At 33.3% G+C, this 72,089-nt stretch overlaps 6 protein-coding genes and 1 pseudogene across 7 annotated transcripts; all 7 read left to right on the forward strand.

Annotated features, from left to right (window-relative positions):
• The first annotated feature begins 18,007 nt into the window (after nt 1-18,007).
• LOC123907489 (probable LRR receptor-like serine/threonine-protein kinase At3g47570) lies at nt 18,008-22,101 on the forward strand. The gene is made up of 2 exons (XM_045957789.1): nt 18,008-20,728; nt 20,813-22,101. The coding sequence occupies exons 1-2, from the start codon at nt 18,049-18,051 to the stop codon at nt 21,223-21,225; spliced, it is 3,093 nt and encodes a 1,030-aa protein (XP_045813745.1). The 5' UTR covers nt 18,008-18,048; the 3' UTR covers nt 21,226-22,101.
• A 1,099-nt stretch (nt 22,102-23,200) lies between these two features.
• LOC123907492 (probable LRR receptor-like serine/threonine-protein kinase At3g47570) lies at nt 23,201-26,744 on the forward strand. The gene is made up of 3 exons (XM_045957793.1): nt 23,201-25,919; nt 26,020-26,393; nt 26,531-26,744. The coding sequence occupies exons 1-3, from the start codon at nt 23,261-23,263 to the stop codon at nt 26,579-26,581; spliced, it is 3,084 nt and encodes a 1,027-aa protein (XP_045813749.1). The 5' UTR covers nt 23,201-23,260; the 3' UTR covers nt 26,582-26,744.
• A 2,059-nt stretch (nt 26,745-28,803) lies between these two features.
• Nucleotides 28,804-32,733, forward strand: LOC123907490 (probable LRR receptor-like serine/threonine-protein kinase At3g47570). Of its 2 annotated transcripts, XM_045957791.1 has the most exons (4): nt 29,049-29,247; nt 29,399-31,660; nt 31,747-32,115; nt 32,274-32,724. In XM_045957791.1, the coding sequence occupies exons 1-4, from the start codon at nt 29,196-29,198 to the stop codon at nt 32,333-32,335; spliced, it is 2,745 nt and encodes a 914-aa protein (XP_045813747.1). In that variant the 5' UTR covers nt 29,049-29,195; the 3' UTR covers nt 32,336-32,724. The 2 variants fall into 2 exon arrangements, with proteins under 2 accessions (XP_045813746.1, XP_045813747.1); XM_045957790.1 differs by having other exon boundaries at nt 28,804-31,660; nt 32,274-32,733.
• A 2,735-nt stretch (nt 32,734-35,468) lies between these two features.
• On the forward strand, nt 35,469-40,271 carry LOC123907491 (probable LRR receptor-like serine/threonine-protein kinase At3g47570). Its single transcript, XM_045957792.1, has 3 exons — nt 35,469-39,315; nt 39,433-39,801; nt 39,948-40,271. Exons 1-3 carry the CDS (start codon nt 36,612-36,614, stop codon nt 39,965-39,967), a joined length of 3,093 nt encoding a protein of 1,030 aa, XP_045813748.1. The 5' UTR covers nt 35,469-36,611; the 3' UTR covers nt 39,968-40,271.
• Nucleotides 40,272-47,322: 7,051 nt separating this feature from the next.
• Nucleotides 47,323-50,949, forward strand: LOC123907493 (putative receptor-like protein kinase At3g47110). The gene is made up of 3 exons (XM_045957794.1): nt 47,323-50,055; nt 50,140-50,549; nt 50,650-50,949. Exons 1-3 carry the CDS (start codon nt 47,376-47,378, stop codon nt 50,737-50,739), a joined length of 3,180 nt encoding a protein of 1,059 aa, XP_045813750.1. The 5' UTR covers nt 47,323-47,375; the 3' UTR covers nt 50,740-50,949.
• Nucleotides 50,950-60,760: 9,811 nt separating this feature from the next.
• On the forward strand, nt 60,761-64,720 carry LOC123907495 (probable LRR receptor-like serine/threonine-protein kinase At3g47570). The gene is made up of 3 exons (XM_045957795.1): nt 60,761-63,619; nt 63,706-64,074; nt 64,233-64,720. The coding sequence occupies exons 1-3, from the start codon at nt 60,916-60,918 to the stop codon at nt 64,292-64,294; spliced, it is 3,135 nt and encodes a 1,044-aa protein (XP_045813751.1). The 5' UTR covers nt 60,761-60,915; the 3' UTR covers nt 64,295-64,720.
• A 945-nt stretch (nt 64,721-65,665) lies between these two features.
• LOC123904254 overlaps nt 65,666-72,089 on the forward strand; it is a 10,705-nt pseudogene continuing 4,281 nt past the window's right edge.

Below are 72,089 nucleotides of genomic sequence, written 5' to 3' on the forward strand. Positions count from 1 at the left end.
TTAATGCATGCTAAAACTTAAAAATACTTACAAAATTGGGTTGCCTCCCAACAAGCGCTTGTTTTACGTCATTAGCTCGACGCCTGAGATGTTACGGTGGCCAAAACGAAACGGAAAGAACATCGTCCGTCTTTTTCCTTCGGTTAGGGAGGAACTCCATGAACTTTAGATATAGATGTTGCGGAGTCCATATCCTCCCCAATTCTTTTTTGTTGAAAAAGGCACAAATTTCGTCTATTACCCGATCAATCAACGCCTGGTTCTCCATCTCCCGCTTTTGCTCAATTGATATTTCCTTGTCAAGTAATCCCTCAATTTCTTCTGCAACCATCATCACTTCTTCATTATCAACAGTGTTGGTCTTCTCAATACATGGTGACTCTTGAGGAAGTTCTACTTCATGTGGTGTCTTTATTTCTATCACTATTTTCTCTACACCATATCCATCACACATTCTTTCTTCCTCATTGTTTTCAACATCTTTCACACTCTCTCCACTTTCCTCATTTTTCATTGGATTATTATCTTTCTCGTCAGGAGTGGTTTGTGTGTTTGTTTGAAATGTTCCTCCTTGGTTATTGTTATTGGCTAACTGTTTAGCCAACTGAACAAGCTGATTTTCCAAATTTTTGGCCCGTGCAAGACTGTTTTTCAGATACTGTTGGTGCTGGTCTTGCATCTGTTGGTTTTGTTGCTGCTGCATTTCCATGAATTTAATCATGGTCTCCTCCAATCTAGCCTCTGAAGTTTGCCCATAATTATAAGGAGGAAACTGTTGATATGATTCATACTCACCCGGAGTATAGAAGTTGTAATAACCACGATCAGTCATGGTTTAACTTTTAATGGGGAATCTGAAAAAGGATTTAACAAACAAGAAAAACAATTTTCTTTGTCTAGCAAAGAAGGATTAGTACAAGAAAAACTATACAATATAAACAAATATACACAAATACTTAAAAGAATATAAATTGTTGCAATGCTCCAATATCTAAACGCCAGTCCCCGGCAACGGCGCCATTTGATGAAATACAAGAGCAAGTATTTTCGTTATATCGTATCCACAGGGACTAGTGCGATATCAATTGTAAATATACAAATTCCATGATTTTAAGTGCGGGTTTGTTTCGATTTGGTTTAGTAACGTAAAATCGTGATATAAAAGTGCGTAATAAACTTTGGATATAAAAACTTGTTGGAATTGGATTTCATCAAATCATTCACATGTATCAGTTAACTATTGATATATATATTTCATTTACCAATCAATATCGTCACGTATTACTCGTTGATCATATCCGTGTCCGGAATATGTCTTGAAATCTATTGTATCTATTAACTTTCCGATGTCTCGAATCATTAATCGATAAAATAGCATTAAGCTCTAATACTTTAAGTAACTATTAAATCTCAAGATCTATGTCTAAACTTTGAACTTTAACAAGTGATTATCCTACCTTTGATTCAAATAACATATGTCTATATCATTTAAATCTTTTAATAAAAGCATGAAAACAAGGACATCACTAATATTGATTGATAAATAAAACACATATAGCAAAGTTAAACTAGATTCATGATCATAATTCAATTACATCCAACCCCAACAAAAGAGATTTAGCTATGAATAGCCATGATAAACTTACAAGAGAGTGAAGATGAGAAGGATTGAAAAACCATAAGGCTTGATTTCTCAAGTTGTGTGGAATCCACCTTCAAAACCTTACTAAACAGGATCTATCTATGAAAATCGTATTTTTCTATCTGATACTAGCTAATTATATATTTTACAAAATGATCTAAAATGCTATTTATAGACTTCTGAAATGGGCCTGTTCGCTAAGCGAATCTTTGTTCGCTAAGCGAAGAAGTTGCTTAGTTGAAGAGGTTTGCTGACACGTGTATTTAGCTGTGACTCATCCTTTGCTCGCTAGGTGTTCGCTGCAGCGAGCTTATTCGCTGCATGCTCGCTGAGTGTTCGCCAAGTACCCTGGACTCCCTGCCTTCGCTCGCTGAGTGTTCGTTGTGGCTTCGCTGTAGCGAGTTTGTTCGCTGCAGGTTCGCTGGGTGTTCGCCAAGTACCCTGAACTCCCTGCCTTTGTTCGCTGCATGCTCGCTGATGCTTCGCTGCAGCGAATGCTTCAAAATTTTGTTTCTTTTCTTAGTATCAGCATGAACCTAACAAAATGGTTGGATTTGATAATTCTTGCACAATTTCTTAGTACACACTATATTTACATCAAAAGTGATTTATATTCCAAGGATTTGTTATCAAAATTCATTCAATAAGTGCTTTTTAAACATGTATTTTAACCAATATTTAGCACTTATCAGTTTTCTGAAAGGTTTAAGTGAGAAGATCTGATTCTTGATGTAAAGTTTGAGAGAAAGAGAGGGAATTACTATTTAGGATATCAAATCTATGTATCAACTATCGAGTTTCTTTTGGGGTTAATTTAAGATTCGGAAACACATCACAAATACATTGGGAGTGAGATTCATTGCTCATCATATTGTTCTTGAGTTTGAAAGAAAAGAGAAATTGGGATTGCTTTGACAACAATTGTGAGCAATTTTTTGGCAACTTTTTATAAATATCTTGTTCAAGGAAAGGGATTGGAAAGTGGGTAGAGGTTGAGCTTGTTCTTTGTAAATTCTTGGAGCTAATTTATTACGACTCATTAAAATATATTGTAAATATTGTTGATAGTGAATTGGATTGTAGGAGAGTTGCTCTCACTCCACGTATTTTTATAAAAAATTATGATTTAAGATTTTTAAATTGTGTCCTCAAGACATTCGTTAGAATTTTCTGAGAATATTTTATAATTTCGGTGTATTCAAAATAACTTCTTAATTAATAATATATGAAAAAGATTATTAGGAAAAACAATACTCCCTTCAGTCTTGTATACTCCATCAGTTTCAAATTATAAGTCGTTTTAACCGTATATTAAACAAACTAAGAAATATAATATTAATTAGTGTTGTACGGAAAAGAGAAATTATAAGTTAGTTTATAACATTGTTCTTTATTTAATGATACGAGAAAAATAAATGGAAGAACCCCTTATATATATATATATATATATATATATATATATATATATATATATATATATATATATATATATATATATGAAACTTAAAGGTAGGGCCAACCCACACCCATGTGTCGGGTGTGTGGCGACATCAGACTTCAAAATGTTTTGACAACCTCAAAACTTTTAGGCACCGTAATAATATGTATATATTGTGTAAGTTCACGAAATATTAAATGTTTATGAATATTAGTGGTAAACTATATTGTTTTTCTGTCTAAGGTTTTGGTTTAAAATCCCTACAATGTCAATTTTTATAGTATAATTTTTGTAATTGTTTTTTGAAAAATCTAAAAGTTAAAACTATTACATATAGAGGCCCTTTCAAAAATTCAACCACATGCCATTGCATCAAATATAATCGTTGATTATTATGTCTTTTTTTCTTATGCATTTTTTATGATACAATTTAAATAGAAAATAAATATTTTTTTTCTAAAAATTTGTATTTTTTGTTAAAAAATTAATTTTAATTTTTAAGCACAGCCTTTAAATAATCGAAAATAATTTAATTTGCATAAGAAAACAAAACTACCTCGGGAACCTAATTGAATCCTTATATTATGATGTATCCTCTTCAACTACAAGTATAGAAAGAATGCAGGATCGACATAATATTATTCTCTTGCTTTTCTACTTTAGTGCATTTCGAAAAATAGTATATAATAGTGAATAAATAAATTAATAGTTGATAAAAAGAATATCCCTTCACTTCTTTCACACAAAGTGAATCAAAATCTTTGCATTGCATTTTGTTTTTATCACCAGACTTTCTACGGTTGATCAAACGATTAGGCAATGAAGAAAAATATAAGGTAAATGACGTACACGTTATATAATCCAACCTTTAAAAACACAAGTAATTTCTCTCGTGATTAAATAAAGGGTTTTATCAATTTATGTTCTAAGATCACATGTTAAAAAATTTATATTATATTAGAAAATGAAACAATTTAATATTTAAAAAGTCGAATGTACAATTTTTAAAATAAATATTTTTATATTAAGATGTTTATCGAATACTCTTAAGATAAATTTAAGCATTTTTTTTTTTTGACAAAATGTAAGCATTTGTCTTAAATAAAATATAGATAATTTAAACTTTAAGAATCAAGCGGTGCACACATGGCTTCCATGAGTAATTGGATTAAAACATCTTCGATAGCTTATAAGAAATGGAAAAAAAAAATTGGAAGAATATGTGTTTAATTTGCAAAAATATGTTAGATATCCAGCTAAATAAAATTTAGTGTTTCATGAAAAAATATTGACGAATTATTAATAAGTTTAATTTGCAACAAAAAAAAATGCTAAAAGGTGATATTTACATAATTTTAAAATTTATGTAAAAAAAAAAAATTAATATCTGTCTGGATCATCCAAATTCAGAGGATCGGCTCTGCGTACACCCAGAATCTCATAGTAAAATATTTTATCATACATGCATTTTTTTTAAAGAAAATTATAAATCCACAATTTTTGCACAAAAATTAATTATGAACCCTCCGATAACACACAATTATACAAACCCATATATATTGTACACTTGTTGTGTTGAAAGGAAAAAGAAACAAACTATTCCATATTTAGTACACTTTCTTTATCTAAAGTACCATATTTTTTCACTTTTCTGAATGAGCAGAACTAGATGGTTCCTCTGTAGTATCTAACGTATAACTGGTGAGGGTGGTAATGAACTCAGGTATGGAGGGGAAGGCTACATGCAAAAATGTTAACACTACAACTTTCAAGTAAGTAAATCCTTAACATGAGAGTATAAGAAATGAGTGAAATATGTGTGTCTATCTTGTGGATGAGTGCATATGCTTGTATATATGGTATATGATGTGCATAACCTCTAGAGGATTTCACTGTGAGTGGAATAAGTCACAAATATCTTGTGATGGAGGTCATTTATCCGCTATAGATGAAGTAGTGTAAGGATATGGTGAGTCTGTTGAGGGGTCATTTATATGTAGTGAGTGAAACTTCGTAAGAACATACACCTTAGCAAGAGTAATAGAAAATGTTGTTGAACTTAGAATGTAAATTTATTATATAAAGGTATTATTCAACAACGATAGCCGACCTCGTGTGTATATTGTGAAGGAGTCTAGAATCGGAGGATCATCTTGTGATTACATGTGCAATTGTGAAGGTATTAATCATGTGTGTAAATAGACTTTTTTTTTTCTTTTTTTACAGACAACACAGACTATTAAAATATAACGTTAATGTTTTTTATTTTAAAAAAATAAAAGTAATTGAAAAGGAGTATGATTGACAAATCGTACTATTAAAATATCAAAACAACAGTTAAATAAAAACGCAAAATCTACAGTCAAAAGACACTTACAAAAGAATGGAGAGAGTACTTAGCAAGTACCCCTCGTATGCAACCAAAAATAATAATATACCCTCTTATCTTTTTTGTAAGAAATATGTATTCAACAAAAAATAACCATATTTTGTTTATAATATAGACTAAATGTACAAACATTTGTTGATTCATGATCTTAAAAAAACAGATGGATACAAATATGTATATATTCAATAAATTTCCATAACTGTAAAGTAGAAAAATGTTAATTATTTTAGCATAATTTGTTTATCAAAATAGAAAAGACCAAGTTTTTTATCAAAAACTATAGAATAAAAATCACATATATTTCTAACGAGAGCAGATTCCCTCCCGTTAAGTTTTCCTCCAGTATATCATTAAAAAAATTGAAAGTTTCAGATCACTACTGAACAACCTCCAATTAAGTTTGGACTGGAGAGGATCCACTCTCCTTTCTACCGCTTTTTCATCAAAAAAAAATCGACTAACCCATGATTACTCCTTCACGTGTCACCATCTCCTTTGTTTGTCCTCTTTATAAATGAACCTCTCGTAAACTCAATCTTCATCACTTTTGGTAGGTTAGGTTTTGAGTTTACAAGATTTGTGTGTGTTTAGTTAACCCTCCCTCCTCAAATATTATAGTATCCGTGATGATTCTCTCAAACCCGTGATCTCTAATTAGCTTGGCGCAGCTCGGGTACTGGTTCCGTGGTTTCATACTAATGACGGAACAATTATTGGCGAATAATTGGTACCCGAATGCATCAAGCTTATCAGAGTTCGCGATTAAGTTTTATGTTTGTTTTTTTCCTGGTTGTTGTTAAATTAGAGTTGATGGATCTACCATTGAATTTGATTTGGTGAATATTGGATAAAGCATTTTATCAATTAACGAGGTATGATGAACTTGGGAACAAAACATTTTTATTTTTCATGAAATATTTGTTCAGTAGTAGCATTTAGTATAAAAGATTCATTAAATTCTTTTCAATTAAAAACTTTTTCCTTCTCATCTACTAACCCTAATTGTCACCATTTTTCTTTTTTTTTTTTTTTTTACCTATCAAACAGTGGTGGTTTAGGGACATTTTGGCCGAAATCACCTCTTCAAATGATATTTTTCTCTCATTTAATCAAATAAGTTTCATTTTCACATAAATTTAGTATTTCTTTTGTGTTTTTTTGTTGTTGTAATTTCATCGTCATAGTACAACATTGTTTAGTGTTTACTTTGATTTTCCGTCTTGCAGGTACGATGTTTTTTTATTTTCCGTCTTGGTGTAGTGTTCATTTGATTCAGATTGAAGGATTAGTTTCAATTGAGTGCAAATTCAATCAATGACTTTGGAGTCATCGATGTCACAAATCCAGATGCATTAAAATTTTGGATACTTTGAATACAGTCTATACCGTGAGATTGATGGTTGAGTTGTGTTTATCTTACCAAAAATATGACTTTTATTATTTATCATATTTTTAGGAGAGTGAATCAATGTGCTGATGATACTTTGTAATTTTTTTTCTTCTAGAAACAGATTTTGTCTTCCTAAATATAGATTTTGCTAATTTTTAAAGCACTACGCTCTTTTTTCATTCACTTGGTATTTTCCTTAGGCTTTTATAGTTAAGGTTTTTAATGGGGCATTGTATTTTGGTTAGCTCCCACTTGGGTTTTGGTCTAGTCCTCAAAGTTTTGCATTCTTTTTTTTCTTCTTTTCTGTTTTATAGTATTTGTGTGATGGCTCGCCTTTTAAGATAATTGAAGGGGTGCCAACATAGTTGGGATGCCTTTGTTTAGCTTATTTGAATCATCACTTTTGCTTAAAAATAAATAAATTTACCACATGATTTATATGTTTTTTTTTTAAATAAGAAATATTTTCCAACAACGCATAACAAAAAATAACTTGAAAGTTTTTTTAATAACTTAAAAGATTAAAAACACAAATCATGTAGTAATAAATACTATTACTAATGATTAATTATTGGGTTAAATATCACATTGGTCCCTGTATGCACGCGTTTTTTTAGTTTTAGTCCCTGTACTATATCTTCATTTTTTTTAAAACGCACCTAAATGTGCAAATTTTGTTGATTTACGTCTCTCTAGGTTGCGTTTGTAGGTAATTGGTAGCTTAGCTACGAATTAGCTACAAAATGAAGATACATAGATGGACTGGTGTGATATTTAAAGCTTAATATTCAACATGAAACCAAATTGATTCCCGTAAATTATTACTAGTTAATTTAGTTTCAATTTGCCACATTTTGTAGCAATATTAATGTCATTTTTCAACATTAAACAAGTCTCAAAATAATCAAGCACCAATAAAATCTAACAACATTTAACAAGTCAAAAATAAATTCAATATCAAAATAGGTATCTAAATAAATTAGATTGGGAAAGAAAGCAATGCAGTGCAGTTTAATTTAGTAATTTTTGGGGTTAACAAAAATAAAGAGAGTAAAAATGTTGGATTGGACTCACCCTTTTAACCCTTGCCCTTGCATCTACTTTTTATCCAAGTCTAGGAAAAAAATAAGTTTAAAAAAATATAAAATGCTACTTAAATCCAGTCTCTACTAAAAATAAAATTCAAATTAAGTATCTCATATTTTGTTGTTTTAAAAAAAATGTTACTTAAATCTTATGCGGTAATATTTAACACTAATAAATTATAACAATTTTCTTCCTTATATATTGTTATCCAATTTCTTTTGTTTCTTATTTTATAGTGGTTAATTGGTTATCCAATTTCTAATGGTTCAAATTTCTTATTTTTATGAATTATTATTACGGATGTCAATTTGCATCCGTTAGTGCGGATCCTCGCAGGGATTGCTCCGTTTGAATGGAGCTCCGAAAACAAATTTTTTTTTTTCCGTGGAGACGTGGATGTAGACAAAAACTACCCCGCAGACAGTTTGGGACAGGGATAGGGAAGAAGTATCCATCTCCGTGTATTCCATGAATAGGAATGACAATTTGACCCATACCCAGAGGGCACCCGCAAAAAATACCCATAACGGGTAGGGTAAAAACCCGCATTTTGGGTACGAGCACGGGTATGGGTAATTACCCGAAAAAATGAACGGGTATGGGTACGGGTACCTTAGTACCCACCCCGCCCCATACCCACATAATATATTTATTTATTTTATATATGTTTTTATATAATAACATATGTATATCGATTTAAAAAAATACAACAACAATTAAATTATTAGACATTTTTAATAAAAATGTTTATTTATAATATAATATAAACACAACGTGACAAAGAAATGAACTTTAACATGAGATTGATAAATTTTTTGTTTATAATTTTCCTGAGTCAACATTAAAATCTTTAAAAAAAAATAATTATATTAAAATGATATGATATTTTATAATCGATCGATTTATTTTTATCAAAAATGCGGGTAATGGGTACGGGTATGTTTACTTAGGTACCCATAGGGTATGGGGACGGGGACAAAGATCATTACCCACGCAGATATGAGGATGGGTACGAGTATTTTTTTAAACTGCGGGTATGGGGATGGGTACTATACTACCCTACCCATACCATACCCATTGCCATCCCTACATGAATCCGTCTATTATACTTATATATATATAGCAATAATATTAAATGCGGATTGTTTTAGTCCTTTCATTTAATTTGAATAATAAAATATAATTAATATATTAAAATAAAAAATGTTATATAATAATAAAATATAATTAATAAAATGTAATTTGAAAAAATAACAACATATTACTGTCATAGTACATTTTTAAAAAAACATATTGTCATAATTTTAACCGAAAAGTATAAAATTTTGATAAATTCGACGTCTATGAATCTCCGTGGATACCATGGAGATATGTGGAGATGATGACAAATATTTTCCCGTGGCAAGGATCGGGGATGGGGATAAATGGGGAGCGAGGGAAATTGCCTTCACACATTCTTGCCCTCTTAACATTTCTAATTATTATATTTTTTATTTAAATTTTTCTTACTAAATATAAATGGCTTTTTAAAAAAGTATTTAATATCTTGATACCGACAACAAAGTTAATTCTTACTGTAATTTATTATCTTGATACCAAAATGAATTTTTAAAATGTTCCTTATATATAGGATCGGAGGGAGTATAAGTAACGTATGGACTAATTAATATAAAAATATCAAATATTAATATAACCTAAAATATCAATCGAGTGGTTAGAAAAGTATGAGTAACCAAAATACATTATCTTTACATGAACCGTACTCCACCATAGTAATATAATTAGTCAAAAAAAGAAGACCATAGTAATATAAATTTCATGTTTGTCAAAAAAAAAAGTAGTATAAATTTCATGTAAGATTTGTTCCAAAATAACAACATTAGTAGCACATCTTTTACTAGTGGCACATGTATTTAGTAAAGCAAAGCAAACAATAGTGGAAACACGTTAGAGTCAGATCACACGCACGTGCAGCCACGTCTTTCATTTCAACAAAAACGGCAATCCCTTCACAAATTTCTTCAAACTCCAACCCCATTTTCACCTATTTACTTTTCACGTGCAATAAAAAAAAAAAAACCACTTTTCACATTCAAAATCTTTTTTCTCGCAATTTAAAGAAAAATATAGGACTGTAAAATATTTTGTTTGATTTGCGAAATACATGCACTACTAATATTTTTAGAATTTAATTTATATACATTGTCTGTATAAAATTATTTTACACATGTGTCAAATAATAAACTGACACATCATGTATGATAATTAAAAAAACATGATGTGTAACATTTATTAAATGATATGGCAACACATCATTAGATGTATGTGTAAAAAATCTTTATATCAACATTGCACAATAATTAAACTCATATTTTTATACTATGTAAAATATTTTTACACTATATATCATCTAATACAAGTAACCAATCATGTATTCTGGCAAACAGTCCCACAATCTTTGAAGCACGTACATGGACACGGACACCGCGACACTCATAATGTAAAAAATCTATGACACCGATATCATCATAAATTTATAAAAAAATATAAATCTAAGTTGAACAATTTATTTTAAAAAAAAAATTAATTTAAAACAAGATATGCTAGTGTTTTACGTTTATTTATCTATCTACTATAAACAAACTAAAAAATATTATAATCAAAATGTAATGTCTCCAATCCCTCATTGATCAATATTGTTGTTTCGATACATGTTTAACTCTTGTAGATATGTTTGAAATGTGTCTAATGAGAGTATAAACAAAGAAAAATCAATTTTTGTTTGGGACACTTGTCCTGCACGTATCGTACGCGTGTCTTATAAGCGTCAGACAACGATCAAAGAACTGTAAAGACAAAATTGAGTTTTTTTTACACCGATCTGAGCTATCTGACATGTATCATACGCGTGTCAGACACCGCGACACGTCTAATCATAGAAATGTCCGTGCTTTAAAGTGCACAACACTCCACTTTATAATATGATGGGAAGGAATAATTAATTTCTATTTGATGTGAAAATATTTTGTATCGACGTAACTTGTCCATTTAACTTTATGGTTTATTTTTTTTTTTTGTCAAATTTACAGTTCAATTTAGTCTCTAACAAAAAAATAAAATTTAAACAAAAAAAAAATTATAATATTTTTATATTATAAAAAATTAGTTATTCCATTCTAATTTATTCTCATTATAAAAATGTAAGAGATTCTCGACAAAAAAAATAAAAATGTAAGAGCTTAATTTAGCTGCTAAATTGAATCTTCACAAAATTGCGAGTATTTTCACACTAAAAAAAATAAAAAATATCCATCAACCTATAAACAATCATCCACGTGTCATAATCTCCTTCGTCTGTCCTCTCTATAAATAACCCCTCGTTAACCCAATCTTCACCACTTTCGGTGGGTTCGTTTTTTTGCGTTTTAGATTCTTGAGTTAGTTTACCTAACTTTCTCTCTCTAAAAATCCTAGAGGGAGAAACTGAGGTTTATTACAATCTTCTTCATTCCCTCGCTTCGCGGTCTCTAATTCGCTTGGTGCAGGTCGGGAACCAATACATCTGCCGTTATCGTGACGATTACCGGCGGATAATTGGTTCCCGCCTTGCATCAACTGAATCCGAGGCCGCGGTGAAGCTCTCTGTTCTTTTCCAGCTGCTGCAAAGTCAGATCTCATCAATCAGTCTCCGAGTTAACACAATCAGTAATCTTTATCATTCTTGTTTATTTTAATTATTATTAATTTAATTATCAAATTATCAGATCCAATCTGTTTTTTTTTTTTTGTGATTTATTAATTTAACTGTAATTGGTTATATAGATCTTGATTTGTAGTTTCTAAATCTTTGAAAAAACCATTTTTTGTTTTGTTTAGATTCTGTTATGTTTACTTTGTTTGGATTTGATTTGATTTTGATTTGACTTATTTCCTCTTATGAACTATTGATTAAATTTGGATGTGATTGTTTGATCTATTTGAAGGTTTCAATTGTGGAATTGTTTTGTTCTTATTGGAAAATCAATTTGGATCATGTATGGTAGATTAAATTCATATTGAATAGCAAAAAACATTTTGTTTTTTTTTGTTTTCAGATGCTGTTTTGTTGTTAGCTGAATTAATCTGCATGCCATAAGTGTTTAGTGTTTGTGCTAATTATAGTTATTGTTATTTTTAGAGTGTTTGATGTTTGTTATTGATTTTAAAGGAAGTTTATATGATATATGATTATGATTAAGAAGGAATGAAAGATGCATTTGGGAAGTGGTTTGGACTTCTCTGATTCAACTCAATTGAATTTGATTGTTTTCATTTTTTGATTGAGATTGGTTTGAAGTTTGGTGAATTAAGATATAGAATTTCAATAGTAAGAATTGATTTTTAAATCTTAGGAAGTCGAGAACATTTATCTGTTGTAGCCTATGGTTAAGAAGAATGCGTGATTTAGCATTGGATATTTGTCGTGAATAGTAAACTTCATTGAACTAGGTGAGGAAGTTCCAACATTATTGAATCTAATAGAAATCCAATCTTCAGCTTCAATTATGTGATCGGAAAAAGTGGTCGAATAAGGACTTTTAAAAACCTTTTTTTGTTTCTCTCTGGTTATGTGAATTTCATAAGCATTAATTTATTTTTCTTTCTTTATGGTCACTGTCTGTCATAAATTTTCTGATTCACATTGTAGATCAGATTAATCATAGAACAAACAATTGATGTCTTGTTGGTAGCACTATACTGCTATGTATTTTATAACCCTCATGGTCGTGGGTCTGAATATATCACTGAAAGAATGGTGTTGAACTGACCTTGCATATGGATGATTGTGGAACCAGTACATCTTTTCAGTGTATCTATACACCTAGTAAATATAGAATTTTCTGTCTGACAATTTGTAGCAAAATACAATTCCTTCCTTGAAAGACTAGTCTATCATAGTAAGTCAGATATTTCTTGAATTTATTCAATAACTAGTTCTGCTAACATACTTCTGAGTTTTGTTTGAATTAACTTATTTGAACTTATCTATTGACATAAGCACCTGTAAGATTGTTTGGGAGAACGTATGAAAATAGCTTATGATATGTCATAAGTTGTTTTCAGCTTATTTTCATAAGTTCTCCAAAGTAACTTATCAAAATAGCTTATATCTTTTACTAAAGTTATTTATAGCTTATATATAAGCACTTATCATGATAAGCGCTTATGCTATAAGCTGCAAATTAAGCTATTTATCCAAACTTGATTTTTTTTTGCATAGTAAATTGCTTGGCAGCTTGACATTTTGACAGCATCCGTGATGCCAGAATTATCTGCCTGTCTAGCAGTTTATCTGGGAACTTTTGAGCAGCTGTCCTCTTCCTGTCTAAATATGTGAAAGAATTTTAAGCATCTGTGATGCCAGACAATTGTATGGAGTATAATTCAAGGAAATGTTGGTCACTCTATTTGGAGGGGAAGTGCATGATTTATTCAATTAACAAAAATCTGGAGATATTGATATTTGCTCTTGTTTGGTTTATTCTTGAATTGGTTAATCTGAGAAACTAATTTTTCAACTGAAAAATAAATATTTCTTCTTTTTCTGGAGAACATATTTCTTGGTGAAAAAAAGTGAATTATTATCATCTTCTATCTTCTATAAACCCATTACTGTCAAAGCATCCTCTTTAATTTTTTTGCTATATGGAGAAAGAAACATTGGATTCGGACGCAGGTTAATACTTAAATACCTGACAACCTTACCCAACTTGGCACCTCCAACCTCCATTTCAACCTTCATTTCAATGCACTGGTTCTGAACTCACTCTGTATTTGTTCTGTATACTGATTTATCAGATTTTGTTATTTGCCAGTAACAGGTTTTGGATCTAGACCGAGACACGTTCGGTGTTTGAATTCCCTCCACCAGAAAGACACGCTTTTCTCCGGTCTATCACATTCTCTCTCTCCGTCATATCTCAGTGATTTTACAATAAAAATTAAATTTGGTTTAATTTAACTAGCTGATTGCAGATATATCCATGATCAATGAACAATTTGTAGTGTTAATCTAATTAGTATTAGTCTCTTAATTATTTTATCAATGATCAAATGAATTAATAACCAAAGTCCTATATTTTGTGATGAAATTACTGACATCATCTCATGCAATCATTGAAAGGAAAGTGGGAAGAAAGAGAAGTATACTTCCAAGTTTGAAGTTGGACACTTTCATATATTGTCTCTGTATGGAACCTTCTTGCTGTACTGTCCTTATCTTTCCAGGGTATATAACCTATTGTTGAGTTCTTAGTCTTCTGCAAAAGATGACTTTAGATACCATTTTGTATAAATTGTAATGTCAATTGTCAACTTTGTCATTTATTATTTGCTGTACATGTTGTACATAAGTTGGTTAATAATGTGAATGAAGTTATTATGTCCATAAGGGATCTGTCAACAAACTAGGTAAAATGGTGAAAGAGCAGCAGGTATGTTGTTTTAGTAAAGTTTCAGATGTCTACCTACCCTACGGAAATAGATGACCTACACGGTTAAAGAGAGTGCATTTTGGAGGCAGTAGATAGTTTTATTGCTTAAAAGAGAAATTTTAACTGATAATTAGTTTAAATAACTGATAATTAGTTAAATAAATGTCTTATATCATTTTTTTTAATCAATTTGATATTAATTAAGTCATTGTTTTAATTGCAATCGTAAAAATGAGGATAATCATTAATTTATATTTCTAAACAATCCTATGTTGTTATAAAAGAAATAAATAGGTTGTGTCACTTGTGTTGTGGTTGTGGGTGGTCTCGTCCATATTAAATTTATTTTAAATAAGTTTAGAATAAATTTATTCTAAATAAAAAATTATTCTAAATAAATAATATGCTTTCGCACTTGAATAATTTTTTTTTTGGTTTACAATGTGCTGGAGATCGAATTCAGAACGTGTAGCGTACTACTCAAATTCCTCACCACCACTTGATCACCAAATTTAGTGGCTTCACATTTGAATAGTTGATTATATTTTAGGTTAAAAATAGCTTAGTGATAATGAATTAAAATTGTTTTTCTATATAATAAAGGGAAAATTAGTAGACACTAAACTCCTTTATTTGTTTGTCAAAAAAAAGTTACACTACCCCCCCTAATATAACATCTCCTATGTTAAGTGGGGGAGGAACTTCTTCTGCATGACCAAATATTCCCCCCAATTGACAAAAGTGAACCTAATGAGAATAAAATTTATTCCATAGAAATCACATTCAACTCATAATCACCCTGTTATTAACTTCTCTTATGTTAAGTAGTAAGGTCTTACATTCAACTATTTTTCATGACTTGCGCATCTTGGAATAACTTTCAAAGAACTTAGATTTCATTGAAATTGTGTCAAGTCCAAAAATAAAAATTAGACAACAAGTTTTTTATTTTTTAATTTTATAATATCCTTATAATACTATGTAATTTTATTTTTATATTTTTGTGAGTTTAGTTTAGAGTTTAATTGATATGCACCGACGGTATAAAATATTTTTACACGATCGTCTAATGAACAACTATCATTTTGCCATGTGATATCAACAAAGTGGGGGTGAAGTGAGATGATGTGGCGGAAAACATGGTTGATATTGGTTGAAAGTATAAAATTATTTTACACTGTCAGTACATATTCTTTTTTCTCTTTAGTTTATATCCCAAGTTTTTTTTTTTCTTTTAATATTTCTTTTTGTTATTTTATATATGTATTAATAAAAAATTCTAAAAATAATGGTGCGTAGGTGAGCACGTAATGACTTTCCCTTTTTTTTTTTTTCTAAAGAAAATCAGTCGATATTCATCATTGCAAAACTGAAGCATGATATTTTTGACGAAAATCTACCACACTTAGTATTATTATTTTTAGAGTAAATTACAATTTTCTTCCTTGATAGAGACTTGAATTACATTCGCTTTAGGGCAAGCGAACATCTTTATTAGTATCATAGACATTCACTTTCTAGTAAGCGAACTTAGTTTACACCGTTCGCCATCCATAAAGCGAACAAACACAGTCTTTTAATTATTTTTTTTTGAACAAAAACGCAAGAAACGATAAAATGCAGCCTTACCTTAATCTTCACTTCTTTGTTGATTGCCACCCTAAACGACCAAGAAATCTTCGATTTCGATGAGATTTTCAAGAATTGAGGGTTTGGGAGGGTTTTGCTCTTCTTTTTCGTGTTTTTGTAGTTGATGAATGGGGGGAAGAAGAAACTCACACGCCTTATATATAAGACGCGTTCGCATTCTACAAAGCGAACGCATAAACAATTGATCGACCTCTATAATACGAACATGTTTATTTCATAATTCCACCTGGGGTTGGTGGATATGCATTCTAAGGATGGACAAACAGTCACATTATTTACACGCTTGCATTCTACGATGCAAATGTTGCTTGCAGCCTAGAAAGCGAAGGGGTTAGTTTGATAATTTTAGGGGTGTGTGAGAAATTTTAAGGGGTGCGAAAAGCAAATCCCATAATTTAATCAATTTCAAAGGTTGAATATGGTGTCCTTAACTATATGTTTGATCATGCGTAAAAAAAAACTATATGTTTGATCATTTTGTAAGAAAAATAAAAAAATATGTTTGATCATATAATTACTCAAAATCCACATCCTTAATATTTGTGGTTTCAGTATGATATCAAAAAGATTTGTGTAGTTTTACATTAATTATCTATTTACAGTAGAAATTCTTTAAATTAATACTTGGTAAATTAATAAACTCTCAAATAATAAATTTGTCCGGTCCCGACTTGGGCCAATGTAAAAAATTGAAAAACTCGATAAAATAATAAGATAATAATTTTTCGGGAGATCCCTTTATAATTATCGGTCCCAAGAAAATCATAAATTAATAATTCTTAAAAACTAAAAAAAATATATTACACTCTATTGAAAATACATTGAACACATTTATTCCTCTTGTTTACATTTGTTGTATTTCAAAAGTAATTATTGATTTCAAATGCATATGAACACAATAGTTACTAATTTACATTGAGTCCCAAGGTTCGCTGCAACGTAATTCTAAGAGGCATAGACTAATTTGCCTTTTTGTTTGGTATCTACAGTATCATTACTTAAAAACTCTTTAAATTAATAATTATTAATTTATCGATAAATTAATAACTCTCTAAATTAATAAATTTCTCCGGTCCTGACATTATTAATTTAAAGAGTTTTTACTGTACTATAAACTTTCAATCAAACAAACGGAAAATTTTGTATTAATTAAAATGTTATTAAGCGATATAAGATTACTCAAATATTATACCGGTTTTCTAATTATAAATGATAACTACCCATTTAATCAATTAGAATATTTCAATAGAAAATTCTTCAACCAAATAACAACGCAGCCGAGGAATGGATTTTCTATTGTAACTGCGTGATGCAGTTTCATCCGTACACCATTCGATCTAAATCAATCAATAAAATTATTTAACATTATGTGTAATATGAATTGTCCGATCTAAAACCAATAACTGTGATGAATAATTATGACAAACTGCGTTATTTTGCTACCGCAGCAAATCCAGATCCAAGGTAATTAATCATAAGGAAAAACTATATATTTATAATACTGGAATTAATTAACTTGCTCCAGGAATGAATAAATCACACATAAGTCAAAAACAAAAAACAAACACAACATGTCAATCGCAGTCAAGAATCAAACAGACGATAATTTAGAAAAATCACTTGGTATTTACACATTAGAAATTAACTTTTCTATTGTACTTAAGTCCAACACTATATTTTGACAATAAACTAACGAGCTTAGATAAAAATTTGGTGTATAATTTTTCAACTTTGAACTTAACTTCATTTGCACGGAATCAAGAGAAAAAGACATACACCAGTAGATTTTTTTGTTGATAAATTAAGTACACATCAACATATTTGACTTTTAAGGATTTTATTTTATATTGGAAATAAAAATTCAATTTGAAGATGTCACACATATGATATCATGATGTTATCTCCAAATATATAAATGTATAAAGTATCACAAAGAATGTACTTAGCACCAAAAGTAATTAACACTTTCTAGCTACTAAGATGAAGCACATGTTACATGCATTTTTCTCTGTGTGCCTTAACTTATTACTACTATATAATTTAATCTTACTTTGCTTTTGCACCAAGAAAACTACTTATGCATTAGGAAATGATAGTGATTACTTATCATTGCTCAAATTCAAGGAAGCAATATCCAAAGACACAAATAGAATCTTTGAGTCTTGGAATAGTTCTACACAATTTTGCAAGTGGCATGGAATCACATGCATGGATCAAAGAGTTATAGAGTTGAAACTAGAAGGATATCAATTGCATGGAACCATATCACCTTATGTTGGTAATCTTTCTTTTCTAACAAATTTCAATCTCATGAACAATAGTTTCTATGGAACAATTCCACAAGAATTGTTTCATTTAGTAAAACTACAAAAACTTTACCTTACCAATAACTCATTGGTTGGTGAAATTCCAACAAATTTATCAAGTTTGTTGAATCTCAAAAGCTTATTTTTGCAAGGGAATAATCTTGTTGGTAGAATACCAAATGAAATTGGTTCTCTTAGGAAGCTACAACAAATGAATATTTGGAACAATAATTTAACAGGTGAAATTCCATCATCTATAGGGAATCTTTCATTTCTTATAAATTTTAATGTTGGTTCTAATAACTTAGAGGGAAATATTCCACAAGAAATATGTCATTTGAAGAATTTAGAAACTATCTCATTAGGTATAAACAAATTATCTGGTAAACTTCCACTCTGTCTTTATAACATGTCATCTCTTACTAAAATTTCTGTTGACTTAAACAAATTTAATGGCTCTCTTCCACCAAACATGTTCCATACTCTTCCGAATCTCGAAACACTTTTCATCGGTGGGAATCAAATCTCCGGTCCAATCCCGGCTTCCATCACAAATGCATCTGGCTTAAGAGCATTTGATGTTACTGTAAACAAATTCATTGGTCAAGTTCCAAGTCTTGGGAAGCTAAAAGATCTTCATCTTCTAGGTTTGTCTCAGAACAATCTTGGAAGCAACTCTAGTAATGATTTGGAGTTTGTAGAGTCATTGGAAAATTGTAGTAAGTTGTATGTGATTGATATATCTTACAACAATTTTGGAGGTCCTTTACCGAATTCGTTAGGAAATATGTCTAACAAACTCAACAGTCTATATCTTGGGGGAAATCATATATTAGGAAAAATTCCGGCAGAATTAGGAAATCTAGTTAACCTATATCTCTTTACCGTGGAAGATAACCGTTTTGAAGGGACGATTCCTGATACTTTTGCGAAGTTTCAAAAGTTGCAAGTGTTAGAATTGAGTGGGAACCAATTGTCAGGAAATATACCGGCGTTTATAGGAAACCTCGGTCAGTTGTTTTATTTGGGTTTAGGACATAATATGTTAGAAGGAAATATTCCACCAAGTATAGGAAATTGCCAAAAGTTATACCACTTAGACCTTTCGCAAAATAATCTTCGAGGAACCATACCGATAGAGGTTTTTAGTCTCTTTTCATTAACAAAATTGTTGGACTTGTCGGGAAACTCATTGAGCGGTAGTCTACCACAGGAAGTAGGCAAGCTAGAATATACCGAAATGCTGAATTTCTCTGAGAATCATTTGTCTGGTGATATTCCTGGAACCATCGGAGAATGTGTTAGCTTAGAGTACCTTTATTTGCAAGGAAATTCCTTCAATGGAGTCATACCTGCCTCTTTGGCTTCACTAAAAGGTCTTCAACAATTAGACCTATCACGAAACAGCTTGTCTGGATCAATTCCTAAAGGTATACAAAATATTTCTTTCCTACAATACTTCAATGTATCTTTTAACATGTTGGAAGGCGAGGTACCAACTGAAGGTGTCTTTCGAAATGCAACTGAGGTGGCGGTTACGGGAAACAATAATCTTTGTGGAGGTATTTCAAAACTGAACCTACCTCCATGTCCCTTAAAAGGAAAGAAACATGAAAAACATCATGATTTCAAGTTGATAGCGGCGATAGTTAGTGTGGTTTCTTTTCTTCTTATACTTATAATTATCCTAACTATCTACTGTATGAGGAAAAAAAACAAGACACCTTCTTTTGAGTCGCCGACAATTGGCCTTATGGTTAAGATTTCATATGAAGACTTGTACAATGGAACCGACGGATTCTCAACCAGAAACTTGATAGGATCTGGAAATTTTGGCTCTGTCTACTTAGGAAGTCTCGAGTCAGAGGATAAAGTTGTAGCCATAAAAGTTCTAAAACTTCAAAAGAAGGGAGCTCACAAGAGTTTCATTGCTGAATGTAACGCGCTGAAAAATATTAGACACCGAAATTTGGTTAAGATTTTGACAAGTTGTTCCAGTACAGATTTCAAAGGTCAAGAATTCAAAGCCCTTGTTTTCGAGTACATGAAAAATGGAAACTTAGAAAGTTGGTTGCATCCATCAAAAGAAATTGCAGGTCCACAAAATACATTGAACCTTGCACAAAGGTTAAATATTATTATTGATGTTGCTTCAGCATTTCATTACCTTCATCACGAATGTGAGCAACCGGTCATTCATTGTGATTTAAAGCCTAGCAACATTCTTCTTGATGATTCTATGGTAGCTCATGTGAGTGATTTTGGCATAGCGAAATTGCTCCCGAGTATTGGAGTCTCCTTGATGCAAAATAGCACAGTTGGAATAAAGGGGACTATTGGTTATGCTCCTCCAGGTAATATCATGACATTGTTAAGTTCATGTTAACATTTTGATAATAACTTTTTAAGAGTATTAACTTATTTGTATTATGTTTCAGAATATGGAATGGGATCTAAGTTGTCGATTGAAGGCGATATGTATAGCTTTGGAATTCTAGTTTTAGAAATGTTAACCGGAAGGAGACCTACTGACGAAATGTTTGAAGACAGTCATAGTCTTCACAATTTTGTTAAAATTTCGATTTCAAATGACCTTTTGCAGATTGTAGACCCAACCATTGTCCACAATGAATTGGAACGAGCTACCGACAGTGAGAATCTTGGCGTTATGCATTCTAATGCAGAGAAATGTCTATTTTCGCTTTTTAGTATTGCACTTGCTTGTTCAATGGAATCACCGAAAGAAAGAATGAGTATGGTTGAAGTCATAAGAGAGGTTAATATAATCAAAAGTTTCTTTCCTACTGAAGGTTTAATAGAAAAAGCTGCATTACAAACACAAAAAGTATGATGTTTTTTGTTTTTGTAAATAAACTATTCAGAAGTCCATGAAATGATATTCCAATTCAGCATGTGATGGATTTAAGTTCTTTCATTTTTTATCATATAGTTTTCAAATAATAAGAAATGGACAACAGATTAGTCTGTTAAAAACTATAGACATATCAATTTGCTTCTATACTAAGTAAGGATGTAGTTATAACAGTAACATTAGAAAAAGTGGTTAAACAAAAGCTCTAAATAGTTAAAAGTTCTAAATATGAAGTATTGTCTCCACTAGAATGAAGACACTTCGTCTTTTTTGAAACCTTATGAAGCACGAACTTGGACACAGATACGTACATTACGATACGACACAGGTAATATCCAAAATACAGAATTTCAGGACACTGCATGCATAGTTATTGTGAAGATTAACTTAAAATTAGGAATTCAGAAGTCTGCAAGTTCCAGGATGCACCGGTACATACTTCAGATGAACCGATATATACGTCTGGCAGGACGGATCTGAAACTTACATGAACCAATATATGTGAGGAATGTACCGATACATGCGTGCGAGATTCTGCATACAAGTGCAAAGATCCTGTTTCGTTTTAAAGCAGATTTGGTCCTAGGCTTTTATATTTCTATATATTGAGAGCATGTAAACATGTAGAAAAAAAAGGATGTATTGTCAACACTCAAACTGGGGTTTATAGAAATTCTCTTGGCAAAAACACAAGAGTTGAGATTGAATTATCATTTGATTCACTTTGAAGGGCACTATATCAAATTGAGTCTCTTGGTCATAAGGAGATATTCAAAATAGGGGTAGAATTAAATTTGAAGACTGATTTTTGTAATTCCTTTGGAATCTTTTGTGTAATGTTACTCTTTTGAACGAGTGGAACGAAGAGTTGCTATCTCCCCAGACGTAGGTCATTGTTGGACTGAATTGGGTAATTAATATTACGTGTGTGTTTATCTTCTTCTTCGTCCTTCACTTGTTTATTTGCCATTAAATTTGGCCAACGCATCATATTATTGGTGTGATTCTTTCGAATTCACAATAGTTATGAAGCACGAACTTGGACACAAATAGTAAGTCTTATTTTGTTTTCTATAATATGCCTAGATCATATAATATGTATGAATTCAGAACACTTGTATACCACATAGGATGTTCCTCTCTTTCTTTGTTGTGTCATGTGATGAATGACATACTTATGGAAGAGGTGAGAAAACATACCTAAAAGTGGTCTTGTTTCAACCTGTAGGAACCTAATAGTGTACATGTTTTATAATTTAAATAACCAATCTGGTACGAAAAACTTAAGAGCTTATCTGTCGTAATTAAATAACTTAAATAACCAATCTGATACTTTGACAGACATGTGCATATCAAATGTCTATGCAACCTTTTACCATCTAAGTTGTACTTACAAGCAATATTGACATTAATCTTAATGACATAGGAAATTGTTATATGTTAATGTCAAAGTTTACAGGAATGATATATATGATAGTAACTTTCATTCCAACGGTTGATTTTAAAAAATATAGTTGAATGTAACCATATGTATAACACACCAGACGTGTCATCGATCAGAAATATTCGTGCTTTAGAGGTTAAAAGCATTATATAAGTTGAAGTAATGACTGCAAATGCCTCAGTTTAATGGATCTCATTTTATAAGTGCTTAAATGGCAGGCAAGGCTTATGTAAAATCATAGTATGTTGATTTCCATAGAAAAAGTCAAAATTTGAATGCAATGTATAAATATCAAGATACCAATAAAGTCAAGCATCTGCATCTATATGCCATGACCTTACATTCTATTCAAACCATTTAATTAGAATAGTCCCTGGTCAAAATAATTAAAAACCATTTAAATGTTCGCCAAGATTGTCAACTGTTCAATGTTGCCTTTTTCAATTGTTTCATTTGAATGTTTATCAAATCCAAACTTGTATATATAATATACACATTATCTGTCTAATTAAAATACTCAATTCCCACACAACTATTAACCTCTTGTTTCCTTAAAAGACTTTTTCCCTTATGTTTCCCACATTTTCACTTTTGTTATATTTTCTTTTTACTTTCAAATTCGGAACAAAAACAATTGCATTTACATTAGGAAACCATACTGATCATTTGGCATTGCTCAAATTCAAGGATTCAATATCAAGTGACTCAAATGGAGTCTTAGATTCTTGGAATGGTTCTATCCACTTCTGTAAATGGCATGGAATCACATGCAGTCCTATGCATCAAAGAGTTACTGAGTTGAACTTACCTGGATATAAGTTACATGGATCCTTATCTTCTCATGTTGGCAATCTCACTTTTCTCAGATACATCAACCTTGCAGACAACAAATTCTTTGGAAATATCCCACAAGAGTTAGGTCAGTTGTTACAATTACAAGAACTCTATCTCACCAATAACTCGTTCTCCGGAGAAATTCCCACACGCTTGTCAAATTGTTTCAACCTTAAGGACTTATACTTGAGAGGGAACCATTTGATTGGAAAAATACCAATTGAAATTGGCTCTCTTCAAAAGCTTCAAGAATTTAGTGTTAGGGGAAACAATTTGACCGACGGAGTCCCATCATTCATAGGAAATCTTTCATTCTTAACAATTCTCTCAGTTTCTTATAATAACTTAGAGGGAGATATTCCGCAAGAAATATGTCGCCTAAAAAACTTGAAAATGATATTAGTGTTTGCCAATAAATTGTCTGGTACATTTCCTTCTTGTCTTTACAATATGTCATCTCTTACTACGATCTCAGCTGCACAGAATCAGTTCAATGACTCTCTTCCACCCAACATTTTCAACTCTCTCCCAAATCTTGAAGTGTTTCAAATTGGTGACAATCAAATCTCAGGTCTAATGCCCATTTCTGTTGCAAATGCTTCTACCCTTACAAAACTTGATATCAGTAAAAACTCTTTTCTTGGAAAAATTCCAAATCTTGGAAGGCTAAAAAATCTTTTGAGGCTAAATTTGGAATTAAATAATTTTGGTTACAATTCAACGAAAGATTTAGATTTTTTAAAATCATTGACAAACTGTAGTAAGTTGCAACTAGTTTCTATAGCTTATAATAATTTTGGAGGTCATTTGCCATCTCTCATAGGTAACTTAACTTCCCAATTTAGTCAACTGTATCTTGGGAGTAATCAAATATCTGGGAAAATTCCTTTAGAATTAGGAAATCTATATAGTTTAATTATCTTGGCCATGGAAAACAACCGTTTTGAAGGGATGATACCAGGTTCTTTTGGGAAGTTTCAACAGATGCAAGTGTTAGATTTGAGTGAAAACAAATTGTTAGGACATATACCATCCTTCATAGGCAACCTTAGTAAGATGTATTATTTGAGTTTAGCACATAATATGTTAGAACATAATATTCCCCCAAACTTAGGAAATTGTCAAAGTTTAAATCACCTAAACCTTTCACAAAACAATCTTAAAGGAACCATACCTATAGAGGTTTTAAGTATTTCCGCGTTATCAAACTCTGTGGACTTGTCACAAAACTCATTGAGTGGAAACCTACCTGTTGAAGTGAGTCGGCTAAAAAATATTAATAAGCTAGATGTCTCCGAGAACAATTTGTCTGGTGAAATTCCTATAACCATTGGTCAATGCAAAAAATTAGAATACCTTTATTTGCAAGGAAACTCCTTCGGCAAAATCATACCTTCCTCTTTGGGGTCTCTTAGAGGACTTCGATATTTAGACCTGTCAAGAAATCGATTGTCTGGAACAATTCCTAACGTTCTGCAAAATATTTCTTTAGAACACTTGAATGTTTCATTTAACATGTTGGATGGAGAGGTTCCAAAAGAAGGTGTCTTTGGAAATGCTAGCGCATTAGCGGTGACTGGTAACAATAAGCTTTGTGGAGGTATTTCTCACTTGCACCTTCCTCCATGCCCTGTCGAACATATGAAACTGGCAAAACACCATAATTACCGTTTGATAGCAGTGATAGTTAGTGTGGTTGTTTTTCTTCTCGCAATTCTACTTATTGTATCTATCTACTTGATGAGGAAAAGAACCAAGAAACCATTTTCAAATTCACCAACAACTGACCAACTAGCTATGGTTTCTTACCAAGACTTATATCAGGCTACTGATGGGTTCTCGGCTACAAACTTGATTGGATCAGGAGGCTTTGGTTCGGTGTATAAAGGAATTCTTATGTCAGAAGATAAAGTCATTGTTGTAAAGGTCCTGAACCTTGAAAAGAAGGGAGCTCAAAAGAGTTTTATAACCGAATGTAATGCACTCAAAAATATTAGACATCGAAATTTGGTTAAGATTTTAACTTGCTGTTCTAGTATTGATTACAAATGTCAAGAATTCAAAGCTCTAATTTTTGAATACATGAAAAATGGAAGCTTAGAACAATGGTTGCATCTAAGGACAGGAAATGTAGAGCATCCTAGAACATTGGATCTTAATCAAAGATTGAATATCATTATTGATGTTGCTTGTGCATTACATTATCTTCATCATGAATCTGAGCAGTTGGTCCTTCATTGTGATCTAAAGCCAAGCAATGTCCTTATTGATGAAGACATCGTTGCTCATGTGAGTGATTTTGGTATAGCAAGACTTGTCTCATCTGTCGACAGTATCTCTCCTAAGGACACTAGCACAATCGGAATAAAAGGGACCATTGGATATGCTCCTCCAGGTATATCATTAAATCTTTTTAGTTTGAATTTTCCTATCTTTTGTTTAGACTTTATACTTGCAACTCAGTATTAACAATGTTTTGCTATATATATTTTTAGAGTACGGAATGGGTTCCGAAGTTTCCACTCATGGTGATATGTATAGCTTTGGGATACTTATATTGGAAATGCTTACGCGAAGAAGACCTACAGATGAAATGTTTATAGATGGTCAAAATCTTCGCATGTATGTTGAAATTTCATTTCCTAATGATGTTATGGAGATTTTGGACCCACATATTGTAGCAAGAGATGAAGAAGCAACAATTGAAGATGGAAACAGTTGGAATCTTATTCCAACAATAGAGAAATGCTTAGTTTCACTATTTAGGATTGGACTTGCTTGTTCGATGGACACACCTAAAGCAAGAATGAACATAGCAGATGCAACTAGAGAGCTAAACATAATTAGAAAGACTTTTCTCGCTGGCAAGGTAAATTGAGATTCTGGATGCTTGTTTGACTTTTCAATAATTAATTTCTTACGAAGTTATATTTAATTTTCATCCATGTTTTCAAAATCCCTAATCTACAAACATATAGAGGTAATGAGTTTTGTATTGAATTTCAGGTGTTCACCCCCTCACGAGTAATCAAAGCTGAAATAAATTTCGGCAACTAAAGTGCCATATGATGCAGTGCAGGTGAAACTAGAGTCAAATCACAAGTGTAAAATTGTTTACTAAGTTTTCCTCTTGCCATTTGAATGCATCAATCCATCATTCATGTAACATCAAGCAGATATTTAAAAAATATATAAAAAGTCAAGCATATATTTTTAGTTATTTTTGGCATGTGAATCAATCATATATTTGATGAATGTAATATTATCAAAAAAGTATTCTGCTAACATGGTGAGATGCCTACAAATTAGTCTGTTTGGCCAAGAACACAAACGATTCATCGTAGAGTTTGACCAATTACGCCGACATCTAGTCCTTAACCAAATGAAGCCTATATTTGATTCAGTAATAAATGACCGGCTAGCCAAGGTTTCATACCAAAAAAACCTAATAGATGCTAACAACAACAAAACATAAAAAACAAATATATCAAGTAGTAAGAATGACCTGAAATTCAAAGCATTGCAGCAAATCACTTCGTAGATACTCCTATTAATTTTTCAGAATTCTGCAAAACACAAATGAAACTACATTTTTTCAGAACATGGTACTTATGTTTAAAATCTAAATAGTTGAAATAAGATCAATGAATATGGATATGGAAGAATATCCAGCATAGAAAACATCACCTCAAGAATGAATAAGGAATGTTTGAGAAGATCAAAAGACCAAGTAAGGAAATAGATGAAGTTATTATTTGTGGGATGATACACATAAGATGTTTGATTAAATGTCAGAGAGAGGATGAATAGTTTTTACATAATTTTGTGTAAAAGTTTTTTTAAAAAAAAACTTTTTATAAAAACTTCAAATGAAAATTTAGTTTCAACGGTTATTTTTAAAATGTTATTTTAGGTGTATTTTATCGATTTATTGAAACTTTTTTTGGATATCAAAATTTTAAAAAATCACTTAATTTTGAATCTATTTCAAATAGATTTTCATAAAAATCAATTTTAAAATATAACTTTTTGAAAAAATTATGATTTTCACTATGTTTTGATCTTCAATAATGTATGTTTATGTTTTCATATCAGAAAGTAGAAACTCAATATAATGACTTTATAAAAAAAAATATTTACTTAATAAGAAACTCAATAGAATGAAAGCTTTTTGTTCCATAAATGAAAACTGAAAAGTACATGAAAGCTTTTGGGGTAAGAAATTAATTTGGTGTAACTTCATCCCTCTCTCACATTCCTTCATTTTCTAGAGATTCATTCATGCAATGTTGCCCACTAATAACAGTCTTTGGTCGAGGGGTTGCATAATGATTTTGACTTGCAACTTGTCTTTAAATTTTTTTTACAAGCAATGTTAGTTGTTAGTATTACAATATTAGTTTTTTTCTTCTTTGTCAGGACTTGAACCCTGGACCTCCTGCTCCTTAACCCTTAACTCAACTAGCATAACCAGTTTAGTTACCCACCCCACCCCAAACTTCTGTTTAAATGATCGGGAAACTCCTGATCACCTCTTTCTTAATTGTCCTTTTTCAAATCAGATATGGGATTGGCGATCTTATCTAATTGGATATACTATATATTGATACAACTTTTGGTTAATTGTTGTAACATATTAAGAAGTCTCACATCAGATATGATCTGAACATAGATTTCTTTATAAGCGGAGGCAATCCTCATCTTATAGTTGGGTTAGTTTGATCATATGATGCAGCCGCATGCTCCATACTTTATTTAAAAAAATTAAAACATAAGTGATAAATTGCTGCAATAATGAGGTTATAAAAAATTATAAGCCTCCCATTCACACAAGTTTTTTTTGTCAACTAGTCTAGTGGCTAGAAATTTCACCTTTAAGGTGAATAAGTGGGATGACCAGGGCTTGAACCTCGGCCCACGCAATGTCCATGTCAATTGAGCTAAACGCACGGAACTCCCATTTACACAAGTTATCCCATTGAAAAGTTATTTATTTTGTTTTTTGGTACATTGCGAAGTTGTCCATTTTTCAACCCAAATTGGAGATAAGTTTCCCCATCATCGGCTGGCTTTGGCATATCTTCCATTTTTCAACCCTTTGACAAAACGGTTGTCAAGTTGAAATGCTAGTATTTGTTTTTATCGTAAAAGCACTGTCTGTCACTTACTTTTGGCTCCCACCATGTGGTGTGCTTCTCTGTCTGTTCGATTGATAAATTGACTTGACTTTTCAATATAATCTCTTTTTTTATATGCATATGCATTTGCATGCTTCCTTTCTCTATTCCCACACAAAACTAAATAGTATAAACATAGCTACTTCTTTCTTCTAAATCAAATGAAGTCTTTTTCTATCTCTTTTTTTATATGCATTTGCATGCTTCCTTTCTCTATTCCCACACAAAACTAAATAGCATAAACCTAGCTACTTCTTTCTTCTAAATCAAATGAAGTCTTTTTCTTTCTTGTCAGTGTCACCTACACTTTTATACCTTCATCTGCTTTTTCTGTTTACCTTAACAGATCATTTTGTGGCAGTGCCTGCAATATTAGGAAACCAAACAGATCATTTGGCATTGCTCAAATTCAAAGAATCAATATCCAGTGATCCCTATAAAAGTCTTGAATCTTGGAATTCTTCCATCCACTTCTGTAAGTGGCGTGGAATCACATGCAATCCCATGCACCAAAGAGTTATAGGATTGAACCTAGGAGGATATCAGGTACATGGATCTTTATCTCCCTATATTGGTAATCTCACTTTTTTGAAAAATCTCACCCTTCAAAACAACAGCTTCCATGGAGAAATCCCACAAGAGTTGGGTCAGTTGCTACAATTGCAAAAACTTCATATCTCCAATAACTCTTTTGTAGGTAAAATTCCTACAAACTTGACATATTGCTCCAATCTTAAAGAGTTATACTTGTCTAGGAACAATCTCATTGGTAAAATACCAATTGAAATTGCCTCTTTGAAAAATCTTCAAAGAATGACTGTTTCTAATAACAAATTAACCGGAGGAATCCCATCATTCATAGGGAATCTTTCATTCATAACACACCTTAGTTTTGGTCGTAACAACTTTGAAGGAGATATTCCACAAGCAATTTGTCGCCTAAAAACTTTGACAATTTTACATGTTGGTGAGAACAATTTGTCAGGTACCCCTCCTTTTTGTGTTTACAACATCACATCACTTACTATATTTTACATGGCATTTAATAACTTTCATGGCTCTCTTCCACCCAACATGTTTCACAACCTCCCAAATATCCAAGAGTTTGGCATTTCAGGAAATCAATTTTCAGGTCCAATCCCCACTTCTATAAATGCATCTTCTTCCATTAATTATCTTGATATCTCTGACAATAATTTTGTTGGACAAGTTCCAAGTCTAGGAAAGCTCAAAGATTTATACCATCTAAATTTGGAACTCAACAATTTAGGTAACAATTCAGCTAAGGATTTAGAGTTTTTAAAATCTTTGACAAACTGTACTAAATTGAATGTGGTTTCTATTTACCATAATTATTTTGGTGGCATTCTTCCAAATTCTATAGGGAATTTATCTACTGAGCTTAATTTACTATATCTTGATGCTAATATGATATCAGGAAAAATTCCTGCTGAACTAGGACGTCTAGTTGGCTTAATATCATTGTCCTTAGAATCTAATCAGTTTGAAGGAATTATTCCAACTACTTTTGAAAAGTTTCAAAACTTGCAAATGTTACGTTTGAGTATAAACAAGTTGTCAGGAAATATACCACACTTTATATGTAATCTCAGTCAATTGTATTTTTTGGATTTATATTATAATATGTTTCACGGAAATATTCCTTCAAGCATAGGAAACTGTCAAAAGTTACAATTTCTAGATCTTTCGCAGAATAAGCTTAGAGGAACCGTACCTTTAGAGGTTTTTAATCTTTTTTCTTTATCAACTCGCCTAGACTTGTCGGGTAACTCTTTGAGTGGTAGCTTACCAAGAGAAGTGGGTATGCTAAAACATGTTTTTTGGCTAGATGTCTCTGAGAACCATTTGTCTGGGGATATTCCTGAAACTATTGGTGAATGCATAAGCTTAGAACACCTCAGCTTACAAGGGAACTACTTCAACGGAACCATACCATCCTCTTTTGTATCTCTCAAAGGTCTTAGATATTTAGACCTTTCCAGAAATAAATTGTACGGACCAATTCCTGATGTTATGCAAAATATCTCTAGCTTAGAATACTTGAATGTTTCTTTCAACATGTTGGAAGGTGAGGTCCCGACAAACGGTGTCTTTGGAAATGCAACCCAAGTAGCAATTATTGGAAACAATAAGCTTTGTGGAGGTATTGCACAACTGCATCTACCACCATGCGATATCAAGCGTCGAAAACACACAAAACACCATAAATTCAAGTTGATAACACTGATAATTTGTGTGGTTTCTTTTCTTCTCGTTCTTTCATTTATTATAACAATCTACTGGATAAGGAAAATAAATCGAAAACGATCTTTTGATTCACCAACAATTGATCAACTAGCTAAGATTTCATACCATGACTTACATCGAGGAACCGATGGGTTCTCGCCTACAAACTTGATCGGATCAGGAAGTTTTGGTTCTGTGTACAAAGCAAATCTTGTGTCAGAAGATCATGTTGTTGCCGTAAAGGTCTTGAACCTGCAAAAGAAGGGAGCTCACAAGAGTTTCATCATTGAATGTAATGCACTCAAGAATGTTAGACACCGAAATTTAGTTAAGATTTTAACATGTTGCTCTAGTACAGATTACAAAGGTCAAGAATTTAAAGCTTTAGTTTTTGATTACATGAAAAATGGAAGCTTAGAACAATGGTTGCATCCAAGGGAAGAAAATGGTGAGCATCCAAGAACATTGGATCTTAATCAAAGATTGAATACAATTATTGATGTTGCTTCTGCATTACACTATCTTCATCATGAATGTGAGCAATTGATCCTTCATTGTGATCTAAAGCCAAGCAATGTCCTTATTGATAATGACATGGTTTCTCATGTGAGTGATTTTGGCATATCAAGACTCATCTCAGCCATTGACGGAACCTCTCAAATGGATAACAGTACAATTGAAATAAAAGGGACTGTTGGCTATGCTCCTCCAGGTATGTTCTAAATTCTTGAATCTTACATTAATTGTTTCTTTGAATTATAGTGGCATAGTATTAACTTCTTTTTCTACATGTTTTAGAGTATGGAATGGGTTCTGAAGTGTCCACATGTGGTGACATGTATAGCTTTGGAATCTTGGTACTAGAAATGCTTACCGGTAGAAGACCTATTGATGAAACATTTGAAGATGGTCAAAATCTGCACAACTTTGTTTCAATTTCGTTTCCTGATAATCTTATAAAGGTTTTGGACCCACATCTTGTATCAGGAGATGCAAAAGTAGTAATAGAAGATGGAAACAGTGAAAATCTTATTACAAGCGTAGAGGAGTGGTTAGTTTCACTTTTTAAGATCGGACTTGTTTGTTCGATGGAATCACCGAAAGAAAGATTGAATATTGTGGATGTTAATAGAGAGCTTAGCATAATCAAAAAGGTCTTTCTTGCTGGTGAGATAAACTGATATTTTTATATGCTTATTTGAATCATAACCAACTTTGTAATTGCTTATGGAGTTATGATTTTAATCATCTTATAGTGCATTTCAAAATTCATAAACTACAGAATTCAAAGGTAATAATGAGCTTCTTCTCTATTTGATTTCCAGGTCCTCACACTCAAACTAAATTTCTAAGGTCATCCGTGGAAAAAGAAGTGTACTCAGCATGATGCAGTGTTTTAAATGAATAGAATGGTCCAGTTGGAAGCACATGGGGCATTTGGATGCTTAGTTTGCAGAAATTAATTTGTGTGATGGTGTTGATTGTAGATTTACCTGCAAACAACTTGTACTTCATTTAAGGTTGATGATTTGTAGGAAACCGTGGAAGTGGAATGAGAAACATGATATTATGATTGACAGGTGCACATTTCACTACTAATATATATCCATTCATTTGATATTATCCACAACTTTCTTGGGGTTTCTTCAAACTAAGGGTGATTGACCAAACTCCTACTTGTTTCAAGTTTCCTTTTATAAATCTGAAATTACTTGTATGAAACTTGAGAATACAAATACATACATATTTTGGTCCTATTTTGACCCATTTTTAGGGACCAAATTGATTAACGGAGATGTGTTTAAGGGACCTATTCAGACTTTTTTTTCTTTAAGGGACCTATTCAGACCTTTTTTTCTTTAAGGGACCAATTTGAAACCAAAAATGTCTTTAAGGGACCATTTTATTAATTAAGCCTATATATATATATATATATATATATATATATATTGCAGGTTGTAAACATTTATACTTGTAAAATATATGGTTGTTAATTCAGTAATACATGCAAAACCGCAATCTATGAGTGTACAATTTATTTGGTCATAAAAAAAACCTAACAGTTTTCTTCTATACTACTGACTAAGGTAGTTATATAACAGTAACATTCATAAAAGTGGTTAAACAAAAGCATAGCTATACTACAATGTTGTGTTTGGCATCAATAGTTAAAAGTTCTAGTTCTAATTATGAAGTATTGTCTCCACTAGAATGAAACAATTTATTGTTTTTGGCCAGGATGTTTTATGTGGGTTAGACCTTAGGCTTCCACCCTTCTCCCTTCCTGTGTGTGGCCACTAGGCCACCTCCGCAACGGCAACATCCCACATCAGAAACCGCATAAGACTATTCCGGCCATGTTCTTTTAAAAATCTTCTGACCAAAAATAAAAATTTATGAACCCCAGATCGCAATCTACTTTAGTTATAATGAAAAATCTGACGTTAAACAGTCTTCAACGGTGTATTTCTAGCAACTTCCCAATCAATATTTACAGAGCAAACCGAGACTCTGCTTTGATGGGTAAATAGTGTAATGGTAAAGTGGTGCTAAAATTATTTCACACCGCAACAGTTGCAATGCTCGCATAGTAACAACAATGACGACAATCGGGACCACCTCATCCATAATTTAGAATCATATAACTCAGTGTTTATTAAAACTACCCAATAGTCATAATTATATATTAGTAAACCCCCCCCCCCCCCCCCCCCCCCCCACACACACACACACACACACACACTTTGCTTAAGAAGTGTCCTGAATTATATATTAGTAATAACTTTTACACAATTTCCAGGAAGATCAAATAGGTAAAGTTCATGGAAATTAGTGGAATTTTTTCTTTTGAAAGCAAAAATTAGTGGAATTGAAGTCCATATTTAGATAACATATAATATAATTCACTTCCCATACACAATCTAAAAGTCCATGGAAATTAAGTTAGTGGGTTTGGAATCATAGTTTCATCCCTAGGCATGCTGCCCTCCACTGATTAAAGCCACAATCAGAATCAAAATTTTAATTCTTGCTTAAGGATGCACAAATCTTATGAGGCAGAGTCATATAGTCATAAAGTACGAGAAAAGAGTGTCAGTTGCTCAATGACAAAGCAAATACCTGATGTTTGTTTGAGTCAATGATGAAAGCTCCATGTTTGCTTTCTCGGCTGTCTCGGTAAGTCGCTAAAGAGCTTGTTTGTCTTTCAAAAGGTCTATACCTTCATCTCTCTTGAAATCTCCAGCCAACCAATCAACAACTCTAAATATCAAACAGATGAAAATAAGAAACTGTCAATAAACATATGTTGATCAATACATTTATAATTATTAAATAGAACTAGAGTAAGGAAGAACAAGTCCAACCTTATCAAAATCAATACCACCCAAGTGGACAAAACTTCAAAAACTCTGTCACCAACCTCAAGCACTGAAACAAAATTCAAATTCAATACAAATCAGTCTACTACATGTTTCTAAACACTACTAAAGCATCTTTAAGCCAAACTATGCTCACAATATTAACTAACATAAAATTAGGAGTGACATAAATGTGAAGGGCATATTCTACTGCAAGTTCCTCATAAGCAACAAAAACACCACTAAGATTAAAACACTTAGTTTTAAGAGAATAAACTACATGAAGCCTAACCAAAAGGTTTCCTTTGATGACTGCATAGTTAGTTAATGAGTTTTCCATAAATAAAAAACTTCAAAGAGTACCAATGCAACATGTTGGTAAATGTGCATTTAACAAGTTTAATATTCACTCTTTGAAGACCTTTGGATAAAGATGGCATTCCAAACAGCCACTTGGAGTGTTGGCATTTCATCGAACACTTGGAAGGCAGTTAACAACATTGTAAATGAAAACCAATCAGGATATTGATTTGTTGTGATACCGAGGGTGGTGGTCACAGTATCTCTAACAGTTAAATTGAAAATTATGCATCAAGTGGCAATCAACTGGTGTGGTCTTCCGTGGAATTGAGGGTTGTGATGGTTTTACAGTTTTAGGATCATCAAAACCAGAATTGAGGGTGTTAGAATAGAAAACTTAAGTTGTTTAAGTTAGAATTGAAAGCTTGGAATAAAGATTGTTTTGGTAATGTTCATGACCAAGTCTCTCAAGCTATTGATAATTTAGACAAGATCCAAGAGGAGATTAACATAAGAGGTGGCTCGGATGAGCTCTTAGATATGGAAAAGAATGCCAAAATTAATTTAGAAATGGCTTTGAACATTGAAGAGACTTTTTGGAGGGAGAAAGCTAGAACCAAGTGGCATTGTGAAGGAGATAGAAACACTGCTTATTTCCATCTAATTGCCAAAATTAGAGTTGATGACAATATTTTAACTAACCCTAATGATATTGCCTCTCATGTTGTTCAACATTTTACTTCTTTATTTTCTACTAACAATTCTGTGCAGGATAATAATATCATTGAAGAAACCATCCGTCGTTTGATTTCTTATCAAGTCAATGCCATGCTTATCTTAACTCCTAATGCTGTGTTTGCTCTGAATAAGCATGGAGCTCCTTGCCCAGATGGTTATAGTGCCTTCTTTTTCCAAACCTATTGGGATATTAATTGTTAGTAAAGATGTGGTTGAAGCTGTTATCCAATTTTTCATATCTAGCTGGATCATTCCAAACATGAATGCAAACAAAGTGGTGCTGATTCCTAAGAAGGAGAATTCAGATTCCATTGGTCACTACAGACTCATTGCTTTGGCTAATTTTAAATATAAAATTATTTCGAAGATTTTAGCTGACAGACTGGCCCAAATTCTCCCATCTATCATCTCTAAGGAACAAACGGGTTTCGTCAAAGGTAGACAGATTAAAGATTGTATTTGTCTAACTTCAGAGATTATTAATATGCTTCACAAGAAATCTTATGGTGGTAATCTTGCCATTAAGATTGATATAGCCAAAGCTTTTGATACCATTGACTGGAATTTCTTACTTAATGTTTTAAAAGCTTTTGGTTTTCACAGTACTTTTTGTAATTGGATTAAGGTTATCCTTGAGTCTGCAAAGCTTTCTATCTCAATTAATGGTAAACAAGAGGGTTACTTCTCATGTAGTAGGGGGGTTAGGCAGGGTGACCCTTTATCACCTTTACTTTTTTGTCTTGCTGAAGAGGTCTTCAGTAGAGGCATTACTAATTTAGTCAATTCTGGTCACCTTAAGCTCATTCAAGGTATCAGATCTATAGATATTCCCTCTCACTGCCTATATGCAGATGATATTATGCTTTTTTGTGAGATTGTAATGTGGCTCATTATCGGTCGGTTGGTCGACATAGTAGCGTAGTTTTGGCCTTAATTATCTTCCAGTTTTCTACCCCAAAAGAAACGATTGCTATACTGAAAAGGCCAGGTAGTATTTGTTTTTATCATCATAACATAAGGAACGTATTGTGCAGTGCAGGGCATGAGTAATGACTTTTTGCCTTTTAGCTCCCATGTATATGCTTCTCTGTATCAATTGACTTGACTTTTCAATATAATCTCTTTTTTTTTTTTTGGTGTGTGAATTTAATAAAAATTTAATTTTGCATTCTTCAGAACTAGCTCTTGCCACCACTATTTAAATGGATGCATATATCCTCTTTATTCTCACAAAACTATCCAACACAAACATAACTAAATTTCATAATGAAGTCTTTTTCTTTGTTGTCACCTACACTTTTATACCTTCATCTTCTTTTGCTGTTTACCTTCAATTTAATGTGGTTTGACACTAATAACAAAACTGTGGCAGTGGCTGCAATATTAGGAAACCAAACAGATCATTTTGCATTGCTCAAATTCAAACAATCAATATCCAGTGATCCATATAAAACTCTTGAATCTTGGAATTCTTCCATCCACTTCTGTAAGTGGCGTGGAATCACATGCAACCCCATGCATCAAAGAGTTATAGGATTGAACCTCAAAGGACATCAGTTACATGGATCTCTATCTCCACATGTTGGTAATCTCACTTTACTGAAAAATCTCAATCTTGGAAACAACAGCTTCCATGGAGAAATCCCAAAGGAGTTAGGTAAGTTGCTACAATTGCAACAACTTTATCTCACCAATAACTCTTTTGTAGGTGAAATTCCTACAAACTTGACAAATTGCTCCAATCTCGAAGACTTAATCTTGGATGGGAACAAACTGGTTGGCAAAATACCAATTGAAATTGGCTCTTTGAAAAAGCTTCAAGTAATGTCTGTTTATAAAAACAAATTAACTGGTGGAATCCCTTCATCCATAGGGAATCTTTCATTTGTAATGCTGTTAGATTTTATTCGTAACAACTTAGAAGGAGATATTCCACAAGCTATTTGTCGCCTCAAAAACTTGACAGTTTTAGGTCTGGGTGAGAACAATTTGTCTGGAACCCCTCCAACATGTCTTTACAACATCACATCACTTACTATATTTTACATGCCAATAAATAACTTTCATGGCCCTCTTCCACCCAACATGTTTCACACTCTCCCAAATATCAAACAGTTTGGTATTGCAGGAAATCAATTTTCAGGTCCAATCCCCACTTCTATAAATGCATCTTCTTCCATTAGTTATCTTGAAATGGCTGACAATAATTTTGTTGGACAAGTTCCAAGTCTAGGAAAGCTAAAAGATTTATACCTTCTGAATTTGGAACTCAACAATTTAGGTAACAATTCCGCTGAGGATTTAGAGTTTTTAAAACCTTTGACAAACTGTAGTAAATTGTATTTAGCTTCTTTTGATCAAAATAACTTCGGAGGCGTTCTGCCAAATTCTATAGGCAATTTAACCAATGAGCTTAAAATGCTATATCTTGGGGGTAATATGATATCAGGAAAAATTCCTGCTGAATTAGGTCGTCTAGTTGGCTTATTGTCATTGTCCTTGGAATCTAACCACTTTGAAGGAGTTATTCCAACTACTTTTGGAAAGTTTCAAAACTTGCAAATGTTAAGTTTCAGCGGAAACAAGTTGTCAGGAGATATACCACACTTTGTAGGTAATCTCAGCCAATTGTATCATTTGGATTTAGATCATAATAAGTTTGAGGGAAATATTCCTCCAAGCATAGGAAAGTGTCAACAGTTACAAATCCTAGATCTTTCACATAATAAGCTTAGAGGAACCATACCTTTAGAGGTTTTTAATCTTATTTCTTTAACAAACCTCTTGGACTTGTCACATAACTCTTTGAGTGGTAACTTACCAAAAGAAGTGGGTATGCTAAAAAATATAGATTGGCTAGATGTTTCTGAAAATCATTTGTCTGGGAATATTCCTGAAACTATTGGTGAATGCATAAGCTTAGAGCACCTCAGCTTACAAGGAAACTCCATCAATGGAACAATACCATCCTCTTTCGCTTCTCTAAAAGGTCTTAGATATTTAGATCTTTCAAGAAATCGATTGTCTGGATCAATTCCTGATGTTATGCAAAATATCTCTGTTTTAGAATATTTGAATGTATCTTTTAACATGTTGGATGGTGAGGTACCAACCAATGGTGTCTTTGGAAATGCAACCCAAGTAGAAATGATTGGAAACAATAATCTTTGTGGTGGTATCTCACAGCTGCATCTACCACCATGCCCTATCAAGGGCAGAAAACACACAAAACACCATAAATTCAGGTTGATAGCAGTGATAGTTAGTGTGGTTTCTTTTCTTCTCATACTTTCATTTATTATAACTATGTACTGGATGAAGAAAAGAAATCAAAAGCGATCTTTTGATTCACCAACAATTGATCAACTAGCTAAGGTTTCATACCAAGAATTGCATCAAGGAACCAATGGGTTCTCTCCTACAAACTTCATCGGATCAGGAAGTTTTGGTTCTGTGTACAAAGCAAATCTTGTGTCGGAAGATCATATTGTTGCTGTAAAGGTCCTGAACCTCGAAAAAAAGGGAGCTCACAAGAGTTTCATTGTTGAATGTAATGCACTCAAAAATATTAGACACCGAAATTTAGTTAAGATTTTAACTTGTTGTTCTAGTACAGATTACAAAGGTCAAGAATTCAAAGCTCTGGTTTTCGATTACATGAAAAATGGAAATTTAGAACAATGGTTGCATCCTGAGATTTTAAATGAAGAGCATCCAAGAACATTGAGCCTTGGTCAAAGATTAAACATAATTATTGATGTTGCTGATGCATTACATTATCTTCACCAAGAATGTGAGCAATTGGTCCTTCATTGCGATCTAAAGCCAAACAACGTCCTTCTTGATGATGACATGGTTGCTCATGTGAGTGATTTTGGAATAGCAAGACTTGTCTTAGCCATTGGCGGCAGCTCTCGGAAGGATACTAGCACAATTGGAATAAAAGGGACAGTTGGTTATGCTCCTCCAGGTATGTTCTAAATTCTTGAATCATACAATTTTCAATTAATTCTAATATGTTTTGGAGTAGTATTACTTAATAATTTACTAGTGACATAGTATTAAAAGCTCGTGCTACATGTTTTAGAGTACGGAATGCGTTTTGAAGTTTCCACATGTGGTGACATGTATAGCTTTGGAATTCTGGTGTTGGAAATGCTTACCGGTAGAAGACCTACTGATGAAGTTTTTGAAGATGGTCAAAATCTGCATAATTTTGTTGCAATTTCATTTCCTGATAACCTTATGAAGATTTTAGATCCACATATTGTATCAAGAGATGTAGAAGTAGCAATACAAGATGGAAATCGTGAAAATCTTATTCCAACTATTGAAGAGTGCTTAGTTTCACTTTTTAGGATTGGAATTATTTGTTCGATGGAATCACCGAAAGAAAGAATGAATATTGCAGATGTCACAGGAGAGCTTAGCAAAATCAAAAAGGCCTTTTTCACCGGTGAGATAAACTGATATTTTCATATGCTTTTATAAATCATAACAAACTCATGAATTATATGTTGTTATAGTTTGATTTTAATAATCTTATTGTGCATTTCAAATTCCTAAACAGCTAAATGTGCTTCTTCTTGATTGAAATTTCAGGTGTTCACGCTCATAATTAGAAATTAAAGCTGAACTAAATTTCTACGATGATTCGTGGAAAGAGAAGTGTATTCCGCTTGATGCATTGTTGTTTAGAAACTAAATGGTTCAGCTGGAAGCGTGTGTGCTTTGCTTAGTTTACTAATTTGTTACTCTGTGAATTCGGTTATGTCATTTGATTCTGTATCATCGTGTTTAATGTAGATTTGCTAGCTGCAACCTACTAGTTGCTATAAATAAGTAATGTTGTATTGCTTTCTAATTCAATGAAACGAGAATTGATACTTCTCCCATATTTATCTTCATTTTCATTTCTTTGTCATGCATTTTCATGATCTAAAGAATTGCCACTATTATAACTGTGAGTGCAAAAATGTTTCATGTATTTTCAGTAAAAAAAATTAAAAAATTCAACATCATCATTACAAAGTTGCACGGTAGACACACAATAGGCCAGTTGAATGTGTAGTATTTTATGTTCAATTTTTCTCTGGATAACGAGATACTGGTGCAATTCCTAACATTTTGATCTTGATGAATATGTAGTATTTTATGTTCAATTTTTTTGCATTGTTTCAGTCTTTTTTACTGCAGTCAAAGGCTTTGCTAGCTATGTACTTAGAAAAACTTGATCTAACAGTGTCCGGTCCTGTGTGTGCATACAAAGAGAACATCTTTATCAGGTTCTGATTTATTAGATCTGTTCCACTCCGAATTCCTAATGACAGTGCCCATTTTTCAGGGCATCACTGAGTTTGATGTTCAATGTTTTCCAAACTGTTGTTTATTTCAATCAACCTCCCAATAAAAACTTCTGATTTTGGAGCATTGCTAGTTTTTATTGTTATTACAGTTGCATCAGAGTATAACCTTCTATAGGTGAAATTAGAGAAAAAAAATACCAATGCTCCATAGGTTTTCCGACAAAGACTAGTCATCGTTAACCCAATATAACATGTTTGCCTCTGTTGTCAATAGGGGCAAAGTTACAGCCGCAATAGCGGCTGGCTTCTGCCCCGCACGCGTTGGTGTGTCCCAGATGAGCCTAGTGGCCATAGCGGCGGCCAGCATCGCAGTACGGAAAGTTCTGCGTTTTGTGGTTAGAGAGGCCTCTACAGCCATGGTTGGCCAAAAGAATTCTAGTGCCCTTAATTTTAGACCCGTTGCCAGGTTTATTTGGGAATTTCAATGCAAAAACCCCCTAAATCCTCACTTTTTCTACTGTACAACTGCGAATGATTCACTCCCCTCTCTTCTCTGCATTGTTTGTGGCTTCTCTTTTCTGTTTCTTTGTTTTTTTTATAATTTTTTTCATTTTCTTCTGTTTCTGTGACTGTGCTCTGCCTCTAATCATTAAATGTTTCCTCTGCCTCAGTTACAGTTACTTCTTTTTTTAAGGGAAAATTCCTTCAACTATTGGGAAGTTTCAAAAGATCCGAGTGTTAAATTTGGGTGGAAATAAGTTGTTGGGAGCAAAGCAATACCATCCTCCATAGGAAACCTCAGTCAATTGTATCATTTGGATTTAAGGAAAAACATGTTTGTAGGAAAAACACCTTCAAATATAGGGAACTGCCAAAACTTACAAGAATTTGAAATCATTCCTCATTGATTCCTTCACAACGTCTAAATAAGAAAATCATAGTAACGGTCATAATAAGGTTTACTAGAAAGTTTAAGCTTAAGCTTAAGTACTAGAATAAGTTTTTTGCATTATGGATATGTAGTCATATGATGAAACCCGAAAAATTATTTGACAATCCTATAAATAATATTTGAACATTGAAAAATATGAACCAAATTACTTTTAAAAGAAATAAATAAAGACTATAGCAGCTTTTCATATTTGTATAAGATGGGAAAGGGTAACTCATAAAGAAGGTTTAGTCAAAATAATAGGTACTTACATTTGTTACTGGAACATCTAAGAGTGCATGCACCTAGCTAGACAAAGACCTCCATTGGGATCAATGTGATTTCTCTGTCGAAACATTTGAAATTATTTAGTTGTTTTGAATTGCCTTGCTTGCTTCTTCTGTGAAAGATGAGAACCTGCTTAGCCAATCTAAAAAAATAATATCTGATATTGAAATGTAATTTAAAGAGAGTAAGCATGGTTCGGTTTTTATGAAGTCCATTGATGTTCCTCACAAATGAAAAGAGAGCGATAACACTAAGGAGAGAACATCGTTCTGGATGGAGCAAAGGACAGAACGACTAAAGGAGATCAACGCGGCAAGGGAGATGGGGAGAACCGCGAAAGGGATATTTTAGTCTTAATAAAAAAATGTAACCATACAAGCGGAGTCGGCTCAAGGGTATGTATTTTCTTTATTACGTCAAAGACAGTTTTGCATTATTTTATTCTTCCGACAAATACTGTTATGCATCGTAAAACGAATAACATCAAATTAAAATTTAATAATTTTGTCCCGTAAGTGTAACTCAAATAGTAGCTACAAGGAACATTATTGGAGTGGTCGGGGTTCGAACCCCGAATTCCACCAAATGTGTTGGGGTGGCCTTCCGCCAATATAGAGGATGGAATTGCAAAATTTTATTAAGTCCGGTGAAAATTTAAAATTGTCTGTTTTGTTTAATTAAGATTGGGAAACATCTTGGATAGCTAGAAATTATTGGAGGAAGGATCAAAATTATTGCAAAATTTAGTTTTCTTGATATTGTTATTTGCTCAACTCTTTGTGCGAGTGAGGATAAACACGGTGAAAAGACTCTTGTTGATTTGTGGGATAGTCAACAATACTTAAAATAGTTTGAGATACTACATTAAGACACTCATCCACGCTAAGTTGGATTGAAGATCTATTTCATATGTCAAAGTGGATATTCAGAGTTTTTTTTTTTTTTCACCACCAGTATACGGTCCACAGAACCGTCTAATCTGGTTCGGGTGTCACTTCTGGCATCAAGTGGTTCAAGTCCCTTCCCGATCGCAGTTGCGGGGGATCGAATGGTAGTCCTCCCTATCAAATTCATCGTCAATCACCACTAGACCAACTAACTATTGGTTTATTCAGAGCATTTTATGTGTGCCTTGCAAATTGCATTTTTTCGGTGTTTTGGGAAATTTCTGCTTGGCCGGTATACCTTATCAAGATTTGAACTCTAGTCCTCAAACTATAACTCTTAAATCAAATAATTCAACAAGCTGAGCTACCCATCCCACCCCTATTTGGTTTGAAACCATAAACTCACATTAACTAATTTATGCACATGTATAAGCATAAATATTATTTTGTGTGCCTTAGTGTTTTGGGAAATTTGTGCCTGGCTGGTATTCTAGGCCGCGAGAAAGCTAAAACGGTAGGAAAAACGGATTTTTCTATCAGAAATTTAATCTTGTTGGTGAATCTGGCAGCTTAGTGGAAATTCAATAGAACGAGCGCGCACAAATGTAGTTATAAAATTGGTTTTTTAATAAATGCTTAGAGAATCTTAGGAACCAAAGCGAAGATCCTTAAGCAAGGTCTAAGGATTGGTGCCTTCTGAGAGAGATATTAATTAAGATTGGGAAACATCTTGGATAGCTCTAAATTATTGGAGGAAGAATCAAAATTTTCTCTAATAATTAGTTGTTGATTGAGTGAAATATATCAAGTGTGGAGTTGAGTCAAAATTTTCTCTAATAATTAGTTGTTGATTGGGGATTCCTCTTGAGATATTCTCTTGTATGAGATATTGTGAGAAAAAGGTAGAAAATAGGATTTCTTCTTGTAGAACTCTTTAAGATGTTTTCTTGTAATTCTTTTGTGTCTTTTGTAACGACTCATCGATAGTGAATGAAAGAACTGCTCTCTCTCTTAGACGTAGGCCAATTTGGATCGAAATGGATAACAATCTTGGTGTGTTATATTCCACTACTCTCTTTAGCTTTTTTTTTTTGGTTTGATTGTGTGGTTTTTCTTTATACATAGTTGCTAGATTATTGATATTGTTATTTGCTCTATTCTTTGTGCAAGTGAGGACAAACACCGTGAAAAGACTCGTGTTGGTTTGTGGAATAGTCAACAATACTTAAAATAGTTTGAGATGTTGCATTAAGACACTCACACACGGTAGTTTGAATTGAAGATTGATTTCATGTGTCAAAGTGGATATTCATTCTCAGAATTTTGTATGTATTAGGGTTTGCCAGTTGTGTTAAGTTTGAGTTTCCTTCACCCCAAAATTTATGTTAAGTGTTTGCAATTTTCTCCACAAATTGAGTAATGTAATTGTGAGATTGTAATGTTGGCTCATTATCGGTTGGTCCACATAGCGTAGTTTTGGCCTTAATTATCTTAAGCCGGTTTTCTAGAATTTTTCTCTCTTCATCTTTCGTGTTTCTTTTCCACTTTCTGGTTTCCCATTTTTGCCCTTGAATAAATATTTTGAAATGTGTTTTTCGAATTTGTTTTGCCTTTAAAAAAACTTCGGAATGTGTTTTCCGAATTTAAACTAGAAAAACTGTGGAAAACTTCGGAAAACGCGTTCCGAAGTTTTGATCACTACAAGAAAACCTTGATTTACAGACAAAATTTAAAATCACTTATTGGCGGAATTAATCCCTCAATAAGTTATTGGCGGAAAAATCCGCCACTAAGTAACAAAATCTGCCAATAGCTTTATCAAGAAAATAAATCGAAAAACAAAACACATAGTGGCGGAAGAATCTGACAATAAATTTAGTGGCAAAAATGGCAAACACTTATTGACGGAAATACTCCGCCAGTAATCAAATTTCAATGGTCGACTTATTTTGTGGCGGATATTTCCGCCTGTAAATAAAAGGAATCTGACAGCACTACACAGTTCATAAATCTCACTCATATCCATTCACTTTCATTCGTAAAGTCTCCTCTATGATGCACCACCTCTTCACTCTCATCCACCCACCCAACTTATACTGCCTCCTCTATTTCACATTTTTCTCTCCACTTTCCTTCTATTTCTTCTCCTTGTCAAATACTCACTTCTAGTTTTTGTTTATTTTTCTTTCTATTTCTATATTAAGACTTGGTAAAGCTTAGTGAAAATGAAAAATGGAGTTCATTCATGTTCAAACAAGATGCAAGTTACAACCTTTTTAAGGTAACTTCACCAAACGTGTTTTCTTCCATTCCACAACCAACACTATTAACTCTCTCTCTCTCTCTCTCTCTCTCTCTCTCTCTCTCTCCACCATGACCAAGAAACACACTCACCGACTCAAACTTTAGCAAAGGAACCAATTCTGGAAAACAAAAGAAACAAGTCAAACGAGATTATCATAGCAACCGCGGCGACGGTGGTGGAGGTGGCGTTTCAAGGAAGACAAACAGGTCACACGGAGGAGGAAAAACAAAGGCTCCGGCGACTGGACAAGCTTACTCCGGGAAGAAATACTCCACAAGCTTATATTTAATTTCTTTTAATTAAATAATATCATTTTAAATTAATAAACAAAAAAACAAAATCATTAATCATATTTGATATTTTTAGTTTTGATATAATAATGGGTTAGTGTGGTATTCTAATGTAAATAAATAATAGAAAGAAAAAAGAAGGTGAAAACGAGAAATAGAGGGATGATTTAATTATTTTTGTATTAAATTTAAATTCTTTTATTTAATTAATATCATTATAAAAACAAAAAAAAAATAACTTTTTTTTTTGTATAATAGAAGTATTTATTGGCGGAAATTTTCACCACTAAATCTACTTTTCTGACAACAGTTACTGGCAGAAATTTCAGCCACTAAGTTTGAAGAATCTTCCTGCACACTTTCAGACAAATTTATTGGCGGATTTTTCCGCCACAAAATTTACTGGCATATGATTTAGTGGCAGACCTATCCCGCCACTAAATTGTCACTTAGTGAGGGAAAAGTGCACTTAGTGAGGGATATATTCCGCCAATATATCAAGATTTTCTTGTAGTGGATATAAGGGTAAAAATGAAATAACGGTGGATGGAAAAGAAATACGGGGGTGGGAAGAGAAAAATTCAGTTTTCTACCCCAAAAGAAACGATTGCTATACTGAAAAGGTAGTTTTTGTTTTTATCATCATAAGGAACGTATTGTGCAGGGCATGAGTAATGATATGATAATGAATGTTCAAAGATAAAACTTAAATCGAGAAAAAAATTGTATCATATCTTCAATGAAAGGGAACACGATCGTGATCTAGTTGGTCCTTAAAAAATACTCCTACAAAAGAAATTTGAAGAAGGAAGTGAAATAACTTGGATCACTTAAGTCTCTTTCATGGTTGATATTAAAAAATTGTGGCACGGAAAATACCAAAGAATATTTTGAGTGACAATGTTGCACACAAATTCATCAAACGATTAGTTACGTGGAATTATCTGTGTCTTTGGGCTAGTTTTTTGTTTTTTATAAACAATGATAGTTGTTAGTATTACAATGTTATGTTAGTTTTTTCTCTTTTATCAGGATTTGAACCTAGGACCTCGTGCTCTTTAACCCTTAGCTCAACTATCTTGTTGAGCTACCCATCCCACCCCTTTTGGGGTTGATTAGGGATGACAATTCGACTCGTATTCGATGGGTATTCATAAATATATTTACAATGAATATAGTAAAAATTTGTATGTTAGGCAAGGACATGTATATAGATAATTTATCCACAAAAATGAGCAAGTATGAGTGCGGGTATGAATATACACCCCGCCCCATATAATATATTTATATTATTATATAATAATATATGTATATTGTGTAAAAAAAAATATACGTATATCAATTTAAAAAAAATAACACTATTCAACTATTACACATTTTTAATTATTTTTTAATTGCAAATTGTAAGCATATTAATTGTTATGTTAGTTTTTTTTACACTTTGCCAAGACTTAAATCCTAAACCTCAAACTCTTTTAATCCTTATCTCTTTTAATAAAAATGTTTATTTATAACATAATGTAAACAAAATGTGAATATGTCAACACATATATGAACTTTAGCATGAGATCAGTAATAATTTTGTTTATAATTTTCTTTAGTCAACATTTAATTTTTTTTATTTTTTAAATTTTATTAAAATGGTGATATTTTATAATTGATCGATTTATTTTTAACAAAGATACAAGTAAAGTGTATGTGTAGTTAGATACTCATAGAGTATGGACACGGTTATAAAGACCGTTACTCACGCATATATATAGGATGGATATGAATATTTTTTTTCAAACCACAGGTATGTAGATAAGTAGTATAGTACCCTACCCATACCCTACTCATTGTCTTGACTGGGTCAATGCCATGCCTTCGTTCCACTATGCAGTATGCACCACACAGTCACACAATAGTTTTCAGTAGAATATTTATCACTCTTACATATATAGCCATAAAGCCATAAGAAAGGCACAATGCATGTAATAAGAAAACCGATAATCAAATATACTTCTTGTTCCAAGATAAAGAAATGAAGTCCTTTTTTTTCTCGTTATCTATATTTTTGGATGCAAACCATCATATGCATATTTTCCTTGCTTTAATCATAATCTGGTTTGGCTCAAATAAAACTATGGCCTTAGCATTGGGAAATCAAACCGATCATTTGGCATTGCTCAAATTCAAAGAATCAATATCCAATGATCCAAATGGAGCCTTAGATTCTTGGAATTCTTCCATCCACTTTTGCAACTGGCATGGAATCACATGCAGCCTCAAACACCAAAGAGTGACAGAGATGAACATATCGGGACATGACTTGCATGGATCCTTATCACCTTATGTTGGCAATCTCTCTTTTCTGAGAAGTCTCAATCTCGGAAACAACTACTTCTTTGAAAAAATTCCCCATGAATTAGACCGATTGTTTCGATTGCAACAACTCTCTCTCCCCAATAACTCCTTCATAGGAGAAATTCCTACAAACTTAACAAATTTGCATAATCTCAAAGGCTTAGACTTAGGTGGAAATCATCTGATTGGTAAAATACCAATTGAAATTGGCTTTCTTTGGAAGCTTCAGACATTAAAGATTGTGGAAAACAATTTAACCGGAGAAGTCCCACCATTCCTAGGTAACCTTTCATCCTTGACAACTTTTTATGTAGGTTTTAACAACTTAGAGGGAGTTATTCCACAAGAAGTATGTCGCCTCAAACACTTGACTAAATTATCAGTGGTTGACAACAACTTGTCTGGTACACTTTCTTCTTGTGTTTATAATATGTCATTTCTTACTATAATCTCAGCTTCATTGAATAACTTTAATGGCTCTCTTTGCTCCAACTTGTTTCACACCCTCCCTAGCCTCCAACGTTTTGCAATTAGCACAAATCAAATTTCAGGTTTAATACCCACTTCAGTTGCAAATGCATCTACCTTGACACATTTTGATATCAGTCAAAATCATTTTTTTGGGCAAGTTCCAAGTCTAGGTAAGCTACAAAATCTGTATTGGCTAGATTTGTACCTCAACAATCTAGGTGACAATTCAACTAAGGATTTGGAGTTCTTAAAACCACTCACAAATTTTAGTAAGTTGTCTACACTTGGTATATCCTTTAATAATTTTGGAGGTAGTTTGCCAAGTTACATAGGTAACTTAACCACCCAACTTAGTCGACTGTATCTTGGGGGTAATCAAATATTTGGGAAAATTCCTTTCGAAATAGGAAATTTAATTAATTTAATTCTCTTGACCATGGAAAGTAGCCATTTTGAAGGGAAAATTCCTTCTACTATTGGAAAGTTTCAAAAGATACAAGTGTTAGATTTGCGTGGAAACAAGTTGTCAGGAGAAATTCCAGCTTCAATAGGTAACCTTAGTCAGATGTATCATTTGGGTTTAGGCAAAAATATGTTAGAAGGAAATATTCCTTCAAATATAGGGAAGTGTAAAAGCTTACAAATGTTATACCTTTCAGAAAACAACCTTACAGGAGTGATACCCTCAGAGGTTTTCAGTCTTTCATCTTTAACAGTAGGACTATTCTTATCGCAAAACTTGTTATGTGGCAAACTACCCGATGAAGTCGGTCATTTACAGAATATTGAGCAGATTGATGTCTCTGAAAATCATCTAACTGGTGAAATTCCTGGAACCTTGGGTGAATGCATAAGCTTAGAATACATTCTTCTGATGGGGAACTCATTCAATGGAAGCATACCATCCTCTTTTGCATCTCTCAAAGGTCTTCGATACTTGGACCTTTCAAGAAATCGATTGTCTGGATCAATTCCAAAATTTCTGCAAAATTTTTCTTTCTTAGAATACTTCAATGTGTCTTTCAACATGTTGGAAGGAGAGGTACCAAGTGAAGGTGTCTTTCAAAATTCAAGTGCATTAGGAGTGACTCGTAACAAAAATCTTTGTGGAGGAATTTTGGAGTTGAATCTACCACCATGCCATAGTAAACACAATAACTTCAAGGAGATAGTTGTGATAGTTAGTGGGGTTTCTTTTCTTGTCATTATTATATTTATTATAACTATCTATTGGATGAGGAGACTAGACAAAACACAAAATTTTGATTCACAAATAAATGACCAAATGGTTCCGATTTCATACAAACACCTGCACAATGCAACCAATGGATTTTCAACAAATAACTTGATAGGATTAGGAAATTTTGGTTCTGTCTACAAAGGAAAGCTCGAGTCGATTGATGGATTTGTGGCCATAAAAGTCCTAAACCTTAATAAAATGGGAGCCCACAAGAGTTTCATTGCTGAATGTACTGCACTAAAAAATATTAGACACCGAAATCTGGTTAAAGTTTTGACATGTTGTTCCAGCATAGATTACAACGGCAATGAGTTTAAAGCTCTCGTATTTGAGTACATGAGTAATGGAAACTTAGAAAGTTGGTTGCATCCCACAACAGAAATTCCGGATCAACAAAAATCATTGACTTTTGAGCAAAGGTTAAATATTATTATTGATGTTGCATCAGCATTTTGTTATCTTCACTACGAAGGTGGGCAACCAGTGATTCATTGTGATTTAAAGCCTGCAAATGTTCTTCTTAATGATTCGATGGTAGCTCAAGTGAGTGATTTTGGCTTAGCAAGGTTGCTCCCAAGTGTTGGAGTCTCTCTCATGCAAAGTAGCACAAATGGAATAAAGGGAACAATTGGCTATGCACCCCTAGGTACGACTTGACTTTTTTTTTTTTAGATGTTGTAAACTTATTTTTTCTATTAATATTTTGATTATAACAACATGCACATTTCAGAGTATGGAATGGGTTTTGAGGCATCAATTGAAGGCGACATGTATAGCTTTGGAATTATGGTATTAGAAATGTTAACCGGAAGGAGACCAACAGATGAAATGTTCAACGATGATCATAATCTCCATAGTTATGTGAAGCATTCAATTCCAAATCACCTTTTCCAGATTGTGGACGAGTCTATCCTCCCCATTGAATTGTTAGGAAATACTGACAATTGGAACCTTGGTGGCATACATCCTAATTTAGAGAAATGTTTACTTGCAATTTTTAGTATTGCACTTTCTTGTTCAGCCGAATCACCAAAAGAAAGAATGAATATGGTTGATGTTATAAGGGAGCTCAATATCATTAAAAGTTTCTTTCCTACTAAAGGAGAATCGCATTACAATCACAAATCACACGATACAGAGGTATCATCATACTATTACAATCAATTTTTCTTTCCTTGTTTTTCTTGCTTTCTTTTATTTTAAACTTGTTTTAAGTTTATTTATTTTTTGTTTACTTAAGCTTGATCCTGAGAGAAGAAGTTTCCTATACAGAGGACGAGAATACGACACAACAAAGCTTCTAGAGCTCAAGGGTTTAGCTGAGGAGTGATTTGTTGGTTGCTCACACGCTAGTTATGATTTATGTTTGTTATCTGATGTATTAATACCTCAGATTATGTGACATCATGTTGTGTTATACTTTCTACATGGTTTTTTGGAAGTTTTTAATTTACTCTTATTTTCGCATATCTGGTTTGGATCCAATGTGACACTTTAATATTTCTTTATGACATAGAGATTATGATTTTTATTTATTGAATTGAATGTATGCATTTCTTTATAACTTTGATCACATGTGGGGTGATTGGTTGTCACATCCAGCATCTTGATTTTTTATGTACCATAGAAGATGTTTGTATCTTTAACAGATAGAAGCAAATTGTTCAAACAAAATCGTTCATATCTTGCGAATTCGAAAATGTTTAGAGAAAGAAAAGTAAAAAAGTATACCTTTTAATGAAAACATTGTATTGTCTCATCCTATATGGACCTAACAACATGGCTTAACATATTTTAAAGTACGACTAGTGGTAATTGAGAATGCAGGGCATGAAATCAATGTAGAGAAGACCAATACAAGAATTTGAAATCATTCCTCATCGATCCCTTAACAACGTCTAAATAAGAAAATCATAGTAACGGTCATAATAAGGTTTACTAGAAAGTTTAAGCCTAAGAATTAGAATAAGTTTTTTGCATTATGGATATGTACTCATATGATGAAACCTAAAAAACTATTTGACAATTCTATAAATAATATTTGAGCATTGAAAAATATGAACCAGATTACTTTTAAAAGAAATAAATACTGTTCATTCTGCTTAAGACAGCAACACATAGCAGCTTCTCGTATTTGTATAAGACAGGAATGTAATTTATTTTATGTTTAATTCCCAATTATGCATACTGTTCATTCTGCAAATCTACATACCTGTTGATTCCCAATTCTGCATTATGTAACTCTGCAGCACATTCTGCAAACTGCTTTCAGTTTGCAATTCTGTTGTAGTGCTGTCCATTATGCATACTACAACTCAGTCGCAGCTTTTAAACTTCCTCACAATAGAAATTCCTAAGAAAATAAACAGAAGCTGTGGATTAAAAAAAGTATAAACATTTACAAAGAAAACATATCTCATCTGAAAGTTTGTAAGTTATACATGGAGTCAAAATTTGGCAAATGTGTTATCAGTTATCACAACTCACAATAATTAAATTAAAAAAGCTAAGGCTCCTACTGCAATTATAAATAACAGGAACAAACTACACATATATTTTCACTAATGTTTCAGCATATAGATATTCGCATTTGGATATGTGATGTAGTTTATGTCCAAATGCAATTGGAATATTGTATAACAGTATATTAACACATGATGATAGGATCTTAAATGGTATGAAGCAAAATTCATTTGTATGTCTTTCTATGTATTGTATAAGGATATATGCTTTACAGGCATGCAAACAAAGATAACAACATTATTATACTGCCAGTGGTAAACAAGTATTCAATGAAAATTCCTTAAAGAATCTCACCAATACCATACATAGTTAACAGCCCTGTATATTGATTGGAATAAACCGACTAAGGAAGCTAGAGGAGATTAGAAGAACACCACCCCAAGGGATACATGTTGGAGCTACTCTGGCAGATAATACTTTATAATTTGAGACAAAAAATGAATTTTGTGAGATGATCATGAACTTAACAGCTTCATTTCACCAATTTTACTTGGAGCTACTCTGTCAATTGTACTTTCAAATGACTAGCAAACCAATGTTTTCACGAATCAGACAACCATTTAAAAGAGCACCCGATATAGCAATATTTGGTTGTCTCGATTAACCTTTCTGCTTCTCCGAAATGACCTGCCTGACTCAGAAGATCAACCATGCAACTACAACTACAATGTTCTTTCCAACATGATTACATGAAAATAAAATTCCAATGCCAAAGCACAGTGATGGGCACAAACACTGAACACTCTCATTCCGATTATAAGCATCAATCATACAGTTGAGAGCAATGATGTTTCTCTTGGGCATTTTGTCGAACAATTCACTTGCAATATTGAAGCTACCACATTTTGCATACATTTCAATAATGGAAGTTGCAAGAATGACATTACCATTAGTAAGCTTTGCACGTATCGATCCATATATACGTAAATGAGTTTAGGTACATAAACTGAATTCACGCTTATTTTCTGCAACCCAAACCAAAACGCAAGAATACAATTCAAAATCAGAATGAAGAGAGGGATAACAGGAAGCAGAGAACAGCGTTCTGGTTGGAGCAGTGGAGAGAACGACTAAAGGAGATGTAGGCGGCAAAGGAGAACCGCGAAAGGGATATTTTCGTAACTTAATTGGTATAAAGTTGAATTTTGATGCAAGGATAGTTGGTTCTATTATTGGTTATGCATTTGTTACTAGTGGTAATTCTAATGATGTGATTAAGTTGTCGGAACTTCGGGTTGGTAGTTGTTATTGACATTGGTTTTAGTTGAACTAGTGAAAGGAAGTTTACTAGGTGGTGGAACTAAACCGGGAAGTGTTGGAGACTAACAATCACTTGAAGTGCGTTTCGGAGTAGTTGAAAAGTTTTTTCGTTACAAGGTGGAAGACATAGTGGATATACTGATTTTGAGGCTTTGGTGGAGAAACTCGGTTTGAGGTGGAGGTACATCAAAGTGGAATGGCTATGGAAATCTTGTGTGGAAGCAATGGTGATTAGACTTGGTAACTTGTAGGACTGCTGGAGGTAGTTGGATGCAAGGAGAGTTTGATATTGCGGCTCGTGAAACCACCTAAAATACCAAGGTTGGTTGGAGGCAAGAAAATCTTCAAGAGTAAGGAAAGATACAATCCGGGGTTTGAAGAGGGTACGGTGTAACTTGTGGGTTGTCCTAAAAATCCAAGGGCAATTGGAGGCAAGCATCTTTCAGGAGAATGGCGAGGTAGACTCCGGGGGACCGAAGAGGGTGTGGTGTAAGCACGATGGTTGGTGGGAAGCTGGCATCACCATCAATTTAAAGACAAGGTGGAGATTGTTGAGATTTGCCTTTGAATTGAGCAGATTTGCCTTTGAATTGAGCAGAAACAGAGTTTTGGGTCTGGACTTCACGCGGGGCATAGCTCTCCTTCACGCAGGGTGTGATTATTGATGCAGGATTTTTGGTTTGTAAGTGTTTTGGGTATATTCTAGGGTTGGGGAAGTGTTTCTAACACCTTGTAATCACTTATCATTGAAATCTCTTGCAACTCTTTTGTATTGAATCTTTGTAATCAAGAAGGAAGTTTGATAGTGGATTGGAGAGTCTCTCTCCCCAGAGTAGGTTGTTATAACTGAACTGGGTAAACAATTATTAGTGTCATTTATCGCTTTATGTTGTTTTGGCTTTTGTTGATTTATTCCTCATCCATTTTGATTTGGTTGCTTCAATTCATTGTCCCACACATCAAAGTTATAGGTGTGGTTTTCGGTTCGAATTCACAACATTTAGTTTTATTGATATTGTTATTTGATCTATTCTTCGTGCGAGTGAGGACAAATACGGTGAAAAGACTTGTTTGTGGGATAGTCAACAATACCTAAAATAATTTGAGATTGTAAGAAAAAACAAAGGCTATTTTAAAGTGGTGGGGAAGAAGGTTAGAGAAACTAGAAAACTAGAAAGACAATAAAGTTTTGGAGGAAGATGTTATGTTGCTAATTGTTGGATGATACAAGGTACATTGCGAACTCCTATTTATAGTAGAAGGAGTAACTACATAGCTTACATGCATGAAGACAAGTGTTAAGAGAAATACATGCAACATGACAAGTGGTAAAGGAAATACATGCATCAATACAAGTGGTAAGGAAAACTACATGCAATAATACAAGTGTGATACTTGCAACAAGCCAAGTGTATCACATACAAAATGTTATGGAGGGATCCTACAATGGATGGGCTTGGATCACAATGGATATGGGCTTAAGAAGAACATCAATTTCTAACACTCCTCCTTGATGTTTTTCTTGAATACTCCAAGCATTGATCTCAACTCTTCAAACTTTCCCTTGGAAAGAGCTTTAGTCATTATATCTGCAATCTGATTTTCTGAATTGCAATGCTCCAAACTGATTTCCTTTGACTTTTCAGCTTCTCTAATTGCATGATATTTAACCTTGATGTGTTTGGTTCTTCCATGTTGGACTGGATTCTTTGCTATGGCAATAGCAGATTTGTTATCCACACATATGATAGTAGCTTTGTTTTGAAATTGTCCCACATCTGATAAAATCTTCCTTAGCCAAATAGTTTGATTTGTTGCTGCAGCAGCAGAAATATACTCAGCTTCAGCTGATGATTGGGCAACCACTTCTTGCTTCTTTGAATTCCATGAGAACACAGCACTGCCAAATGAGAAAACATAACCAAAGGTACTTTTCGCATCATCTACACTTCCAACCCAGTCACTATCTGTATATCCTTGGAGGTCTCCACTTTCATTTTTCAAAAAACGCAAACCATAATCAGTTGTACCCTTTATATACCTCAAAACTCTCTTAGCTGTACCAAGATGAACTTGACTTGGAGAATGCATGAACCTGGAAAGTAAGCTAGCAGCGAACATTATATCAGGTCTGGTTGCTGAAAGATACAACAAACTTCCAATTATACTTCTATAAATAGAAGCATCTGCACTATTATCACCATCATCCTTTGATAACTTTTCATTCACAACCAGAGGTGTGGAAACAGGCTTGCACTTATCCATATGAAACTTCTTTAATACCTCCAAAGCATATTTCTTTTGTGAAATGAAGATTCCAACACTTGACTGAAAAATCTCCATTCCAAGAAAATATTTCATTTCACCCAAATCTGTCATCTCAAATTCATTCTCCATAGCTTGCTTGAATTGACATAGAGAATTGGATTCATTCCCTATAACCAACAAATCATCAACATACAAGGACACTATTAGCTTCACTTCATTCTTCGACCACTTAACATACAAAGTAGCTTCATTTTCACTTCTTTTAAAACCACTTTGCAGGAGATAGCCATCAATTCTGCTATACCATGCTCTTGGTGCTTGTTTTAAGCCATAGAGGGCTTTGTGAAGCTTGTAAACTTTATTTTCACTTCCTGCAACCTTAAAACCTTCAGGTTGGTCGACATAAATGTCTTCATCAAGCAGCTCATTTAAAAAAGCTGATTTAACGTCAAAATGATAAATTTTCCAGCCCAATTTTACTGCCAAGGCAACCAACAGCCTAATGGTATCATGTCTTGCAACAGGTGCAAAAGTGTCTGAAAAATCAACACCATGTTGTTGAAAATAACCTTTTACCACCAATCTGGCCTTAAAGTTGTTTATAGAACCATCAGGATTGAGTTTGGTTCTATAAACCCACTTAACACCAATAATCTTTTGCTTTTCTGGTTTGTCTACAAGCTGCCATGTTTGATTTTTCTCTATCATCTTCATCTCCTCCTGCATGGCAACTTTCCATCCTTCAACATTAGCAGCTTCAACATACCGTGTAGGCTCTAATGTAGCTATATTGCACCTTGCATAAATATCATCCAAGGTTCTAGTACCTCGGATTGGAAAATCATCATCACTATTGATGACACATCGTCACACATGGTCATTCATGCTTATTTAAGGAGCATTGGACACCTTTTAGTTAGTTTTTATTCAAATAATCAAGAGAAATCAATCCAAATTTGAGATGACTTGAAGATGAAGAAAAGCAGAAAATTATGCAGAAGATGCAGGATTTTACACTACGCGGGAGGCGTGGAAGTTGTCACGCGCCGCGTAGTGTATTTGGTACAAAACTGAGTTTACACTGATTTGAACTACGCGGGGTGCGTGAAAGGCCACGCAGCGCGATTAACTTGGCCAAAAGTTGAGTTGCTCTCTGACTTAGTCACGCGCGGCGTGAAGGGTGTCACGCGCGGCGTGACCATGAAAAAAATGAACTACGCAGCCTGCGTGGTAGGTAGACGCGCAGCATAACCTTGATTTCAGCAGTCACGCGCGGCGTGACTGCGATCTGCATAAAAGGAAAACTGATTTTCTGCAAATGGGTTCGAACTTTTGAGGATTTTGCTTGGATCTGAGGCTTTTTGGGTCGATCTCTGTGCTTGATCTTGCTTTCTACTGGCTTGGGTTGAAGAACTAACATCATGAGGAGCAATTCTTGTGGAGTTGGAGCTTTGATTAAGCTTAGAATCATGAGGAACTAACTTCCTCATAGGGGTTGGATCCCAAGTATGAACTAAACTTGTAATTCTCATGTAATCTCCATTAATGTACTGAATCTCTCTTTAATGTGTTATTCAATGTTTATCCATGCTTAATGCTTTTCAATTTCTGATCAATTTTGCAATGATTTTAGATTTTAACTATGTATGAGAATATGAGTTAGAATTGGATATGATAGCATTGAGCACTTGAGTGTTTCGGGTCGAGAGATTGAAACATAGAGTGTAACACACGATCAACGCGTTTTCAAATACTCTATCACCGGTAGCTTCCATCCGAGAGATCGGAGAAGTATCGGTGAAGGATAGGGTGAATCTATCAAGAGATTGAGGTTCACCACTTTGTTGATCTAGTTGTAACACTTGATTGATTCAGTTCATGACGATAGATTGCATGTTATTACGTAGTTTAGGGAGTATTTGATGATTCAACCCCGTTTCTTTACCATTGTTAATTCAATCGTTTCGTTACCAAACCAATTGCAACTAAAAACCCCCTTTATGTGTTCATTATTTCATTATGTTTCTAGACATAGTTACTTTGCTTGACTCACAATCCCTGTGGATCGATACTCTTAATTTTACTACTTGACGGCTATTTAGTACACTTGCTAAAAAGCTCTATCAACTATCATAGTTTGAATTTTCATCTTCCAAACTATCTTCAGCAGGCAATACCTTACTTGAACCTTCTGCTTGACTTTTCTCCCAATTCCATTTAGAGAACTCATCAAACTTCACATCTCTGCTAACCAGAATTTTTTTGGTCTCCAAATTATAAATTCGATACCCTTTGGAGTTACTGTTGTACCCCAAAAAGATACCAACCACAGACTTTGTTTCCAATTTATCTCTTTTCACATTTGGAACATGAACATAGCACACACATCCAAATATTCTTAAATGTTCAACAGATGGCTTTCTTTCATACCATGCTTCAAAGGGTGTTTTTCCCTTCAAGGCTTTGGTAGGCAACAAATTCAGCAAGTAAACTGAGGTGTTTACAGCCTCAGCCCAAAAAGTTTTAGGAATACCTTTCTCAAAGAGCAAACACCGGGCCATCTCCATGACTGTCCTGTTCTTCCTTTCGCTTACTCCATTTTGCTGAGGAGTGTAAGGAACAGTAAATTGATGTTGAATTCCATCTTGCTCACAAAAGGTTTTAAATTCCCCTGCTGTATACTCAGTTCCATTATCAGATCTGAGCTTTTTAATCTGACAATCAGCCTCTTTTTCAACCATAAGTTTGAAATCTGAAATGCGGGAAACACATCTGACTTCTGCTTAAGAAAAAATACCCAGCTCATCCTTGTAAAATCATCTATAAATAGCAGAAAATACTTGCTGCAATTTAAAGATGTCGTTGGCATCGGACCACACACATCAGTGTGTATCAGCTGTAACTTTTCAGAAGCTCTTGAGGTTGACGCAGCGGGAAATGGCAATCTACTTTGTTTTCCATATTGACATACATCACACATGTCAACAACATCTTCGATGATTGGTAAATTTTCAACCAAATCATGAGAACTCATTTGTTTCAAGGTTGAGTAACTAAAGTGACCCAACCTTTTATGCCACAAGGAGGAATCATTAACACTACTTGGAAAAGCATGCATGGTTGTTTGCTTCCACTCTATTGGAAAACTTTTACCCCTCATTTCAACGGTCATTAACTTAGATCCAGAAGGATCTAGAATAGTGCATCTCTTGTCTTTGAAATGCAATGAATAGTTCTTCTCCATCATTTGCCCCACACTTAAAAGACTTTGATTTATTTCAGGTACAAATAAAACATCTGAGATATATTTGATACCTGAGGGAGTTTCAACAGCTACAACACCTTTTCCTTTGACATCAACATGTTCTCCATTGCCAATAGTAACTTTAGAGAAGAAGGACTTATCAAGTTCCTTAAAAATGCCAACATTATGAGTCATGTGATTGGTGCACCCGCTATCTATTAGCCATGTTTCTTTGCTACTTCCGGTTGAATAGCAAGAAGCCATGAATAATTGCTCCTCGTGTTGGTGGTGTTCGACAACTTGGGCTTGTTGTCTCTGCTGGTTTGCTTTATTTTTGCAAACCTTCTCCACATGACCAAGTTGATTGCAGGCTCTGCATTTAACATCTGGTCTATACCAACAATGCTTCTCTAAATGAGTATCTTTTTTGCAATGTTGACAAGTTGGAAACTTCTTTTTCCAGCTCTCTCCTTTGTTGTTAACATCCTCCTTTTTTCCTTTCCCTTTCTTCTCACCAAAAGGTTTTTTCCCAAAACTATTGTAGCTTTGGTTTTTGCCTTTGGTGTTCGCCACAAAAGCACCTTCAACATTTTCTTCCAACCTTAAAGATCTTCTCTGCTTAGTTTCTTCGAGAGAGGATATTTTTGCTTCAAACCTCTCTGGAAGACACACTAAAATTTTTTCCACAACTCTTTGATCACTGAGATCCTCTCCCAACAATCTGATTTGTGAAACCACCTTCGAAATTCTGTCAGAAAATTCTCTAACAGTTTCGGTTTCTTTCATTTTTAGTGCTTCAAACTCTCTTCTCAAGTTCAACACTTGCATCTTCTTTGTTCTTTCACTCCCTTGGAACTCTTCCTTCAGCTTGTCCCAAGCTTCTTTTGCGGTCTCAAGATTCAAGATCTTGATAAATATATCATCATGTAGAGCTGCATGTATTATGGCAAGTGCTCTCCCTTCTTTTGCCACTTCCTCATTGTGATTTCTTATTTGAGCTACTGTTGGGTTATTTGGAAGAGCTGGTGGGTTACTACCATTTTCCACAACATCCCATAAACTTTGAGCTCTCAAATAAGTTTTTATTTTTGCAGCCCACAAATGATAATTTTCTCCTACAAACATAGGAGGTGGAGGTAAAGAACTATTGTTGGAAGCCATTTATGGTGTTTAAAGATTTTTTGTGAATGTTTTCTTGCTGGTTTTGTTTCCTCACAGACCCGTTAAGATCAATGAAGCTCTTGATACCATGTAAGAAAAAACAAAGGCTATTTTAAAGTGGTGGGGAAGAAGGTTAGAGAAACTAGAAAACTAGAAAGACAATAAAGTTTTGGAGGAAGATGTTATGTTGCTAATTGTTGGATGATACAAGGTACATTGTGAACTCCTATTTATAATAGAAGGAGTAACTACATAGCTTACATGCATGAAGACAAGTGTTAAGAGAAATACATGCAACATGACAAGTGGTAAAGGAAATACATGCATCAATACAAGTGGTAAGGAAAACTACATGCAATAATACAAGTGTGATACTTGCAACAAGCCAAGTGTATCACATACAAAATGTTATGGAGGGATCCTACAATGGATGGGCTTGGATCACAATGGATATGGACTTAAGAAGAACATCAATTTCTAACAGAAATGTTACATTAAGACACTTACACACAGTTGAATTGGAGATCGATTTCATGTGTCAAAGTGAATAAGCAATCAAAGAGTATTTTCAAAATACTATTTTGTATGCATTGGGATTTGCCAGTTGTGTTAAGTTTGAGTTTCCTTCACCCCAAATTTTATGTCAAGTGTTTGCAATTTTCTCTGCAAATTGAGTAATATAATTTGTGAGATTGTAATGTGGGTCATTATCGGTTGGTCCACATAGTAGCGTAGTTTTGGCCTTATCTTACGGTTTTCTACCCCCTGAAAAGGTAGTACAGTATTTGTTTGTAATCATCATCAGGACATGAGTAATGACATGATAGATGAAATATAGTAATGACTTTTAGCTCCATGTACATGCACTCTGTATCAATTGACTTGACTTTTCAATATAATCTCTCTTTTTTTTTTTTTGGTGTGTGATTTTAATAAAAAAATTAAATTTGCATTCTTCAGAACTAGCTCTTGCCACCACTATTTAAATGGATGCATATATCCTCTTTATTCTCACAAAACTATCCAACACAAACATAACTAAATTTCATAATGAAGTCTTTTTCTTTGTTGTCACCTACACTTTTATACCTTCATCTTCTTTTGCTGTTTACCTTCAATTTAATGTGGTTTGACACTAATAACAAAACTGTGGCAGTGGCTGCAATATTAGGAAACCAAACAGATCATTTTGCATTGCTCAAAATCAAAGAGTTAATATCCAGTGATCCATATAAAACTCTTGAATCTTGGAATTCTTCCATCCACTTCTGTAAGTGGCATGGAATCACATGCAACCACATGCATCAAAGAGTTATAGGATTGAACCAAGGAGGATATCAGGTACATGGATCTTTATCTCCCTATATTGGTAATCTCACTTTTTTGAAAAATCTCACCCTTCAAAACAACAGCTTCTATGGAGAAATCCCACAAGAGTTGGGTCAGTTGCTACAATTGCAAAAACTTCATATCTCCAATAACTCTTTTGTAGGTAAAATTCCTACAAACTTGACATATTGCTCCAATCTTAAAGAGTTATACTTGTCTAGGAACAATCTCATTGGTAAAATACCAATTGAAATTGCCTCTTTGAAAAATCTTCAAAGAATGACTGTTTCTAATAACAAATTAACCGGAGGAATCCCATCATTCATAGGGAATCTTTCATTCATAACACACCTTAGTTTTGGTCGTAACAACTTTGAAGGAGATATTCCACAAGCAATTTGTCGCCTAAAAACTTTGACAATTTTACATGTTGGTGAGAACAATTTGTCAGGTACCCCTCCTTTTTGTGTTTACAACATCACATCACTTACTATATTTTACATGGCATTTAATAACTTTCATGGCCCTCTTCCACCCAACATGTTTCACAACCTCCCAAATATCCAAGAGTTTGGCATTTCAGGAAATCAATTTTCAGGTCCAATCCCCACTTCTATAAATGCATCTTCTTCCATTAATTATCTTGATATCTCTAACAATAATTTTGTTGGACAAGTTCCAAGTCTAGGAAAGCTAAAAGATTTATACCATCTAAATTTGGAACTCAACAATTTAGGTAACAATTCAGCTAAGGATTTAGAGTTTCTAAAATCTTTGACAAACTGTAGTAAATTGAATGTGGTTTCTATTTACCATAATTATTTTGGTGGCATTCTTCCAAATTCTATAGGGAATTTATCTACTGAGCTTAATTTACTATATCTTGATGCTAATATGATATCAGGAAAAATTCCTGCTGAACTAGGACGTCTAGTTGGCTTAATATCATTGTCCTTAGAATCTAATCAGTTTGAAGGAATTTTTCCAACTACTTTTGAAAAGTTTCAAAGCTTGCAAATGTTACGTTTGAGTATAAACAAGTTGTCAGGAAATATACCACACTTTATATGCAATCTCAGTCAATTGTATTTTTTGGATTTATATTATAATATGTTTCACGGAAATATTCCTTCAAGCATAGGAAACTGTCAAAAGTTACAATTTCTAGATCTTTCGCAGAATAAGCTTAGAGGAACCGTACCTTTAGAGGTTTTTAATCTTTTTTCTTTATCAACTCGCCTAGACTTGTCGGGTAACTCTTTGAGTGGTAGCTTACCAAGAGAAGTGGGTATGCTAAAACATGTTTTTTGGCTAGATGTCTCTGAGAACCATTTGTCTGGGGATATTCCTGAAACTATTGGTGAATGCATAAGCTTAGAACACCTCAGCTTACAAGGGAACTACTTCAACGGAACCATACCATCCTCTTTAGTATCTCTCAAAGGTCTTATATATTTAGACCTTTCCAGAAATAAATTGTACGGACCAATTCCTGATGTTATGCAAAATATCTCTAGCTTAGAATACTTGAATGTTTCTTTCAACATGTTGGAAGGTGAGGTCCCGACAAACGGTGTGTTTGGAAATGCAACCCAAGTAGCAATTATTGGAAACAATAAGCTTTGTGGAGGTATTGCACAACTGCATCTACCACCATGCGATATCAAGCGTCAAAAACACACAAAACACCATAAATTCAAGTTGATAACACTGATAATTAGTGTGGTTTCTTTTCTTCTCGTTCTTTCATTTATTATAACAATCTACTGGATAAGGAAAATAAATCGAAAACGATCTTTTGATTCACCAACAATTGATCAACTAGCTAAGATTTCATACCATGACTTACATCGAGGAACTGATGGGTTCTCGCCTACAAACTTGATCGGATCAGGAAGTTTTGGTTCTGTGTACAAAGCAAATCTTGTGTCAGAAGATCATGTTGTTGCCGTAAAGGTCTTGAACCTGCAAAAGAAGGGAGCTCACAAGAGTTTCATCATTGAATGTAATGCACTCAAGAATGTTAGACACCGAAATTTAGTTAAGATTTTAACATGTTGCTCTAGTACAGATTACAAAGGTCAAGAATTTAAAGCTTTAGTTTTTGATTACATGAAAAATGGAAGCTTAGAACAATGGTTGCATCCAAGGGAAGAAAATGGTGAGCATCCAAGAACATTGGATCTTAATCAAAGATTGAATACAATTATTGATGTTGCTTCTGCATTACACTATCTTCATCATGAATGTGAGCAATTGATCCTTCATTGTGATCTAAAGCCAAGCAATGTCCTTATTGATAATGACATGGTTTCTCATGTGAGTGATTTTGGCATATCAAGACTCATCTCAGCCATTGACGGAACCTCTCAAATGGATAACAGTACAATTGAAATAAAAGGGACTGTTGGCTATGCTCCTCCAGGTATGTTCTAAATTCTTGAATCTTACATTAATTGTTTCTTTGAATTATAGTGGCATAGTATTAACTTCTTTTTCTACATGTTTTAGAGTATGGAATGGGTTCTGAAGTGTCCACATGTGGTGACATGTATAGCTTTGGAATCTTGGTACTAGAAATGCTTACCGGTAGAAGACCTATTGATGAAACATTTGAAGATGGTCAAAATCTGCACAACTTTGTTTCAATTTCGTTTCCTGATAATCTTATAAAGGTTTTGGACCCACATCTTGTATCAGGAGATGCAAAAGTAGTAATAGAAGATGGAAACAGTGAAAATCTTATTACAAGCGTAGAGGAGTGGTTAGTTTCACTTTTTAAGATTGGACTTGTTTGTTCGATGGAATCACCGAAAGAAAGATTGAATATTGTGGATGTTAATAGAGAGCTTAGCATAATCAAAAAGGCCTTTCTTGCTGGTGAGATAAACTGATATTTTTATATGCTTATTTGAATCATAACCAACTTTGTAATTGCTTATGGAGTTATGATTTTAATCATCTTATAGTGCATTTCAAAATTCATAAACTACAAAATTCAAAGGTAATAATGAGCTTCTTCTCTATTTGATTTCCAGGTCCTCACACTCAAACTAAATTTCTAAGGTCATCCGTGGAAAAAGAAGTGTACTCAGCATGATGCAGTGTTTTAAATGAATAGAATGGTCCAGTTGGAAGCACATGTGGCATTTGGATGCTTAGTTTGCAAAAATTAATTTGTGTGATGGTGTTGGTCGATTTACCTGCAAACAACTTGTACTTCATTTAAGGTTGATGATTTGTAGGAAACCCTGAAAGTGGAATGAGAAACATGATATTATGATTGACAGGTGCACATTTCACTACTAATATATTTCCATTCATTTGATCCTATCCACAACTTTCTTGGGGTTTCTTAGTTCAAACTAAGGGTGATTGACCAAACTCCTACTTGTTTCAAGTTTCCTTTTACAAATCTGAAATTACTTGTATGAAACTTGAGAATACAAATACATATATATTGCAGGTTGTAAAAATTTATACTTGTAAAATATATGGTTGTTAATTCAGTAATACATGCAAAACCAAAATCTATGAGTGTACAATTTATTTGGTCATAAAAAAAACCTAACAGTTTTCTTCTATACTACCGACTAAGGTAGTTATATAACAGTAACATTCATAAAAGTGGTTAAACAAAAGCATAGCTATACTACAATGTTGTGTTTGGCATCAATAGTTAAAAGTTCTAGTTCTAATTATGAAGTATTGTCTCCACTAGAATGAAACAATTTATGTTGGTTAGACCTTAGGCTTCCACCCTTCTCCCTTCCTGTGTGTGGCCACTAGGCCACCTCCGCAACGGCAACATCCCACATCAGAAACCGCATAAGATTATTTCGGCCATGTTCATTTAAAAATCTTCTGACCAAAAATAAAAATTTATGAACCCCAGATCGCAATCTACTTTAGTTATAATGAAAAATCTGACGTTAAACAGTCTTCAACGGTGTATTTCTAGCAACTTCCCAATCAATATTTACAGAGCAAACCGAAACTCTGCTTTGATGGGTAAATAGTGTAATGGTAAAGTGGTGCTAAAATTATTTCACACCGCAACAGTTGCAATGCTTGCATAGTAACAACAATGACGACAATCGGGACCACCTCATCCATAATTTAAAATCATACAACTCAGTGTTTATTAAAACTTCCCAATAGTCATAATTATATATTAGTAAACCTTGCTTGGTCCCCTTGGATTAGTCGGTCCTAGGGCCGGACACCAAGTTTTAAAAAAAATAATAATTTAATTCTTGCTTAAGGATGCACAAATCTTACGAGGCAGAATCATACAGTCATAAAGCACGAGAAAAGAGTGTGAGTTGCTCAATGACAAAGCAAATACCTGATGTTTGTTTGAGTCAATGATGAAAGCTCCATGTTTGCTTTCTCGGCTGTCTCGGTAAGTCGCTAAAGAGCTTGTTTGTCTTTCAATTTAATGTGCTTTGCCCCAAACAAAATTGTAGCAATGGCTGCAATATTAGGAAACCAAACAGATTATTTTTCATTGCTCAAATTCAAAGAATCTTGGAATACTTCTATCCACTTCTACAATTGGAAGGAAGTCACATGTAGCCCCATACATGAAAGAGTTATAGGGCTGTACTTAGAAGGATATCAGTTACATGGACCTTTGTCTCCCCATGTTGGTAATCTCACTTTTCTAAAATATCTCAAACTTGGAAACAACAGTTTCTATGGAGAAATTCCACAGGAGTTTGGTAAGTGTAATTTGCTACAATTGCAACAACTTTCTCTCAGCAATAACTCTTTTTCAGGTGAAATTCCTACAAACTTGACATATTGCTCAAAACTCAAAGAGTTACATATGGGAGGGAACAATTTGATTGGCAAAATACCAATTGAAATTGGGTCTTTGAAAAAGCTTCAATCAATAGCCATTTATGAAAACAATTTAACCGGAGGAATCCCTTCATTCATAGGGAATCTTCCGCACTTAATGCATTTTACGTGTCGTTCTAATAACTTAGAGGGAAATATTCCACAAGAAATTTGTCGCCTCAAAAACTTGAGATTTTTACTTATGAGTGAGAACAATTTGTCTGGTACCATTCCTTCTTGTCTTTCCAACATCTCATCACTTATTGCGCTTATCATGACATTGAATATCTTTCATGGCCCTCTTCCACTCAACATGTTTAACACCCTCCCCAACATCCAAAAGTTTTCTATTGGAGTAAATAAATTTATACCTTTTGAATTTGGGAGACAACAATTAAGGTAACAATTCAGCTAAGGATTTAGAGTTTTTAAAATCTTTGACAAACTGTAGCAAATTAAATATATTTTCTATTACCTCAAATAACTTTGGAGGCATTTTGTCAAAATTTATAGGCAATTTATCCACCGAGCTTAAAATACTATATTTTGGCGGTAATATGATATCAGAAAAAATTGAAGGGTGATCATGAGGTAGACTTTTAAAACTCTTTTAAAAATCAAACTCAAGAGCGGAAAAACCCCTTTACCTAGAACACTTAGAATAATAAGAATCACTATGAGTTCATATGTTTACCTCTTGAAGCGTCGAGGAGTTTGATCACGAGCGCTGCACAAACGACAAACGCCTCTACTCAGTCCACACGAACAGCCCCTCCGTCTACAGTGCTAGCTGTGAATGATCGGAAGTAGAGAGATTGAGAGAACAAGAAATCCTAGTGCGGCTAGGTTTTCTAATTGTTTTCACGTGAAAAATAAGTCACCACAAAGGTTCTATTTATAGAACCACTTGTGTGTGCCATACCTTATGGTGTACTGTATTTCTCACTTAATTCCACCGTACCTTACGGTGTACCAAATTATAAATGAATCTCATCCATTCAATTAATCTCTCTTCTATCTGTTCTTATGTGTGTGACCCTATAGGTTCTCGGAACGTTGGCGATAATATTAAATCACTATTTAATATTATAAACAGTGAGCGGTATCTAGCAACACATCACTGCTACCCAAGTGACGAGAATGTCATGTGATCTGACGTAACCTTTCCGTGATAATGATTATGTGTATAATTCCCCTTTGCCCTTATATCTATATTGAACATAAGGCATAGATCGTGTCACCCTTGTATGGTTCAATATCTTATTTCTTGATCCCAGAATATACTGAGCAACGAATAAGCTCAATATCTCATATTGACTTAGTTCGGCGTGGCCACGCATTTTATCAGTCATATTCCATCAAGAGGCCTACAGATATTGCTCCTGTTATGTAGGAGGGGCAAATTCCATCTAGGTCACTCATGTCCCTCAGCATGATTTATAGATTACCCATCAACCGACTTTATAGTCATCCTGTTACGGATAATGTTTGAACGGCAACTAAGTACTCTACTCCACATCTAGGGTCCATAGTGGTTTCAGGTCGAAGGGTGGTATACACCATTATCACTATGAGAATAACTTATGACACTTTTCATAACATACTATGTAGCATTCTCATGGCGGGTCAATCCAATATAAATATTACTCCTAATATTTATATCTATGTGAAGACTTGATATCTCATATCCATGACACGTGAGATGAGGTCATCAGTCTACTCACATAATAGTCTCTATGTTTTACTGTTATCCCACATCACAGTAAAACTTGACTACGGATACTTTAAGAATAGTGTCCTTATGTTTAATGGAGTCTCACTATTAAGTCACACTTAATGTTCCATTAATTAGACTAGCTATTCTAGGGACTTTATTAGTTTGAAACAAACATAATAAAGAAATGCCTTTTATATATATTAAATATATAAATCAAAGTCATGATTCCAAAGAAGATTCTATCAAAACATATTGGCTTTTAGGGCTTACTCCAACAATCTCCCACTAGCACTAAAGCCAATCAGATATTAACTCAACATCTATTGGACTAGCGTGATCATCAAGCATCTTCTATGCAAGATTTTCTATTAGTGGATAAGGAACTCTTTCCTATGTTGGTACCCGATACATCTTCCAATTTACACTTTTGATCTTCTATCAAAAGAAATAAAGTGTCAAAACTTGTATTTGAATCGTTGGTGAGATCTGGTTTTCCGTTGCTTGCAAGATTAAACCATTACCATCTTTAATGAGGTCAAGGGAATCTGCAACGTAAGGAAAATAATTTTCTGCCTCATCTTATGAGACAAACGATTCAAATCATATATTTGACCTTTGTAATAGATATATCAATCTTCTGAAGCTTGTAAGCTTACAGATTTGACATCCGAGCATAAAGTTTATTCCAGACTACAATCTGGGTATACTGTTCTTCGGTTTTGGACAATCAGTATCATTGTAACTCATTTACAATGATCATTTCCAGATCCAATCAAGAAGCCATCCTTAATCCTTTTAAGATATCCATGGATATTCTTGATGGTGATCTAATGACAATCACTAGAAATAATTTGGTACATATTGTTTATGCTAATAGCATATAGTACATCTGGTCTAGTACATATCATGATATACATGATCAACCCAATTGCCAAAGCATTTGGTTACTTCTCATGCATCCCTTTCTCATCCAATGAGGTTGGATATTGTCTTTGAGACAAAAATACATCATGTGACGTGTGCAATAATTTCAATAAAGTTAAGCACATGAGGTGTCTGTACACTTCATCAAATTTGTACATAGGCTAAGGTTGAGATATGTCAATAATCTATCTCTATAGATCTTGATTCCTAACTTTTAGGAAGTCTCGCCTAAGTATTTCATCAAGAAACAATTACCTAATCATGTCTTACATGTGTAGTGTATGAAAATTGTCTTGATGATCAGTATGTCATCCACATACAATACCAGATTAATTTAAATACTCCCACTGACTTTCTTGTGTGCACAAGAGTTCCTTTATTAATCATTGTTTTCATAAAACTTGATCAATAAAACTGATAATTCAACTTTGAGAAATTTGAACAAATTCATAAATGAATTTTGTAATTTATATACTTTTCTAGCATCCTTTAGATTAACGAAACTCCGTCCATATGTCAAATACATATGTAAGGTCATTCCAATTAAGGAATGTAACCTCGTTGTCCATCTGCCAGAACTCGTAGTAAAACATACAATAATTACAAGTGGAATCAAATGAGTTTAAGCACTATGATTGAAATAAAGGTTTCATCATAATTGCATCATGATTTGTGTGAAACCTTTCACATTTAACCACACCATAAAGGTATTCACAATACCATCCATGTGAATCTTTACAACAAGACTCATATTTATCCTATGAGTCTTACTCAATTGGATGACAAAACAATATCCATATATGTTTTGTGTACATGGACTCTTTATAAGTCACATTCTCATCTTCCATGAGCATCATATATCACCTTGTCGAGTCATGGTAAAACCGTGACTCTCAACTGTGTGATATGACATATCCGACTTATATAGGTCTTGTGCTACTCGAACTGGTGATCCAACAACAACTCTTGTTGAACCGATTCATGTTCCATTCTCAAAAACATGTGTTTTGTGGTACTCGAATTTACTCAAGTTCTACATCACTCTCACTATCTCTTTTAGAGACACATTCCTTCTAAAGGAATATTTTAATTATAGTAACAAAACAACTTTTGTCCTAGAGAGTGTTGTAGAATTAGTATTTCTAAGTTTCTTTAGGATCCCTCCACAAATACACATTAATCCAAGTTGGAATTATGTTTATCTTATAAACCGTACAATCCCAAACTACCATAAAGTCAAACTAGGTACTTTTACCTCCATATCAAATATGGTGTCTTTATGATTTCTTTTATTGGAACTTTTGTGGGTAAAGAATAACTCTAATTAAAATAATTTTTCGAAAGAGTCGCTGGAGATATAAACGAACTATCTTATTTGTAATCATGTCGAACATGATGTAATATAAATAGTTGTTACTATACTCCTTATCTAAGTATTTACCATTACGACTTGTTCGTATGGTCTTAATACTTTTCAAAATTATTCATTTACTTCATTCATAAATTCTTTGAACAAATTCAAAGAATCATACTTTGTGTCAACCACACATATTCACATCTACTAAGCTAATTAGTAATGTAAATGAAGTAAAAGAAATAAAATTTTATCTAGCAAATAATTAGTTTAGTAGTTCATATACATCTCATATGTATATATTTCAAATAGATCAAATGTCACTTTACCTTAGTTGGTAATTGACATACTGAACTATTTTAAAAGTGGAACTCACATCCTTCAAATGATATAAATCAAATGAGTCCAAAATTCCTATCTATGGAATCTAGAAATGTGTGACTCACTTATTAATACTAAACAATATTGCTACTAATATGCATAAGGTTCAAATCTTATTTGATTCCTTTTCATGATTATTATATATAAGGTTATCAAGTTGATGGAACTCAATTCCATTACTTGATTAGAACACTAGAATAGAAAACATTGTTGGAATAATGTAACAACACTTGTCTATTATTCATGCAAGCAGTCATTTTTCTTGTCAATACAAGGTTTAGGTTCAACGTTTCTATTATCAAAGGAAACTTAATAACAATTATTTGGTTCCGTGTCAAACTCAACTTCTACGATCAATGAGACTATTTCATTTTAATCGTAGGTTGATTTTATCTATAGTCAAATTTTCACTTCTTTAAAACAACTTCATATTTCAACAAATATGAAATTAACAACCGGTATCATATACCTAAGATAAAAAGTGGATAATTTAACTTTCTATAACAAGGTCAATGAAGAAGTCTTACTTCTTTCTTCAACTTTAACTCTTTCAAAATCATTAGTAGTTTTTCTCGTATTTGAGAGAACAATTCTCAATACATGTACCAATTCAAAAACTCTTTTCTGAACTATTTATCCTTCGTAAGGACATTTTACAGTAAAATATAAAATATATGTCAAATATATCTAACTACGAAAATAAGAATATTTGTATCATGATTAAAACATATTTAACTAGGTCTTTAATTAAATATGCTCCCACTATTTTACTCAAACCAAATGACCCTCGACATTTGATTCGGAAAATCCCGTTGGAAGATTTTCTAGTGGGAATGAGATCCATATTTTACTATGTTCTAAGTCAGCGTTGGACTGATTACACAAAACATAGTTATTTTAGGTAGGAAACTTCTTTCCAATTGTATCTCATACAACTCTCATATCCTTTCCGTTGGGTGAATAACACTTATTCTAATCCATCATATGGAGTAACCCAACACTTGCTTCTAAAATCATATAATCATATTATATTTCTTTTAGTTAAGTTAGACCCAATGAATAGCAATCGGGTAAACTAGTTACCTCACCGCAACTTATCAATATAGACAATGCACTTTACGTTGGCAAAACCTACATTGATCGATATTGATCTTGAAGGGTGCTAAATGTTGGAAAGCTTTCAACTTAATATTTCTTTTAAGGGATTTTAATTAAATTTAATCTCACCGTATTTTGTATCTCATACAAAACGTGTTTCAATTTACATGACACTCATGTAAATATTTGTTTAACAATTATATAAAATATTCAAAACATATATAATTAAAACATTCATCTCATGCATCACATACATAAAATAAACTAAGGTAGTATAGTTATGGCCTCCTAAAACGAAAGAATTAAATAAACTAATTTATTACAATTCTTTGACCCTCGAGCAAACTTCTCAAGTTTCTCCATCGTCATCCTTTGTTTGACTTTGTCTCCCGTCATCACGAGCAATTACAATTATTTAAAATAAATAAATAAAGTAAATAAATTGTCACGACACGCAGGTCGTATTTAAAATAATAATAATAAACCACGACACGCAGGCCGTATTTGAACCAAATAAAATAAACACCAAACACGCTAAGGCCATAACTATACACCTCTAATAATTAATTAATTAAT

The sequence above is a fragment of the Trifolium pratense genome, linkage group LG2 (assembly GCF_020283565.1).
Source record: "Trifolium pratense cultivar HEN17-A07 linkage group LG2, ARS_RC_1.1, whole genome shotgun sequence".
Classification (NCBI taxonomy): Eukaryota; Viridiplantae; Streptophyta; class Magnoliopsida; order Fabales; family Fabaceae; genus Trifolium; species Trifolium pratense.

Bases quoted from the DNA above. Each gene is read 5' to 3' on its own strand.
- LOC123907489 (XM_045957789.1), top strand. From the start codon at position 18,049: ATGAAGCACATGTTACATGCATTTTTCTCTGTGTGCCTTAACTTATTA. The intron at 20,729-20,812 runs GTAATATCATGA...ATTATGTTTCAG, and splicing joins TATTGGTTATGCTCCTCCAG to AATATGGAATGGGATCTAAG.
- LOC123907492 (XM_045957793.1), top strand. From the start codon at position 23,261: ATGTTTCCCACATTTTCACTTTTGTTATATTTTCTTTTTACTTTCAAA. The intron at 25,920-26,019 runs GTATATCATTAA...ATATATTTTTAG, and splicing joins CATTGGATATGCTCCTCCAG to AGTACGGAATGGGTTCCGAA. The intron at 26,394-26,530 runs GTAAATTGAGAT...ATTGAATTTCAG, and splicing joins AGACTTTTCTCGCTGGCAAG to GTGTTCACCCCCTCACGAGT.
- LOC123907490 (XM_045957790.1), top strand. From the start codon at position 28,972: ATGAAGTCTTTTTCTTTCTTGTCAGTGTCACCTACACTTTTATACCTT. The intron at 31,661-31,746 runs GTATGTTCTAAA...TACATGTTTTAG, and splicing joins TGTTGGCTATGCTCCTCCAG to AGTATGGAATGGGTTCTGAA. The intron at 32,116-32,273 runs GTGAGATAAACT...TTTGATTTCCAG, and splicing joins CAAAAAGGTCTTTCTTGCTG to GTCCTCACACTCAAACTAAA.
- LOC123907491 (XM_045957792.1), top strand. From the start codon at position 36,612: ATGAAGTCTTTTTCTTTGTTGTCACCTACACTTTTATACCTTCATCTT. The intron at 39,316-39,432 runs GTATGTTCTAAA...TACATGTTTTAG, and splicing joins AGTTGGTTATGCTCCTCCAG to AGTACGGAATGCGTTTTGAA. The intron at 39,802-39,947 runs GTGAGATAAACT...TTGAAATTTCAG, and splicing joins CAAAAAGGCCTTTTTCACCG to GTGTTCACGCTCATAATTAG.
- LOC123907493 (XM_045957794.1), top strand. From the start codon at position 47,376: ATGAAGTCCTTTTTTTTCTCGTTATCTATATTTTTGGATGCAAACCAT. The intron at 50,056-50,139 runs GTACGACTTGAC...TGCACATTTCAG, and splicing joins AATTGGCTATGCACCCCTAG to AGTATGGAATGGGTTTTGAG. The intron at 50,550-50,649 runs GTATCATCATAC...TGTTTACTTAAG, and splicing joins ACAAATCACACGATACAGAG to CTTGATCCTGAGAGAAGAAG.
- LOC123907495 (XM_045957795.1), top strand. From the start codon at position 60,916: ATGAAGTCTTTTTCTTTGTTGTCACCTACACTTTTATACCTTCATCTT. The intron at 63,620-63,705 runs GTATGTTCTAAA...TACATGTTTTAG, and splicing joins TGTTGGCTATGCTCCTCCAG to AGTATGGAATGGGTTCTGAA. The intron at 64,075-64,232 runs GTGAGATAAACT...TTTGATTTCCAG, and splicing joins CAAAAAGGCCTTTCTTGCTG to GTCCTCACACTCAAACTAAA.